This window comes from Lithobates pipiens, unplaced genomic scaffold (genome assembly GCF_037356315.1).
Source record: "Lithobates pipiens isolate NorthernLeopardFrog02 unplaced genomic scaffold, aLitPip1_a1.2 Scaffold_18, whole genome shotgun sequence".
NCBI classification, from domain to species: domain Eukaryota; kingdom Metazoa; phylum Chordata; class Amphibia; order Anura; family Ranidae; genus Lithobates; species Lithobates pipiens.
The window spans coordinates 374,601,111-374,670,846 of record NW_027507758.1 but is presented as its reverse complement, the minus strand read 5'-3'; the positions used below and the strand labels follow the sequence as shown (position 1 = coordinate 374,670,846).

General features: G+C 44.2%; 1 protein-coding gene across 4 annotated transcripts; it reads left to right on the top strand.

Annotated features, from left to right (window-relative positions):
* The first annotated feature begins 16,143 nt into the window (after window positions 1-16,143).
* Window positions 16,144-67,988, top strand: LOC143988272 (uncharacterized). 4 transcript variants are annotated; one of them, XM_077487721.1, is made up of 5 exons: window positions 16,144-16,264; window positions 16,713-16,781; window positions 20,884-21,031; window positions 44,732-46,707; window positions 65,176-67,988. In XM_077487721.1, exon 5 carries the CDS (start codon window positions 65,287-65,289, stop codon window positions 66,898-66,900), a length of 1,614 nt encoding a protein of 537 aa, XP_077343847.1. In that variant the 5' UTR covers window positions 16,144-16,264; window positions 16,713-16,781; window positions 20,884-21,031; window positions 44,732-46,707; window positions 65,176-65,286; the 3' UTR covers window positions 66,901-67,988. The 4 variants fall into 4 exon arrangements, with proteins under 4 accessions (XP_077343847.1, XP_077343846.1, XP_077343848.1 ...); XM_077487720.1 differs by lacking the exon at window positions 20,884-21,031; XM_077487722.1 differs by lacking the exon at window positions 44,732-46,707.
* The last annotated feature ends 1,748 nt before the right edge of the window (window positions 67,989-69,736 follow it).

Sequence of the window (69,736 nt, the reverse complement as noted above, 5' to 3'; positions counted from 1 at the left end):
TGCTGCCCATTCATTGCAATGGGCAGGGGAGTTTTGGGAGCGCTGTAGACACTACTCTCAAACCGCCCCAAAGATGCTGCTTGCAGGGCTTTTTCTAACATGCCACAAGCGAACCGCCCCAGTATGAAAGCACTCAGGCTTTCACACTCGGGAGGCAGGTTTCAGGCACTTTACAGTTGCTTTTTCTTGTGCCTGAAAACTGCCTCAGTGTGGAAGGTGTCTTAGTAAATGTCAGTTATGCATATGCAGAGTACATGTGTGTAACGGACATTCATGGACAGATGTAAATATGGATTTTACAAACTCTCCTTGAATTTACAGTTGGCAACCCCTCCGAGGACTTTTGTACTAGGCATAAGCAGAGCCTGATGGAGAACTGAGAGACTGGTACCCCATCAGGTCCACCTTATTTCTGATTGACAGCACACAACAATGGGTGGTTCTATAGCCACTGTTTAGTCCAATAGACATTCGAATCTGACCACTCCTGTGCACTGCCAATCTTAGGCAAGACAGGCCTGATGGGGAATTAGTTTCAGAGTTCCCTGTCATCTTCTCCCACCTAACCAACACAACGGCCCTGAATGTGAGATGTCTTCTAGGTGGAGCCTGATGGGGAACTCTGAGATACTAGTTCTTCATCAGGTCCACTTGCCTATGGTTGCCAGTAGGTAGATTCCAAAGCGGCTTTTGGACTGAATGGCAGTTATGGAAAGAGGCCACTGTCAATTACAGGAAAAGCAGACCTGCTAAAAAAATAGTTCCCCATCAGGCTTTACCTACAGTGAGCACCCTGCGATTCATTGTTTGTTAAGATGGAGATGCCTTTTGTCCTAGAAACCAATAGTGTAAATGCAAAGCATACAGATATTAATAAAGTAATGAACACACCCCCCCCCCCTCCCCTCCTCCTGTACACCAGCTTTGAGTTGGCATAATTAGCACCAGTTTGCTTACCAGAACTGGCAGTAATTCTGTTAGAATCATTCGCAGCCATACTGCAAACAGAAACAAGTCTATTTACACCCATCTGTCCATAGGATTGCATAGGCCATCCAAATAAGTCTGCCTGAAACAGGTGGCCCATACACGCGATCTGAAAATCGGATGAAAAATAAAAATTTTTACGCGATCGTATGATAATCAGATCATTAGTACAGAGCTTTCCAGAGCCGGTCAGCACAATTCATCCGATATTATTCGATAAGACAAGCATGAAAATTTTCCTTGTACGATTCCAGATCGTACAATTTCCATTTAGTCAGTACAGTTGTCGTCCGAAAATACAATACAAATACATTACAACACATGACATCACTTCTGATTTTTTTTTTTCTGTCCTATGAGAAATTTCGTGCCTTTAGTAACTTATTAAATTTCTACTTGCGACTATTAAGAGAAAAAAGTCATAAATCTGTCATACGATATTTGGATCATGTGTATGGGCCATTAGTGAACTAAGGAAGTAGTTGAGCAGCTGACTTTAGAAACACATACTCTGCACCTGGCCTTCCTCTCCAGGAGATTGTTCCCTCCACCTCTGTAATTTCACGCTTTTCCAAAGCAGTCATTGTAAGTGAGCACTGTTCTCCCTGAATATATAGCCAATGTCTTTCTCTGTGAAAAAGTAAATGTAGGTAGTTAAGATGCTCTCCTCTGATTCTAAATGATCCGTGATTATAAGGTATAAAAAGAAAAATTGTATGAGTGCTACATCTAAAAGCCTGTGCCCTTAAATATAAAGTGCAATAAAGAGCAATATAAAGTGCAATGTGCCAATTTAGTGGACTCCAATAAAGTGCATAGAAAAAAACCCTAAACGGTTCCACAGTGTATGAAACCAAGCAAATGCTTATTAATCACATAAACTCTAATACTAATTAGTGATAATAATATTGATATACATCCTGTGATGAAAGAAAAAATATTTTTCTGTTAATGTCCACAATTAGACAAAAAGTGACAAGTGCATAGCGATATCCCATGAAATTACACAAGTTAGGCAGTGACAATTCTAACTGTTAACCAGTGTCCATATTCAGCAGTGTTGAAAACTGTAAAAAATGTCCAAGTACACAAAGTGACTGGTGCAGGTGATCCTTGGGGGGGTAAAAAACCTGGTGCAATTTTCGTGCAAAGGACACATTTTGCACTCACAGACTTCCCTGCCCCTGCAGGGGTAGAAGCGCCTCCACAGTGTTAGCCCCTTTGTCACTATATGCTGGTCCAAGGACTCTGTTTCTCGTCTCAGGAATGTATTGTTTTCAATAAATATATGAGGAAAAGAAAACGCCCATAGTGTGATATTGTAACTACCATCCAATATTTATTAATACAATAAGAAATCTACTCACAAAAGAAAAGTTACAAACCTCCGTATGCAAATATATTCATATGCTGCCGCTTGAAGGAAGAGTCAGTGTACATCCTAGGCCACGCCCTTCCTCTGTCTTCCTCTGCAATTGTTTTGTGTGCAAACCACCCCGACCTATAACTAGCTGTCACGTACCTTTAAGCAGAGCCCGGAGTGCAGGGAGTGGCCTCTCGTAGACCTCTGACTCGAGAGACCCTGGTAGTGGTGACAGGGGCTCAGGAGCACAGAGGGGCACAAGTGCCTGACTGGATAGCAGGTGGTAGTGGCAGAAGACTGTTGAAGGAGGAGGTGTATTGTAGTCCAGTGTCTGAATGCAGGCAAAGGTGAGATAAGTTCCAGCAGACAGCAGAAGGGTTCCGGTAGTCCAGCAACGGCATACAAGTGATTACAGGAGGTGACAAACAACGGAGGGGTATTGTAGTCCAACAACGGATGCAGGTGTAATGGATAAGCGGAAGCGGAAGAGTCCAGTAGTCTGCGGCCAGAGGTAGAAGGCTACAAACGCAGAAGGAGTACAGCCAGATATTGCGGAGGACTGGGAGGTGTCCTGTAGTACAACAGCAAGCAACTTACAGTTGACGGATGGTGTAACAGTCCAGGTCAGGCACAGGCGGGCAGATCAGGTACAGAAACGGAATCCAGAAGAGTAGTCGGGTACAAGCCAAAGTCGGGGGGCAGGCAGCAAACAGCAGAGTCGGGAACAAGCCGGGTTCGATACGGATCAGGGTACAGGTACAGATACAGGTACAGGTTCAGGTTCAGATTCAAATACGGATCACCAGGACGCACAGGAACGCTGTTGATCAGGCAGCAAGGCAGTGAGGCATGGATCCAGTTTAAATAGCGCTATTGGCGCCAATTTGCATCAAACGGCCGCGCGCGCACGTGCACGCGCACGCGCGCACCGCCGATCGCGGTAACGCTCCTGGAACTGGGCAAGAGATCTTCTGCGACTTTCGCCGCTCGGACGTCCGTGAGGAGGATCTTCCTGACATTGCCCCCCCCCAATGGGCAGCCTCCGGATGCCCAACTGGGACATCTTACTTGGGTGAGATCTTTTAAATGCCAGAACCAACCTCTTGGCGTGGATGCCAGTCTCTGGTTCCCAGGAGTTCTCTTCTGGACCATACCCCTTCCACTTCACCAGATACTGTACCTGGTTGCGTCTCTTTCTGCAATCCAAAATTGCTTCTACTTCAAACTCCTCTTCACCATTAATAAGCACAGGTTCAGGAGGGCCCACGTTCCGATCGGTGAAGGGATCCTGGATTGAAGGTCTTAAGAGGGACACATGAAACACCGGGTGAATACGCATCGATTCTGGTAATTTCAGCTCATAAGCCACATTGTTAATTTTCCTGGAAATTGGGAAAGGACCCACAAATTTTGGGCCCAGTTTTCTAGATGGGCATGTTAATTTTAGATTCAGAGTAGATAACCAAACCAAATCTCCGGGTTTTAGGTCGAGCTCCCCTCTCCTCCTTCTGTCAAAAACTGCTTTGTTGCGTTCTTGAGTTCTTGCCATCGTTTCTTGAAGCAATTTGTTATTGGTGCAGAAAAAGTCCAAAGTTTCTTGAACTGCTGGAACCGTGCATTCTGGGATATTGGCTGATAGGAACTGAGGGTGAAAACCATAGTTCGCAAAGAAGGGAGATTGATTAGTTGCAGAATGAACAGAGTTATTGTAGGAAAACTCGGCAAGTGGTAAAAGGGATACCCAATCGTTTTGCGAAAAAGACGAATAACACCGCAAATATTGCTCAAGGGTCTGGTTCGTTCGTTCGGTCTGGCCGTTGGTCTGGGGATGATAGGCAGACGAGAATGAAAGACCAATTTTCAAGGACTTACATAAAGCTCTCCAAAATTTTGATGTAAATTGTACCCCTCGGTCGGAAACAATGTTCGCAGGTATACCGTGGAGTCTTACAATCTCCTTAATGAAGATCCTTGCGGTCTCAGGGGCAGAGGGTGTACCCTTCATGGGCAGAAAGTGAGCCATTTTGGACAATCTGTCGACCACCACAAGGATAGTGGTGAAGCCTTCTGACGGTGGTAATTCTACAATAAAGTCTATGGAAATCATTTTCCAAGGCCTTTCCGGGATGGGGAGTGGTTTCAGCAATCCCCAGGCTTTGGTTTTGCTACTCTTGTTCTGGGTACAGGTAATGCAAGATTCAACATAAAATTTACAGTCTCTTAGCAGCTGAGGCCACCAGAAGGTGCGTTGGAGAAGTTCGGCGGTCTTGTGTACCCCAAAATGACCGGCCAATTTGTGGTCGTGGCAAGACTTGAGAACAGCAACCCGTAGTTGTTGGGGCACGTAGATCTTGTTTTCATGCCATAACAAGTTATTGCTAGAGAGTAAAGTGGTGTTTGAGGGATGTGGAGCTGAAGATGAAGCCTGCTTAAGTTGGGATAGAAGATCTTCCTGGAGCATAAGGAAATTTCCGGGCGCAAGGATGGTGTCTGTGGGTTGAGGAACTTCGGGTTCGCTGAACATCCGGGATAGCGCATCGGGTTTGGTGTTCTTTGATCCGGGCCTATAGGTTATGTGGAAGGAAAATCTTGTAAAGAACAGTGCCCATCTGGCCTGACGCGGCTTCAGCCTCTTAGCAGTCTTTAAATACTCTAAGTTCTTGTGGTCGGTGTATACCAGAATGGGATGGGCTGCTCCCTCCAGGAGATAGCGCCATTCCTCAAGTGCGGCTTTGATAGCGAGTAACTCCCTGTCCCCGACATCATAATTCTTTTCCGCTTCAGACAATTTACGTGAGAAAAACGCCACTGGGTGCAATAAAGCCTTTGGGCCCTGTCTCTGAGAAAGGACTGCTCCCACTGCAACTTCGGATGCATCCACCTCAAGGATGTAGGTTATGCGCAGAATTAGGATGCTTCAGGACAGATGCTGACACAAACTGTTCTTTAAGGGAAGAAAATGCGGCCTGTGCCTCCGGAGTCCACTGGAACTTGATACCTTGTCTCGTTAATCTGGTGATTGGAGTGATGATTGTAGAAAATCCCTTGATGAATTTTCGATAAAAATTTGCAAACCCCACAAAGCGTTGAATTCCTCTTTTATCAGTAGGGGCTGGCCAGTCCAGGATGGCCGAAACTTTTTGCGGATCCATCTTGATTCCATCCACCGAAATAATCAGCCCCAAAAACTGAATGCTGCGACGTTCAAACTCGCACTTCTCAGGTTTTGCGTACAAGCCGTGTTGGCGAAGCCGAGTGAGAACCTTCTTAACGTGCTCCCTGTGAGCTGGTAGAGAGGGGGAGAAAATTAAGATGTCGTCCAGATATACTAAAACAAACAGGTCGAGAAAATCTCTAAAGATATCATTCACAAAATGCTGGAAAGTCGCAGGAGCGTTACATAGCCCAAAGGGCATTACGAGATATTCAAAATGTCCGAAGCGGGTGCGGAAGGCAGTCTTCCATTCGTCCCCGCTTCGGATACGGACCAAATTATAGGCTCCGCGAAGATCCAATTTTGTGAAGATACTAGCTGATCCAAGGCGCTGGAATAATTCGGGTACCAAAGGCAGTGGGTACCGGTTCTTGATTGTAACTTTATTTAAGTCCCGGTAGTCAACACAGGGGCGGAGAGAATGGTCCTTCTTTTCTACAAAAAAGATTCCTGCCCCAGCTGGGGACGTAGAAGGACGTATGAACCCCTTTTTCAGATTGTCATCAATGTAAGTCCTGAGAGTCTCCAATTCCACTTCTGTTAAGGGAAATATTCTCCCGAAAGGGATTTCGGCTCCGGGAAGGATCTCAATTGGGCAATCGTAGGGTCTATGAGGGGGAAGTGTTTCTGCCCCTTTCTTGCTGAACACGTCCAGGAAGTCATGGTAGGTCTCAGGAACGTGCTGGCGAGTCTCAACATCGGTCTCCATACACATTAAATGGGGTGAAACCTTAGTTGATTCTTGAAAGCAGTGTTGACGACAATAGGGGGAGAAAAAGAAAATGTTTCCGGTGGACCAGTCTATTTGCGGGTTGTGTGCCCGAAGCCAGGGCATACCCAGTATGATAGGGAAAAGGGGAGATTCAATAATGTCCAGGCAGAGTTGTTCCTGATGGTTACCGGAAATAGTAGCAGTCAAAGGACATGTCTCTTGTGTCACTGGTCCTGATTTGATAGCTGACCCATCAGCAAGGTGTACAGACAACCCTTTCGCCCTGGGCCGTAAGGGCACTTGGAACTTTTGGGCAAACGATAAGTCCATAAATCCACTGCACGCTCCAGAATCAACTATTGCGGGGACTTGAATGTTCCCTCCGGGTAGCTGAAGAGAGACGGGAACAGCCAGGTGAGTAGCATTACTAGGCACAGCAGGTAAAACAGGAGAAGATACAGAAGACTGCTTACGGAATTTGGCAGGACAGGATCTCACGTAATGTCCGGGTTCTCCACAGTAAAGACACAGATTGTTGAGCTGCCGGCGTTGTCGTTCCTCGGTGGTGAGCGTTGGTCTAAGTAAGCCCAGTTGCATGGGTTCAGGCGTGTCAGCAGCAGGATGTGCAGGGGGATTAGGTACACGGGGTAACATCCAGACTGGTCGGGACGGCCCGGCAGTGCGTTCTGTTCTCCGTTCTCTCAAGCGTCTGTCTATCTGGATGGAGAGGTTGATAAGGGCTTCAAGAGTTGCTGGAACACCCACCCGGGCCAATTCATCCTTTAGAGGTTCAGAGAGTCCCATGCGAAACTGGTATCGCAGAGCGGCATCGTTCCAGGTAGTATCGGAACTCCAGCGCCGAAATTCAGACGCATAGTCCTCTGCCGCTCTGCGGCCTTGCTGAAGAGAATATAAAGCTGCTTCCGCTGTGGCCGCCTGTTGAGGATCCTCATAGAGCAAACCCATGGCTTGAAAAAATGTATTCAGATTATTAAGGCAGGCTTCCTTTTGCTCCAAAAGGCGGTGGGCCCAAGCCTGGGGCTCACCCAGTAGAAGGGAGATAACAAAACCCACCTTAGTGGATTCTAGAGAGAAAGTTCTGGGTTGAAGTGCAAAAAACAATTCACAGGCATTGCGAAAAGCTCTATACTTGCTGCGATTTCCCGAAAACCTCTCCGGAGTTGGGACCTTGGGTTCAGGGGGTAACATAACCACTGATGGCGCAGAAGAAGTTCCCGGCACGGTAGGGCCTGTGGTAGATAAGACCTGGACACGCTCTTCCAATCGAGAATAGCCTTCTTGTAGAGATTTAACAGCCTGGGTAAGTCCAGCAAGATGACGGCATAAATCATCCACGGCCGAATCTCCCTGCGTGGGCTCAGACATGGCTGCCTGATACTGTCACGTACCTTTAAGCAGAGCCCGGAGTGCAGGGAGTGGCCTCTCGTAGACCTCTGACTCGAGAGACCCTGGTAGTGGTGACAGGGGCTCAGGAGCACAGAGGGGCACAAGTGCCTGACTGGATAGCAGGTGGTAGTGGCAGAAGACTGTTGAAGGAGGAGGTGTATTGTAGTCCAGTGTCTGAATGCAGGCAAAGGTGAGATAAGTTCCAGCAGACAGCAGAAGGGTTCCGGTAGTCCAGCAACGGCATACAAGTGATTACAGGAGGTGACAAACAACGGAGGGGTATTGTAGTCCAACAACGGATGCAGGTGTAATGGATAAGCGGAAGCGGAAGAGTCCAGTAGTCTGCGGCCAGAGGTAGAAGGCTACAAACGCAGAAGGAGTACAGCCAGATATTGCGGAGGACTGGGAGGTGTCCTGTAGTACAACAGCAAGCAACTTACAGTTGACGGATGGTGTAACAGTCCAGGTCAGGCACAGGCGGGCAGATCAGGTACAGAAACGGAATCCAGAAGAGTAGTCGGGTACAAGCCAAAGTCGGGGGGCAGGCAGCAAACAGCAGAGTCGGGAACAAGCCGGGTTCGATACGGATCAGGGTACAGGTACAGATACAGGTACAGGTTCAGGTTCAGATTCAAATACGGATCACCAGGACGCACAGGAACGCTGTTGATCAGGCAGCAAGGCAGTGAGGCATGGATCCAGTTTAAATAGCGCTATTGGCGCCAATTTGCGTCAAACGGCCGCACGCGCACGTGCACGCGCACGCGCGCACCGCCGATCGCGGTAACGCTCCTGGAACTGGGCAAGAGATCTTCTGCGACTTTCGCCGCTCGGACATCCGTGAGGAGGATCTTCCTGACACTAGCCTTTGCAGTAAAGTGTACATGGAAGAGCAACCTGCATCAAACAAACTAAATATTTACCATCCAGTCTGCAAAACAACCAAATTGACCCTGTGAGATTGATTTACTAAAGCTGTAGGGTCCAAAATCTGATGCAGCTTTGCAAAGAAACCAATCAGCTTCCAGTTTTTTTTTATTGCCAAAGCTTAATCTAACAAGCTGACGTTAGAAGTTGAATGGCTATCATGCACAGCTGCACCAGATTTTGCACTCTCCAGTTTTAGTAAGGCCCCTTTCACACATGCGGACATTATGTCCGTATTTCATCCATCCGTTTGCGGATGAAATACGGACATACATGCATTCCTATGGGATAGCGGGTGTCTGCGGATAAACATCCGCAGACACCCGCTATCGTCCGCCTCTGCTATTGTCCGATTCTGCAGATGGAGGAAAATCCTATTTTTCTATCCGTCTGCAGAGCAGATCGGATGAACACGGACAGACAGGAGAGCGGAGAGCTGACAGGGCGGTCCCTGCACAGTGTGCCGGGACCGCCCTGTTATCCGCCGGCTCAGCGGGGACAACGGAGCGATCCCCGCTGAGCAAGCGGATCATCACGGGGCGCATCATTACTGATCCGTCCCGTGTGAAAGGGGCCTAAATCAACCTGTCTAACAATGAAACCATAGCTCCCAACTTTCCCTGATTTTGAGGGACTGTTCCTCTTTCCTTCTCATGTGTCCCTCATATTGGTCTGATCTATAGAATTGTAAATAAAATGCACTTTTTATCTTTCAAAAAGTGTTTCCCAGTGCTAAACCTTTCATGCAATTTGTAAATTTCAAAAGCCAATGTAAAGGAATAGTGGTAAACAAATGCACTTGTGGTTTTAACTAATCATTATTTTTGTATAACTCTCCTTTAAGGGGGCGTAACAGGGGTGTGTCCTATGACTACATACTTTTGCTAATAGGTGTCCCTCGCTGCCATGCCAAAAAGTTGGAAGGTATGATGAATCTATCCGCTGCTATATATGTTCCAACTTGGGAGACTCTGAAAATCATAGTTAAGACCACAGTATACAGAGGAGCCTTGACGTGGGCAATGCAGCTTACACATATATTTGCAAATGTGTGCAAATAAAACTTCAGTTTTTAACGTGTATTGCTAAACAGGGTCAATTTGGTTGTTTTGCAGGCTGGCTGTTAAGTGTGCTGGGAAATCTTTTGTTTGTGTCAGAAACCATGAAATCAGACCGAGACAGAAGTACAGTTAAATCACACTGGTTTAATAATAAAAGTAAAAAGAACAAACATAGTCAAAACATAGCCAAAGTTCAGTAACCGGAACGGATAGTCAGCCAAGCCAGAAGTCAGGGATCAACGTAGTGGAACAGTAAGCAGGATCTGGAGCCAGAAGGGATGTCAGCAAAGCCAGTCTTTAAACAGGAACGCAGGAGATAGTTTCTTGTGATGTGACCAAGGCAAAAGCAGAGCTCCCCTGGACTGGACGACTTAAGTAGGCAGGACTGACAAGCAGGATCATCAACAGCTGAGTAACTGTGGAGAGAGATGGAAGCTGGCAATTAACTGATACTCAGCGGCCAGCTCAGAAAAGGAAGGGCTGAGCCCAGCTCTGACAGTTTGTGAATCGATTGTTTTGTAGGTTACCTCCTTCTTGCACAGATTGTTCATTTGGCAGGGTGTGAAGGAGCTGAGTAATCACATAACAGCCTATGTGGAGCAGAGCTGTAGTACTGAAAGCAGGAGAAGTGAGTCCTTGGAGTGTCCAACTTTTTGACCTTCCTGAGCCACAGTGGACAAAAGGGAATTGTATTGGGCTGCATTTGCACACATCTCCATGGCGGCAGGGGAGTGGCTTGCACAGGAGTCCTGTGTGTCTTTGGCTCCGTTTCAGGGCTCAGTTCAGGCAAAAATTTGGCCCTGATTTGTCCCTGAAACAGAGAACAGGGACACATCGGACCCCTGAGCCACATCCGTTGAAGCGTGAACCCAGCCTAACAGTTGAATGTCTCCCTCCCACCCTTTACTTGTGTAAAGTTCACCAATCTGGTAGTTCTAAAGGCTTAAAGAGGTTGAAACCCCTTGTGTTTTTCACTTTAATGCATCCTATGCATTAAGGTGAAAAAACTTCTGACGCTGACCGGCCCCACAGCCCCCCGTTTTACTCACCTGAGCCCATTCGTTCCCTCGGCAGAGAAGCAGTCTATCTCTATGCCTATGCCTATGGCTCTTAAATTGAATAAATTAATAGCAGCGCAGCCATTGGCTCCCTCTGCTGTCAATCAAATCCAATGACGTGGGCGCCGGGGGGTGGGGCCGAGTCCAGCATTCTGTGTCTATGAACGCAGTGGTGTATTTAGGTTTTGTGCTGCCCTAGTCCTGACCAGTGTTGGTCATCTTACTTTAAAAAAGTAATTAGTTAATTTACAAATTACTTCTCCCAAAAAGTAATTGCATTAGTAACTCAGTTACTACATAAGAAAAGTAATTAGTTACTCAGCAAAGTAAAGTGACTTTTTTTAATATTCTAAGGGTGGGTCTAGTATTACTGTAAGCAAGGGACGCGTTCCCCCCTGCACGTCTATTTCCCCTCTGTACCACCCTGCACGTCTTTCCCCTCTGTACCCCGCTACATGTCTATTTCCCCCCCACACATATATCTGTTCCCCCTCTGTACCCCACTACACGTCTGTCATCCCCCCACAAACATATATCTGTTTCCCCTCTGTACATCTGTCCCCCCCAAGCTCACGGATCAGATTGTTCCTCGGATCAGAGTCACGGATCGGATAATTTTTCGGATCAGCAGATAATGATTGAATTTGCAAAAACCTGTGAAAATTCCACCACCATATAGTCCTCACTGTAATATCCACAATCTCCTGCACTGTAATATCCACGTCATCTCCCCCACTGTAATTTTGGCTGAGCATGGCTGGGTACGGCTGAGCATGGCTGGGTATGGCTGAACATGGCTGAGTATGGCTATGTATTACTGAGTATTGCAGAGTATGGCTGGGTATTACCGAGTATGGCAGAGTATGGCTGGGTATTACCGAGTATGGCAGAGTATAGCAGGGTATGGCAGAGTATTGGCTGGGTATGTCAGAGTATTGGCAGGGTACTGCAGAGTATTGGCAGGGTACTGCAGAGTATTGGCGGGGTATTGCAGAGAATTGGCGGGGTATTGCAGAGTATTGGCAAGGTATTGCAGAGTATTGGCAGGGTATTGCAGAGTTTTGGCAGGGAATTGCAGAGTATTGGCAGGGAATTGCAGAGTATTGGCAGGGTATTGGCAGGGTATTTCAGAGTATTGGCAGGGTATTGGCGAGGTATTGCAGAATATTGGCAGGGTATTGCAGAGTATTGGCAGGGTATTGCAGAGCATTGGCAGGGTATTGGCAGGGTACTGCAGAGTATTGGCGGGGTATTGCAGAGTATTGGCAGGGTATTGCAGAGTATTGGCAGGGTATTGGCAGGGTATTTCAGAGTATTGGCAGAGTATTGGCAGGGAATTCCAGAGTATTGGCAGGGTATTTGCAGTGTATTGGAGGGGTATTGCAGGGTATTGGCGGGGGTATTGCAGAGTATTGGCAGGGAATTGCAGAGTATTGGCAGGGTACTGCAGCGTATTGGAAGGGTACTTCAGCATATTGGCAGGGTATTGCAGAGTATTGGCAGGGAATTGCAGAGTATTGGCAGGGTACTGCAGAGTATTGGCAGGGTATTGGCAGGGTATTAATGAGTAAGAAAGGTAGTGGTGCGCTGTACACAAGGAGGATATATCTATTAATAAAAGCAGTATATAAAATTCGCAATGGGGGGATATCCAGTAAACAATACAGGTCTGGGTATGTCTATGTGACTAGTTTAAACAGCAACACTCATTTCTACTAATAGTCCACAACATAAATACATAAAATAGTGAAAATTCATATAACATCCAAAGTGCCATGTGTTGCGATCCTATAGTCGCATAAAAGTGCAAATATTCCAATGTGCCGCTGTGGCTGATAAAACAATAATGCTCGTTGCTATTAGTGTAAAATCTACAACATAAAACCGTGAAATAATAAAAACAAGAAAAAAGAAAAAACACAATATAACATTCAAAAGTGCAGCGTGTTGCGATCCTAAAATTGCATAGAGTGCAGGTGTTCTGTTGTGGTGCACATAGGCAAACCTTCAAACATAAATAATAATTAAGTGACAAAAAATATAAGTGTATCAGACAAAAAGTCAGTTTTCAGTGCAAAGTGCTGCGATTATTCTCAAAATCGCATAGGATGTGACTTCTTCAGCAAGATATACGATGTGGAGCTGTTGCGCTGGGAAGGGCAGTGGTGCTGGTGGAAGGGGATATGGCCTTGGTGGTCCCGTATATACCAGTAATGGATGTCCCCTTACCTTACCGCTGTAAGGTAACAGCATATATATAGAGAGCTTTTTGGGATCCTTTAGCGGAATTTTCCCTTTACTGTGGGGTGCCCAGGTCCTGGCCAATGATATGGTCCCTTTAAGGGGGTTTCCTCTGTGGTATTGCAGTCAGGGTTCCTCGGTGGTATGGCATATACATGGGTTTAAGCAGAGATGGAAGAAGAATACTCCATAGTGTAAAGTGCTTCAACAGGTTTATTGTTATTAAAACAGTTTAAAAATACTCACAAACAAACAGTCTGTACAAGCAGTGTATAAACGAGCTGCGGGCTCGGTCTATGTCACTTCCTGGTTGCTGTGTCCCGACGCGTGTTCGTCACGGGTCACCCCTGATGAAGTCACGTATTCCCCGGGGTTCAGATATTTCCCTTTCAGTGTGTGCAGCAGTACCCTATCTCCCTCTATTTCCCTGACGTGGCGCAGGAATACTTATTTTTCATTGGCAGGGTATTGCAGAGTATTGGCAGGGTATTGGCGGGGAATTGCAGAGTATTGACAGGGTACTGCAGAGTATTGGCAGGGTACTGCAGAGTATTGGGAGGGTACTGCAGAGTATTGCAGGGTATTGCAGAGTATTGCAGGGTATTGCAGAGTATTGGCAGGGTACTGCAGAGTATTACAGGGTACTTCAGAGTATTGCAGGGTACTTCAGAGTATTGGCAGGGTACTGCAGAGTATTGGCAGGGTATTGGCAGGGTACTGCAGAATATTGCAGAGTACTGCAGAGTACTGCAGAGTATTGGCAGGGTGTTGCAGAGTATTGGCAGGGAATTGCAGGGTATTGGCAGGGTATGGAGGGATGGCTGTGACTGCACTTGTCACAGAGCAGCGCTGTGGGCACTACAGATGCAGCCCACAGCGCTGCTGCCATCCAATTTCTTCCCTCCACTCTACAGATCTGTACATGGAGGGGAAAGAGGAACCGGCATCATCATCGGTTTGTTTACAAGTGATATTGTCACATTGTGAACGGCCGACGGGTGCACCTTTTGTTTCTGTGATAAAATTTTGCAAATTATTAATTTTTCTTCATAAATTTTGCCCACGATTTATACTGCTACATATCTTTGGTAACAATAAGCCAAATTAGTGGATATTATTTGGTCTTTGTGAAAGTTAGAGAGTCTACAAGCTGTGTTGCAAATCATAAAAAAATTGATCATACCTGATGGCCTATCTCATTTCTTGTGACCCGAACAAGCCAGCAAAGTACAAATACCCCCCAAATGACCCCTTTTTTGAAAGTAGACATTCCAAGGTATTTAGTGAGAGGCTTATGCGGCTGGTGAGGTTTTTGATGTTGATGTTGTTGTTGTTTTTTTGATGTTGTATTTTTTTCCCACAGTTCTTTGCAAAATGAAGATTTTTTTTTCCACAAAATTGTTATTGTAATAGGTTATTTCTCTTACATGGCATGTGTATACCACAAATAATGCACCAAAATACATTTTGCTACTCCTCCTGAGTATAACGATACCACATGTGTGGGACTTTTCCACAGCCTAGCCACTTAGAGAGGCCCAACATGCAGGGAGCACCATCACATGTTCTAGGAGCATAAATTACACATCTAACTTCTTGACTATCTATTACACTTTTGAAGGCCCTGGAGCACCAGGACAATGACATGTGACACTCACGTGGCACTGATGACAGATGGCACTGATACGTGGCACTGATGAGACGTGACACTGATGACAGATGGCACTAATATGTGGCACTGATGACAGATGGCAATTATACGTGGCACTGATGACACGTGGCACTGATGATAGATGGCACTAATACATGGCACTGATGACAGATGGCACTAATATGTGGCACTGATGACACGTGACACTGATGACAGATGGCACTGATGACACGTGACACTGACAGGTGGTACTGATGACAGATGGCACTGATACATGGTACTGATGACAGATGGCACTGATATGTGGCACTGATGACACATGACACTGATGTGGCACTGATGACAGATGGCACTATATGGCACTGACAACACGTAGCACTGATGACTGATGGCACTTATACTTGGTGGTACTGGGGACACGTGGCACTGACAGGTGGCACTGGGGACAGGTGGCACTGGGGACAGGTGGCAGTGAGGACAGGTGGCAGTGGGGGCAGGTAGCAGTGGGGACAGATGGCACTTTATTTATTTATTTTTTTACTAACCGCTGCAGCGGTTCATCTCTCCCTCCTCACACTCTGTCTCTGTGTGAGGAGGGAGAGCCAGCGATGAGAGATGATCTCATATGTTTACATATGAGATCATCTCTCATTGCACACACCTATTGTGCTGTAAACGGCCGCTGTGATTGGCCATTTACAGCGATCTGTGACTGGCTGTGTCCAAGGGACACGGCCAGCACAGAACTTCCTGATGCGCACTTGCGTAAACAGGAGGTCGTCCAGGGATGGCCTCCTGGCAATTGGGGACCGCGCTGCAGCCGTCTTTCGGGTATAGCACGGACGCCTAGTGGTTAAAGAGAAAGGAGAGAGGGAGGACAGAGTTCATCACACGAGGCACAATTCCTATAAAAAACATATAGAATCTCAGACATCTAAACAAGTATTTTAGCTGATGGTTGATATTATCTAAAAACATAATTTAAAACTATTTAATGCTGACATTTTGACTTTGTCTGAAGACATCATTTCAAAACTAGATCTTACCAGACCTGTGTAATGTAATTTTTGTCTTGGAGAGTATTGAGGAAGAGGGGGTGGGTACCTGTCAAAGAGAAAAAAAATAAGATAGGTTTTGCAAATTTGTTAGAAGCAGGGGAGGAAGAAGATGAGTGGTTGTTACATTTATGAGTGAAGGTCCACTTTAAGTTATTAATGATGCAAGCTTTCCAGATATCTTAGATCCCTTCTTCAGGTTTTATTAATTTCTAATACAAGTTCAGAAACCCACAAATATATACAGAATTACAAAGAGGAAGGTGCATACTCTACTACAGTTATGCATAACACAAGACTTGCAGTCACCAAATATCAATTATTTTATTCCAGTCCCTATATGATGTTTAATGCTATGGTGATGTGGAGTAAACATAACCTTGTACTGTAGTTGATTTTATCAGCAGCTCTCCTGGTGGACAAATATGTGACAGAAGGAAACTGAAACTCAGAATAGAAAGCAGGCAGGCTGTGTGCAGATGGGAGTGACAGATGGGAAACGAAACTCAGGCAGTATAAATAGTCATATACTGAGTGGTTGCATACAGTGAGTGGACAGACCAGGACATCACAGAGAAATCTGCAAAGGTGAGAACACTGGGAAGCCTGGGCATGAAATGACTAGCATATAAAACTAGCAAGGAGCGTGGAACTACATACTTGAATTGTACTAGTAGCAAAAAAAAGCCCAATTTTTTTCCTGTTTTAGAAGGGCTTGTTTACCCTAGCAGTACCCTCTGAAAAGTGATGAGGTGGATCGCTTTTCAGTGGGTGTTTAACAGGTGGTGAGGAGGCATTATGTCGCCTCCCGAAAGCCTGTTTTAACCCCTAAAACTTGCACAATGCAATAGCACCCAGTTGCAGCCCCATTTAGTTGATTGGGTGGTGTTTGGATGGCGCAGGCAGATTATTTTCGCTGTGCCAAAATGCTCTGCTGCTTTGGGGTATTTGTGGTAAAATAGGCATCTGCTTTTATTAGCAGCTTTTTTTTTTTGTTTTAAATTACTATGGAATAACAACCTGCTTCTTTTACCAGGTATAAACGGCCAAGGATAAATCCAAGGGAAAAAAACCAAGCTTGCTTACCGACCAGCTCTTTTACCAGGTATAGCAATTTTTTATATAATTGATCGCTAAAACGTAACTAAATTGTGAGGGAGATCTCTGGATTGAAGCTGAACATTAAAGTGCATCTAACGCCAAGAACAAAAACTGAGAGTATTACAGCCTACTGTTCCTTAGATGTGGTGACTACATTTGTTTTCTTTTGTCACACTTTTTTTCCTTTGTTTTACCCTCTTTATCCTGCCATTAACTCGCTTCCTTTCCTGGGGTGACAACCATAGCAGTGCTTTCACCCTAGGACAGGGAGCTATTTACTACTACATAACACCTCCCTCTATAACAGGGGAAGGTGTTTTTTAGTCCTCTGGGATAGCTAGGAACAATGCAGAGAGTACAAGAAGTTATCAGCTTACAAGATTTCTGGCTGTTGTACTTGTGAAACAGATATAAAAAAAAAACACTTTTAATTGTATATTTAACAGACTAAAAGGGAGAAAATAAGAGAATTGGCATCAGGGCGGCCCATCCATTAAGGGCACATGGGCACTCCGACCCCCTCCCCCCCATCCGGGGCCAGATTAAATAAATCATGGGCCTAAGGATTATGGTGGGGCTTTTTATTAAAAATAAATAATTAAAAATGCCGGAAGGAAGACAGGGTAAAAGATGGAACAAAAGTGTGCCCATTCTAGAGCTGGTAACATTGAGGATATTCATATGCTCTATGTGACCCCTGGTTGCCATATTCATTATTCAATAATATCATTTTAAAGGACAATTTTTGTGTGTAAGAGGCATAGGGGAGGAGTATGGATGGTATAAAAGTGGGAAGTATGTGCAGGTGAGGGAGAGGAATGTGGAGGGTATAACAGTGGGCACTATGTACAGGAGAGGAATGTGGAGGGTATGATGGGGACAGTATGTACAGGAGAGGAGTGTGGAGGGTATGATAGGGGCAGTATGTACAGGAGAGGAGTGTGAAAGGTATTATAAGGGTGGTATGTATAGGAGAGGAGTGTGGAGAGAAAGATATTTGGCAGTATTTCAGGAGAGGAGTGTGGAGGGTATGACAGTTGGCAGTGTGTAGAGGAGTGTAGAGGGCATCACAGTGGGCAGTATGTACAGAAGAGGAATGTGGATGGTATGACAGTGAGCACTATGCACAGGAGAGGAGTGTGGATTGTATGGCAGTATGTACAGGAGAGGAGTGCTGAGGGTATGACGGTGGGCACTATGTACAGGAGAGGAGTGTGCAGGGTATGACAGTATGTATAGAAGAGGAGTGTGCAGGGTATGACCGTGGGCAGTATGCACAGGAGAGGAATGTGGAGGGTATGACTGTGGGCAGTATGTACAGAAGAGGAATGTGGATGGTATGACAGTATGTACAGGAGAGGAATGTGGAGGGTATGACAGTGGGCACTATGTACAGGAGAGGAATGTGGAGGGTATGACAGTGAGCAGTATGTACAGGAGAGGAGTGTGGAGGGTATGACAGTAAGCAGTATGTACAGGAGAGGAATGTATAGGGTATGACATTGAACACTATGTACAGGAGAGGAGTGTGGAGGGTATGTCAGTGGGCACTATTTATAGGATAGAAGTGTGGAGGGTTTGACAGTGGGCACTGTGTTCAGGTGAGGAAGATGAAGGAATCTGGGAAGGAAAAATGTAAAGGTTTGTGGAAGGATGTTTAGGGACTGCGTAGTGGTTAAGCTGGCCATACATGAATTGAAATTAAGCCAATTAAGCAGAAACCAGCCATAGTTGATCTATGTATGGGCTAGCTGGTTGTACACAAGTCAATCTATTAATCGACTTGAGTACAACCAGCCTGTCAGGTTTTTCCCACAACAGTCAGTGCTGCCAACTATAGATAGCAACACTGATCATTGTATTCTGTGGGTTGGGAAGGCTCTCCACTGGCAGAACACAATAACACTGCGGGAGTGATTCCCCCATCCACAGGTCAGCGAGTGAGAGGGCGTGTGGGGACAGGCTGGGGAGAGAGGTCTGTCAGCAGGGGGGTGTGAGGTGGTCATGGAGGGATATCAATCAGCAGATGGGGGGAGTAACTGGGAGTGATATCTTTTGGCGTAGGGTCTGTCATCTGCAGGTTGGGAAATGGTCACCGGTGATATAAGTTGAAGGGAGGTGGCTAACATGGGAAGTGGCTGGGGAGTGACCTGGTTGGTGGTGAGTGTAAAATGGATGATGTGTTTCAAGTTTCTTTCACATTTGCAGTAATGCTTACTACCCTCTAAAAAGTCATCTGTGGTATAGCAGCAGCTGATAGGCGTTCCTGAGGTGCTACTGCCGCCTCCTTTTTTTATTTTTCCATTGCTGAATGGTAGTTTTACATTGTTGGACTATGCTGCTACTGCAAGCGAGTTTGACAGGTGGTGCTGCCTGTCAACCTCAGCAGGCTTCAAGCTGTCCATTGAGCTCAGTGCCTCTGACAAGAAGTGAGGAGAGGCAGTGTGAGCTCATCCTCTCAGTCTGCTGAAAACAGAGTGTGCCAGCTTGTATTTAAACTGGCTGCTCCATATGTAGCTTCTGACAGACTGTGCAAGGAGCCCCATATCTCCAGAACCATAGGTGGTAGGAGCCCCAAATTTTGACTAGTAGTGGGCTCTATGTGACCCCTGGTTGCCAAGCCACGACCCACGAAGTCAATCGTTTTTGTTTTTTATTTTATGTTAATCCGGCCCTGCCGCTATCTATGCGTCCAGCCCCCATGCAGGATGCCGGATGCATGGTTTTTAATGGGGAGGTGTGTGCTTTTTTTTAAGTACCTGATTAGAGCCAGATGCTCTAATAGGCTTCAAAATAGGATGGGCTCGGGAAGCAGAGCACTGCGAACCAAGTCCATTCAGTTGTGTGACAATAGTGAATGAATATTCCCAATTGTAACACTGATCCTCCTCCCAGGCAATCGGGAAGCAGGTCTTGAGACCCGCCACTCGATTGGCTAAAAGGACAGGCGACCCTATTGGACATCTAGGAGGAGGGGAGGAGACGCACGGCAGAAGCCGTCGCGATGGAGGAGAGGATACGGGAGCCCCTGACCGATGCCTGCCACCCACTATGTTAGAAGTTTTTGAGTTAATTAATATTTTAAGTGATAAAAGTTTCTGAAAATATATGTAATAAGTAATGGTCTCTGAAGGTTACAGAACAACACAGAGTATAAAGAGGAGTGGTTTTGCTGAGTAGGTACTTCTATTTTTGAGTTACTATGTCAGGACAATGGGTGGAGTTATGCTACTTATCTTTAGACGGAACCATATTAGGTATATATGCAAATATGGGTGTTATTAGGATATGCTGACATAACATTATGAAACAGTATAAGAATGGAGTAAGGCTATTGAGTAGGAGGGAAGATAGGTGGGAAGATAAGGAACGCTACACTTTGGAGAATGTAACATCAGAAGTCTCTACCTCAGATCACCATGCCATATGTTACCAGAGGTCAGTCTTGCCTTTGCTTATCTTTCTGAACAATAAACAACCTTTCTGGAAGTATTCTACTAAGAAACTGATTCTTAAAAGTAAGTTTAAATGCGGCCTTGGATAAAGACATATAAATCTCCTCTACACACACCCTCTAGGAGAGAGGACATTGACTGACACATTTATACAAAGACTTTGCTAATTCATCCTGAAACACCCCTGAGTATAGTAGAATACTACAGTAATATGTATTTTACTAGAATATGTAGAGTATGTAGTTTTTACCTACATCTACACACTTTCTTCCACACTACCTAGATGGGGTAACAGCAAGTGAGAAACCAGCATATAGCGAGCAGGCGAGAGGCACCACAGGCTGCCCGGAGGGGGGCTTGTTTTCTGCCCTCCCCAAAACAAAACATCAGCCCCCACTGATTGACATTTACATACACTTTAAAATTAAAAGCTGGTTTTGTTTTGTCTTTAAATTGGCTATTCTGTCATATAATTTCTAAAGTCAAATGTACGTTCCACTTTGTTTTTTTTTTGTTTTTTTAAAGAAAAGTCTCTACTAAAGAGCTTTCCTGAAGAACTCCATGGCAGCCTACATGTGGGTTTGTCCCGCCCCCTCATACCTCATAGGACCCTTCTCCCATAAATCTTTGCTTTTTTTGTCCTCCTCCTAGGACCAAGATGAAGTCTTGCCTTTTCAAGCGGCAATGTGGCCAAACGTTCCAGCTATTAGCTGGAGGCCTTGTAAACACCCTGGTCGTCCGGTGGGTTGAGCGACAGCTCCCCAGTCCCAAGTCTGGTCCGGATCATGCCGTGGTGGTGGTAATGTACAATGATACTAATTTTTCTTATGGCAGCTGTATCTCTGTGTTTTGTGTGTCTCCTTGTTTGCTATCAAGCTCCAGTGATTGGCCATGGCGGCTGGGGCGCAGCTGTGTTCCAACTCACCGTTTAAGGAAGTCGCCGGGACCTGTCTGCATATCTGCAAGCCGCAAGCGAAGCCCATCACTCGTGCCACAGGGGAAAAGTTGAGATTCCTTCCCCAGGATTGTCATCTGCTAAACCAGAAGAGAACACAGCCCAGGCAAGGCTCAGATCAAGCAAGGGATGCTTGCTGCTATAGGCCTGGCTGTGAGTTCCGGAAGACCTGGAAAAAAAAAACAGCCTTCAGGCCAGAAGTTTTCAAAAGGTGAATCTTCCGGTTGACAAGAAGCCCCTAAGTCTTTTTAAAATTGTGCCTGCCCAGACAGAGCCCGCTTACTTTGTTTTCAACACGTCTGGACAGCCTTGATCAAAGATTATTGGGTCGTCAAGACAGTCTCATCAGGCCATCCCTGGACGTTCAAAAACCCACCCATTCTCTGATTCATACCAACATCCTTGCCTCTCTCAAAAGATAAAAAGCAAATTCTCCTGTCCAATGCAGACTCTCTTGTGGCTCAGGGTGCTGCAATACCAGTTCCAGCTAAGGAAAGGTTTCAAGGGGTCTACTTGCCCCTCTTCATAGTGTTGAAGAAAAATGGCTCTTGGAGGCCATTTATAGACCTAACCCACTTGAATTCTTTTATCAAGAAGGAGAAGTTCAAGATGGAGACACTGCTCACGATCTGTCAAGCAATCCAGCCAGGTGATTGGCTTGTGTCTATGGACCTAAAGGACGCTTACTTCCATGTCCCGATAGTGCCAGAGTTCCAGAAATACCTTTGCTTTGCTGTCTATCAAATCCATCTGCAGTTCACTTGTCTCCTCTTCTTGCTTACGACATCACCATGTGTATTTTCAAAACTCTTGTTGGCTGTCGCGGCACTGATCAGGACCAGAGGTATCTGTCTGTAGCATTATCTGGATGACCTGCTGTTAACTCGGGACATGGAACAGTTGCTAATCCACAGACCCCAGGTCACCGCCACTCTACTCGAGTTCGGTTGGCTACTGAACCTGTAAAAGAGCCACCTAGATCCTACGCAGTCCCTGGTATTCCTCGGGGCACAATTCAACACTATCACGAGCACCATCTCTTTACCCCTGGAAAAAATCCCAGTGATCCGGGACAGAGTTTGGCTTGCAATGTCCTCCTCTCATCTCTGAGCCTCACAATGCCTAAAAATCATCAGCACCATGGTAGCAACAACACCCATGGTAAAGTGGGCTAGTGGAAAATGCAGCCCTTCCAGAAGGGCTTCCTCCAGCAGTGGAACCCAGGGCTTCAGGATCAATCTGAATAACCTTATCCATGCTGGAGAGCCTTCCTTGGTGGTTACAGCAGAGGAACCGCCTCAATTGTCACTCCATTGCACCTATGTCATGGATCACCATCACAACAGATGCCAGCAACAGGTGCTGGGGTGCACTCTGCTTGACAGAGGTGGCCCAAGGCATATGAAGCTTTCCTTCTAGCAGGACAGTGTCCAATGTTCTGGAACTCCGGGGCAGCGTTCTGGGCTCTACAGGCCTTTCACCACTTAACAGCAGAAGCCTCAGTTCTCCTAAGACTGGACAACACAATAACAGTCTCATACATCAAGAGACAAGTCTCTCCCTGTTAAGGGAAGTAGAGCCCATCATGACCTGGGCCCAGAAGAACCTGGCCAACCTGACAGCTGTCTATCTCCCTGGAGTCCAGAACATTCAGGCAGATTTTCTGTAGAGAGTGTCTCTAGACAATGAGTGGATTCTTCACCCCAAAGTCTTCAAGTGGGCCCTGTCCTTGGGAGTCTTTCCAGAAGAAGACTTGTTTGCCTCCCCGTGCAACTACAGAGAGTATAGAGAGATACTACATGAGGTCTCGTTGTCCCCAGACTTTCGGGGTAAATGCTCTGACAGACCATTGGCAGTTACACAGGGCCTATGCCTTTCCCCTGGTTCCTGACATTCTCTGGTTTCTGTTGAGGCTCAGGATGGAAGAAGCAGAGATAGTGGCAATAGTCCCATACTGGCCAAACAGGCCATGGTTTCCCCTGCTGATGCAATTCAGCTTCCGGAATCCAGTTCCTCTGCCCTCCAGACCAGATCTCCTATCACAAGGTGCACCTCTACATCCACGCCCAGCCCATCTACATCTGATGGTCTGGTTTTTGAAAGGGGACAGCTGGAGGCCCTAGGATGTCCAAGTGTTGCCATCTCTTACTGAATGCCAGAGGAGCAGGTGCCAACAGGGTCTACCAGAGGATTTGGAAAAAATTTGCAGACTACACGTCTTCCACTGCAGGGTCTTGCAAAAATCCAAAGATTTTAGTTTTGATTCCTATGTTGGAGTCAATCCCAAAAGTGTCATCTGTGTTTCACGACAATCAGGAGATTGATCTTCCAACATTTAGATCTACCGAAGAATCCAGTGTTCATCCCCTTGGGAAAGCTCTGAGTCAGTATTTAGAAGCTACAGCTCCATTCCGTCAGTCTGACCACCTGTTTGTTCTTTTTCATGGAAAGAATAAGGGAATGCATGCCTCTTCTAGATCTATCGCAGCATGGATTGTTCAGGCCATTCAGTGGGCCTACAAAGCTAAGGGCTTGGCACCTCCAAAAGTGGTGACTGCTCACTTAACCAGAAGCGTGTCAACTTCATGGGCGGCTTTACATCATGTGGCTCCAGAAGTTATTTCCAAAGTGGCCTTGTGGAATTCAATTAACACGTTCATGGTGCACTACTGCATAGAGCCAGCCTTGTCATCGTCTGTTAAATTTGGTTTATGTATCTTGTCTGTGGCTGGTGCCAATTAAACCTTTTTTCTTCTGTCCAGCACTTTGCCCACCCGGGTGTGTATGGCTAGTTATTTCCCACACGTAGGCTGCCATGGAGTCTGGCAGGAAAACTGAAAATTTCTATCAAATACTTTGTAATTTTCCTTTCCTGATGGACTCCATGGTAGCAGTGTTCCCTCCCAGGGGCTGGAGGGAGGAGAGTTCCCTCCCAGGGCTGGAGTAGGCTTAATTTATGGAACATGGCCTTTGGCCCGGAGCAAAAATGTATGGGAGAAGGGTCCTATGAGGTATGAGGGGACGGGATTAACCCACACATAGGCTGAAAGGAAAATTACGGTAAGTATTTGATAGAAATTTTCAGGGTTTTTTTTTTCCTTGCCTTCAAACAATCAGCCATCCCGGAAGACAGATACATATCTGTTTGAGAAGTCAAGTATTAATTTTTTGAGTTTGATCAGTTATTATTCACAGCTCCACCAGAATCTGTGTGCATCAGTTTTAGTAAATCCTCCCTATAGCACTTTGGCATTTGGCATTTAACCACTCTTTCTGAGATTTGTTGTTTAAAAAATATTTTGTTTTGCTAGAAAATTACTTAGAACCCCGAAACATTATATATTTTTCCTTCTAACACCCTAGAGAATAAAATGGCAGTCGTGGAAATACTTTGTCACACCGTGTTTGCGCAGCGGTCTTACAAGCACACTTTTTTGGGAAAAAAAATTTTTTTTTGTGAATTAAAAAATAAGACAACAGTAAAGTTAGCCCAATTTTTAACTGATTTAACAAATTTTACACCGAGTAAATTGATACCCAACATGTTACCCAAAATTGCGCCCAATCTTGCAATTGCGACAAACTTTTCTCCTTAAAAATCACCATAGGCCAGGTTTAAAAAAATCTACAGGTTGCATGTTTTAAGGTACAGAGGAGGTCTAGGGCTATAATTAATGCTCTTGCTCTACCGATCGTGGCAATACCTCACATGTGTGGTTTGTACATCGTTTTCATATGCGGGCGCTTCTCACGTATGAGTTTGCATCTGCACGCGAGCTCGGCGGGATGGGGCGCGTTTAAAAACATTTTTTTTCCTTATTTATTTTACCCTTTTGTTTATTTTTACACTGTTCTTTTTTTTTTTTTTTTTTTTTATTTAGTAGTATGCGACATACAATGCAAAGGCAGCTTCACAGAATGTGTGATACAAATAGTTACAAACAAACAAACATATTGCATGGGTATCAGAGCCAGTGGTAAGAAGTCCGAGGAGAATAGCACGTGTACAGCTTTGTGGTCATGTCAAGATAACATTAAAGCTCCACCTCGTTGAGATCCCCTACCACTTAAAAAATTATTGATACTAGCCCTGCTACCCTTGAAGAGTTTAGGTATCCATAGATAGGGGAAGATTATTATATAGTAGTCAAATGGGGTCGGAACATACCAGTTTTTAGAGTTAAGATGGGAGATAGTGGAACTAAAATGAGGGAGAAGGGAAAAGAGAAGATTGGGGAAGGGAATGGCAGAAAAGGAAGAGAAGAGGTAAGGGGTGGTTGTGGGTAAAGTGGATAGGGTGGGGCCCCCTCCCAGGGAGAAAGAGACCCACCCGGCTCACCAGCTCATCGGCTGGCCAAGGTTTGGAACAGTGACCTCTGGTAATCACCATGAGCTTACTATGTCTCACGGAGGTATTCTTCCGAAAACCGAAACTGGGTCCAGTAGAACCACCTGTGCCCATGTTCCTCCGTTTTATCCCTTATTGTGGCAGTCAGGTCTTTTATTCGTTCAATGTCATTTACCCTTGCGAACCACTGGGCCACCGTAGGAGCAGATTGCTGTTTCCACTGACTTGGGATGCAGGCTACACTGTTCTTTTTAAAAAAAAATTGGCACTTTTATTCCTATTACAAGGAATGTAATCGTCCCTTATAATAGAAAAAAAATCATGACAGGACCTCTTAAATATGAGATCTGGGGTCAAAAAGACCTCAGATCTCATAATTACACAAAAATGCAATTAGCAAAAAAATGTAAAAAAAAGTTGTAATTAAAAAAAAATGGCCCTTTAGGATCTCCTATATGGTCCCACTGACTCATCTGTACCATGAAATAGTATTTTCCAAGGGTCATTCTGTATCTTACTTCCTTGAATTTTCTCGATCCAGTATATAACATTGAGCCAATATGGTCTAATAAAGGGACATGCCCACCAGATATGGATGTGGGAGCCTATGTACCCGCAGCCCCTCCAACAGAGCACCGAGGTGGACGGGAAAGTCCTATGGAGGACAGCTGGAGTATAGTGCCATCTTGTTAAAATTTTATAGTTCACTTCTGTTGCTTTGGAGGATATGGATGAAATGTGGGAGAGGCGCAGTATCTTGATACGTTGATCAGCCGATAAGTGACCCTGTAATTCCTGTTCCCATTTGGCTAGGAACGAATATTGAGGTGGAGAGGACACTGTTAATAAGGCCTGGTAGAAGCTAGATATGGTTTTGGCTGGAGGTTGGTTCCCAGCAAATACCTCCTCCAATGTGTTTAGGTCCTCCTCTGATCATAAGGGTCTACAAGCGTTAACAAATTTCCCTAGTTGGTGATATTTCCACTGACTCATGAATGAGGTTGTCCCTCCCGGGACAATGTCCGAGATAGGTAGCATGCCAGAGGTGTTTGTCACTTGATGTAGCATAATGGGTGTCTCCGAGATCCAGTTGTTGAAACTAGAGTCCAGGTTTCCTGGTGGGAAATAGTCATGTCCTGTTAGCTGCATAAGTGGAGAGTTGTAAGACCACCCGTGTGCCCTACATAAAGAATCCCAGGCTGCGAATGAGGATTTGGTGAGAGGAGAAGTAGTCGAGGACAGTTTGCGATATCTATTAGGTATCCAAATCAAAAGGTATAGATCTTTTCCACCTAAATATATTTCCAACTGCACCCATAGCTTTGACTCTCTATGGAATTTCCAGTCTGACAAACGATTTAATATTATAGCAAGAAAATACTTTTTAAAATCCGGAAGTGCCAGCCTACCAGAGCGTTTAGGGCATATTAACCATTTATAAGCAATTTGTGGTTCCTGCGATTCCATACAAACCTACCTATGACAGATTGTATAAGCTTAAAAAATAAGTAATATTTTCATTTTTACTATTGCAATTTTCCCTAGCCATGAATGCGGTAGCTGTGACCATTTTTGCAGATCTACCCTAACTACATCCAATAAAGGTATGTAGTTTCTGCGGAACAAAGAGGCAGGGTTGGGTGTGAGATATCTTCCAAGATATTTTAAGGCTAATGGTTGCCACTGAAAGGCGAAAGTAGATTGTAAGCTAACTGCCATCTTATGTGGGACTGATATGTTCAATATTTCTGATTTCGATAAGTTAATTTTGAAATTGGATATTGCGCCAAATTTGTGGAAAGCTGTCATAAGTTTGGGGAGGGAAATAAGTGGTTGCTGTACATAGAAGAGGATGTCATCCGCATATGCGGCATATTTGTGCTCTGACTGTCCTACTCTGGTTCCATGTATGTTGGGGTCCCTGCGTATTGTGGCTAATAAGGGTTCTAATGATAACGCGAAAAGGATAGAGGAAAGGGGGCACCTGTCGGGTTCCAGTATGCAAGAAGAATCAGTCACTCAGTGTGCCATTGATCTCTTAGTTGTACTGAGGGGGTCTGATACAAAGCTGCTATTTTTGCCAATAGATTCGGGCCTATCCCAATGTGTGACAGTGTGGCCAATAGGAACTCCCAGTCCACCCTATCGAATGCTTTCTCTGCATCTGTAGATAAGAGGAGGGTGGGCTGGGAGCACCTCCACACATGTGATATTAAAGAGAGTGTTCTGAGTGAGTTGTCTCGGGCCTCTCTCTCTCCCCGGTATGAAACCTGTCTGATCTCTGGAAATCCACTGGGGTATCAAAGGAAGGAGTCTATTGGCAATTGCTTTTGCATAGATTTTAGCGTCTATATTTAATAAAGAGATTGGGCGGTAACTGCCGCATAGGATCGGATCCTTCCCCGGTTTAGGCAGAACCGTGATGAGAGCATGTAGAGTCTACGGGCGGGAACCCCCCCCCCCCCCTTAGATGCCCAATTGGCATATGATATTAAATGTGGGAGTAGGATGTCTGCATAAGTATGATAGTATGCCACCGTCAGGCCATCTGGGCCCAGTGCTTTGCCACTAGCCATGCTTTTAAGCTCACTTTTGAGGTCCGCGACAGTGGGGTCCCCCTCCAGAGACTCCAGAGCAGATACTCTTAAAAAGCTACCCGTCTGATCTCACCGTCAGGGATGGTAAAATGTTCTGAATTCCTTAGCTATTTCATTGGTCTTGTAAAGCATGTTATCTGGGGCTGATTTAATTTTAGCTATAAAGGAAGCTTGAGTTGGGATTGTAACTGAGTTCTCTTCCTCTTCGTCCTGGAAACATCTGGTGTTGTTTCAGAGGAGCTATTGTCCTGAAAGTTAAGGGAGAGATCTGCCCGAATCCTCTTGGCTTCCAATTCTTTGGCTATGAGTGAGTCATTAAGTCTCCAGTTTGTGGACTTAATAGGTAAGGACGGAACTAAGATAGACTAATCGGGGCATGGTCTGAAACCGTCGAGATTTCGATAAGAGAGTGTCATGAGCTCTAGATAGTGATGTTGTAAGAAGAAGTAATCTAACCTCAAGTGGGTATTATACAGATGGGAGTAATATGTGAAATCTTTTTCCAGTGGGTGCATTACCCTCCAAACATCCATGAGTTGGGCCTCATGTAGTTGTTTATGAATGTGGGCCAACTGTCTATGAGGGATATATGATTTGCCCTGGGATGTATCTATATCTACAAGGGGTTCAAGGGGTACATTTAAATCCCCCCCCTCATGATTACACACCGTCGGGGCAAAGTTTTTAAGCTTAGTTAAAGTTGTGGAGATAATCTCTAATTGGGGGCGTACAGGTTAACAAGGTTACAAGGCACATTCCCCAGGCTACCTCTTATGAATAAGAATCTCCCATATTGATCCACAAGAGAGTCCTCTACGGTGAAGGAGGTTCCCCTTTTGAACCCAATGGCCACACCCTTTGCCTTCGGAATATCTGACAAGCTATAAATCCAGGTAGGGTAATGGTGGGCATACAATATAACTTTAGTGGTGTGGGTGAGATGGGTTTCTTGCAGGAAGACAATACCTCCCTGCATACGCTTGAGTTCTCTATAGAGTGTATGCCTCTTACCTGCAGCATGCAGTCCTCTCACATTAAGTGATATCAATTTGATCGTGGCCATTGGGTTCGACTGGGGATCTTGTCTTGTAACCAATGCCTGCTCAGCTGGTGGGTAAACTGTAGGGAGTAGGAGAGCGAGGTGGGGTAGAGAAAAGAAAGAAATGGAAACAGAGAGAGAAGAGAGTAAAAATAACAGTAATCAACAAATAAGACAGCACATCCCTGCCTTGCACGCAAAGCCTTGCTGTGCTTCTCCCGGGACAGCATGCAGCCCACCCCATCGGCATGCACCCCCCGAGGGGGGTCAGCAGTCCCCCCGTAGTGCACCGCACACTGCCCCGGTCGTAGGGGGAGGGATTCCAACACAGACTCCGAACCGTTCGCAGCCATTCTAGGCCCACATCAAACTGCATGGTCCGGCGCCGGCATATTTTTAAAACAGAATATGCAACCTGTGCCGCAGCACAATACCTTATACCTTATCTCTACCGTGTCCATTTCTCGGCGAGCAAATTGTTTGTTCCTACAAGTTTTTTGTTTTTTTCTCCTTTTGAAATAAACCAACCTAGTAAACTTGAATAGCATAACTCATTAACTTGAAAAATGTTTTAACTAACTGTCAAGGCTATTAAGTCAGGTTTCTTCAAAACATTACTTATCTCTTAGGCCTCAACGTTCATAGGATGCCTATTCAATCTGCAACAGCGTTTGGTCCCTGGGTGGCTGAGCGTCGCTTGCGAGAAACTTTCTGCCAATGAACCTCTGGTGCATTGGGAGGCACCGGTATGTCCTGCTGCCAGCCCGGAAGTTACGGGGGGTCGATGTTGAGATCCATGCAGAACGTGTCTAGGTCCTCCGGGAATCACAGGAGGGCTGTTTTCCTATCTCTGTTTGCGATGAGAGCAGATGGGAACCCCTAGCTATAATTAATGGGGGCCGAACGCAGTTTTACCGTGAGGGGTTTTAAGGCTCTGCCAGGGCCGGTGCTACCACTAGGCAAACTAGGCAGCCGCCTAGGGCGCAATGCTGCCTAGGGGCGCCCAGGCTGCCGGTTTTCCTCCGGGTTTGCATGCTCTGCAAGCTGCAGTATGTAACTAGCTCAGTCCGACTGGTAGTGTAATTAGAGGTGCAACACAGCACTGGAGCCAGCACTAGAGAAAGCAGAGCCAATGCTTCCTGCATAGCGGCGCCTTCTGTCACATGGGCAGGGCAAAGGGGGTGGAGTCAGGGGTGGAGCCAATGAGGGCGGCAAAATGAAGGTGCACCTAGGGTGTCAACAATCCTTGCACCAGCCCTGGGCTCTGCATCTCTCCAGGGTCTCTCTAGCCAGGTCCAGGAAGAAGGCCAGGATGACCCCATCAAATTCCAGGGTGGCTGCTTCTCTCACTTTCTTCATGATAAGCTCCTTTTCCTCAAATTAGTGCACCCAGCAGATGACATCTCTTTGTGTTTCAGAGGCAAGGTTATGCGGGCGGAGGGCTCGGTGAACCCTGTCCAGCTTCAAGGGATGGGCATTGGAGAGAGTGCATGTTGTAGCTTGTAGGTCTCTGATGGCGGCTGTGTGCCTGGTCAAACGCTGCTCCGTCTCCTCTACCTGCTCCAAGACCTGGGAGAGATCCGCCTGCACCGCCGCAAGCTCATTCTTGATTACATTCTCCAGCCCCGCGAGCATCGAGTAAGGAAAAAATGCTTTATTCCTCCCTTGAGGAATTTTTTTAATGAAGTACCTCTACCTATGGGTAAAGCAGGTATGCATGTAAAATGCAAACAATGCAATTAAGAGATGCAAGGCCTGGTGGCCCAAATGAAAATAAATAATGGGAGGACATGCTGTGATGAAAGGACCATGTTTGACATTTTTTTTTATGTGGACCCAGCTGATATATTCAGTTTAAGTTCTTTGTATTTTCAAAGATATTTTGTTTATGCACATCAGTTACTAAACATTGATGTTTAACCACTTCCCACCTGGCCAATGTACATATATGGCCGGGTGGGAGCCGCCTCCTTCTGACTGGACGTTCCTGAACATCCATCAGAAGGAGGGGGATCGCGTGCGCGCGTACCCACGCAGCGGCACGATCCCGATGCGCTCGTGTCACCCGGACACGGCGCACCTCGGATCGGCAGGGGGGCTCTGTGATTGGCCCTCCTGATCACATGGCCGTGTCCAATCATGGCCGTCGTGTGATGTAAACAAACAGCCGGTTGCTAGGCAATCGGCTCTCCTCTCCTCACACGGAAGTCGTCGCTGAGGAGAGGAGAGCAGATCGCTGCAGCCGGCTGGTGATCAGTGAGTATGAGCTGTTTTTACAGCTTTTTACTCACTGATCACTAGTCTAGTATAAACCTACAGTGTAAATACACATGTCACCACACATGTCCCCAAAACACACATGTCCCCAAATAATAAAAAAGACATGTCCCCACATAAAAAAACACATGTCCCCCACATATGTCCCACTAAAATCATATGTTCCAATGATTATCTGCACACATATGTACGTGATCACCTGCACACATCTGTACATGATCATTTGCGTACATATGTCCGTGATCACACAAACCAATTATTATACACTTAACGGAATTTTTTTTACCAAAAACATGTAGCAGAATACATTTTGGCTTAAATTTATGACAAAATTAGATTTTATTGGATTTCTTTTAAGATAGAAAAAAGAAAATATTCTTTTTTTTCCAAATTTCCGCTTTTTTTGCGCTTATATCTCAAAAAATAAAAAACGGAGTCGTGAATAAATACCACCAAAATAAAGCACTATTTGTGCGAACAAAATGATAAAAATTTAATTTGGGTACAGTGTAGCATGACCGCGCAATTGTCATTGAAAGTGCGAGAGCGATGAAAGTTGAAAATTGGGCTGAGAAGGAAGGGGGCGAAAGTGCTCTGCATTGTAGTGGTTAAAGTGGATGTAAACTTGATTCGTCAAATCTGACCTGGGCTCATATAGCTGTAGTGTTTATTTATCTCTGTCCACATCACTAAGTCCAGTTTCTTTATGCTGCTCCGTTCCTCTGTTATCAGTATGATAACTTCTGACAAGTTCTTCGAGATGGGAGATAAAAGCAGCTGAAAATTTGTGTCAGGTAGGTTATTATAAATTAGCAGAGAGCCGGTCTATTCACCGCACACCTCTACTTGTTTCTTTCTTCCTTTGATGTTCACTTTCTAAACAGTATATAAAGCTGAAAACAGAAGATATACAAATAAAACGTATATAGGGAAATTTGTTTTATCTCTATGTATCATCTAAGTCTGTTCACTTCATTGGGTATAGGAACAGAGTTACAGTGGTGTGAAAAAGTGTTTGCCCCCTTCCTCATTTCCTGTTCCTTTGCATGTTTGTCACACTTAAGTGTTTCGGAACATCAAACCAATTTAAACAATAGTCAAGGACAACACAAGTAAACACAAAATGCAATTTGTAAATGAAGGTGTTTATTATTAAAGGTGAAAAAAAATCCAAACCATCATGGCCCTGTGTGAAAAAGTGATTGCCCCCCTTGTTAAAACATACTATAACTGTGGTTGTCCACACCTGAGTTCAATTTCTCTAGCCACACCCAGGCCTGATTATTGCCACACCTGTTCACAATCAGGGCATCACTTAAATAGGAGCTGCTTGACACAGTAAGGTCCACCAGAAGAGCCTTAAAAGCTACACATCATGCCGAGACCCAAAGAAATTCAGGAACAATTGAGAAAGAGAGTAATTGAGATCTATCAGTCTGGAAAGGGTTATAAAGCCATTTCCAAAGCTTTGGGAATCCAGCGAACCACAGTGAGAGCCATTATCCACAAATGGCGAAGACATGGAACAGTGGTGAACCTTCCCAGGAGTGGCCGGCCGCCCAAAATTACCCCAAGAGCGCAGCGACGACTCATCCAAGAGGTCACAAAAGACCCCACAACAACGTCCAAGGAACTGCAGGCCTCACTTGCCTCAGTTAAGGTCAGCGTTCATGCCTCCACCATCAGAAAAAGACTGGGCAAAAATGGCCTGCATGGCAGAGTTCCAAGGAGAAAACCACTGCTGAGCAAAAGAACATCAAAGCTCGTCTCAATTTCTCCACAACACATCTTGATGATCCCCAAGACTTTTGGGACAACATTCTGTGGACCGATGAGACAAAAGTGGAACTCTTTGGAAGGTGTGTGTCCAAGTATATCTGGCATAGAAGGAACACTGCATTTCATAAAAAGAACATTATACCAACAGTAAAATATGGTGGTGGTAGTGTGATGGTCTGGGGCTGTTTTGCTGCTTCAGGACCTGGAAGACTTGCCGTGATAAAAGGAACTATGAATTCTGCTGTCTACCAAGAGATCCTGAAGGAGAATGTCCGACCATCTGTTCGTATACTCAAGCTGAAACGAACTTGGGTTCTGCAGCAGGACAATGATCCTAAACACACCAGCAAGTCCACCACCGAATGGCTGAAGAAAAACAAAATGAAGACTTTGGAGTGGCCTAGCCAAAGTCCTGACATGAATCCTATTGAGATGTTGTGGTATGACCTTAAAAAGGCCGTTCATGCTCGAAAACCCTCTAATGTAACTGAATTAGGACAATTCTGCAAAGATGAGTGGGCCAAAATTCCTCCAGGACGCTGTAAAAGCCTCATTGCACGTTATCGCAAGCGCTTGGTTGCAGTTGTTGCTGCTAAGGGTGGCCCAACCAGTTATTAGGTTTAGGGGGCAATCACTTTTTCACACAGGGCCATGATGGTTTGGATTTTTTTTCACCTTTAATAATAAACACCTTCATTTACAAATTGCATTTTGTGTTTACTTGTGTTGTCCTTGACTATTGTTTAAATTGGTTTGATGTTCCGAAACACTTAAGTGTGACAAACATGCAAAGGAACAGGAAATGAGGAAGGGGGCAAACACTTTTTCACACCACTGTACATCCACTTTAAGCAAATTCAAGAATATGTAATATAACGTTATTGTTTTAATTAAATAAAAGAATTTGAGTACCATAGTTCTCCAACTATGCGTGATTAACCTAAAATTGGTTCTGATATCCCTGTTTTGCCAACCTGACAGCTTATTATTCTAAATAGGAAGACTTAATTTTGTTTGCAAATATTAAAGATTCTAATTACCAGCAAGAATGAGTCCTTATATTTACAGAGCACCTGTCATTTCAGATCCATCATGGCAGCGCCTGTTAGCGGGCATCCACTCACCTTTTGCCGCCACGTCCCTCCCCTTGTTGTGTCACTGCCGCATCACCAGCCCTCTCATTAAAGTGAATGGGACTGTTGGTGAGTCAACAGCAGGTGAGAGGAGGAGCTGCTGCGGGACAGAGATGACAGTTGCTCTTTAAAAATTATCATTTAAATAAGGGGTCTCAAACTGGCGGCCCTCCAGCTGTTGCAAAACTCCCATGAGGCATTGCAAGGCTGACAGTTACGAGCATTACTCCCACAGGCAGAGGCATGAAGGGACTTGTAGTTTTGCAACAGCTGGAGGGCCACCAGTTTGAGACCCCTGCTTTACATCGAGTTCATTTAAATTGAGCCTTTTTACTAGTGATTTAAATCATGATTTAAATGCATGCATTGCTCAGGTGTATTTTTTGTGTGTATACTGCGCTGTGCAACAACAATCTACAGTTAAGCAGCCAACACAGCTGTAGACAAAAAGCGTGAAGATACAAAAAACTAAAATTTGTGTAGCGCTATTCTGTAGTACTAAAGCATAAATATGCGTGAAGACATACATATATCAATATATAGAAAGCTGGGTTTAACTCATGTATAGTGTATAAACCCAAAAAGTAACCAAAACAATATCCAGTGAAAAATATTATAATGAATAGTCCATAACCACTTTTTAAAGTGCAAGTGCCACTGCAGTCCCAAAAACAGAAAATTCCAGTGCCCAATTTATGTGAACTCTTCAGAAGTGAGAGCGACACCACCACCACCATGAAAATGGAGGAGGCTTACCAGAGGACTTGGACTTAGCTGGGCGTATGCCCCCCAAGTCCGACAGGCTTGTATATAAGACCTGGCCCGGTAGGTATAGGCAATCCTCCGTCTCAACTCAAATCACAGACCGTCAGAGCGTCAGGTGGCAAATAATGGATAATATTCCAGAGGCATCAAATGGAAGGCGGGATAGTAGTATTGTATATAAATAACTCTAACACACCAAACTTATGACTGAATAAACCATAAAACATTACTTATAATTGTATACAGTGAATATATATGTTCCCTCATAGGCTATGAACCAAAAAGGAAAAAACATGTGCAATTCAAAGAAAAAAAAACAAAAAAAAAAAAAGCATATAAAGTAAACTCAAACGGTTCTAAAACTATATGTGATAACATAAAGTCCATAAACAGTCCAACTGGAGAGACACCCTGTGTGGAAGGGATCTATTCAATCGTAAAGCTTTTCAATCAACGTGAAGAAAAACCAGGTGCACCTCCACCAGACAAGTAATAATAGCCCCTTACCAGATGTCCCGGTAGGGAGCGCTTAATCACAAAATGGGTCTGCAGATGGATCAAACTTGAGCCCTCCAAATGGAACACTACCGTAAGGCAGGTTGGGAGATACACCAGTCATAAACCGTCCAGCATGGGAGGACGCTGTTTGAAGTGGGACTCAGATGTATGGCATTGTAGAATCAAGGAGGGTTCACCATAGGGAGGAAACAAAGCGCTCCAAATAGTGTAAAATCATTTATTAAAACGAATATAAAAAACAAGAGATGCACTTACAAACATGAAAGAACATCGGGCATATCATCAGACTGGGCAAGCGTCGGCCGATCGCGAACACCAATCGATATCCCTTCTAGTACCGGTTCACATGAGGCAAGTAAGCGTGTCACGCCACCCAACGCGTTTCGTGAAAAATTCACGTCGTCTGGGGTATGGGTGACACGCCATATTGCCTCCATTAAATAGTGAAAGTTGGAACAAGCCACCTCCTCCGCTGTCTGAGAGCCTCTTTCACTTCCGGGGTCAAAGGGCCAAGCCTCACTCCCATATCCAATAGAATGCGAGGTCACAGGGCCAAGACAGCGGAAGTGATGCTCCCATGAACAATGACGTGCAAGATCAGGGGGCCAGGGCGGCGGAAGTGATCCATGCAATCACCCGCCCCTCTTTGTTTACGTCTGAAAAAGGCGCTCCTTACGACGGCGTGACAACACGCCGTACGTAACGGGCGGATAACGTCACGTCGTGGATCACGAGCGGATGACAACACGACGTGCGTAGCGAGCGGATGGGCGGCGCACACCACCCACTACAAGGAAGTGTGTGCGCTCCATCTGATACCACGTCTCGCTTTCAATGATATGGGCGTAACGAGCGGATGACACCGCGCCGTACGTAGCAGACGGATGAACGGCGCACATCACCCCTTACATGGAAGTGTGTGCGCTTCATCTGGTGCCACGTCTCACTTTCAATAAAGCGTGGTAATAGCTACGGGCCTCCATAGCAAATAAATCTTCCTACTTATCCCAAAGGAGGAAGATATATATAGGAGGAAGGTGTATATACCTCAAATAAAACTAAATTAAGACAGGGGAGGAGGGGACTGGTCCAACCACAAAATTAAAAATTACTAACTGACAATTAATAGTCAAAATAGATAAAACATATGTTTTATCTATTTTGACTATTAATTGTCAGTTAGTAATTTTTAATTTTGTGGTTGGACCAGTCCCCTCCTCCCCTGTCTTAATTTAGTTTTATTTGAGGTATATACACCTTCCTCCTATATATATCTTCCTCCTTTGGGATAAGTAGGAAGATTTATTTGCTATGGAGGCCCGTAGCTATTACCACGCTTTATTGAAAGTGAGACGTGGCACCAGATGAAGCGCACACACTTCCATGTAAGGGGTGATGTGCGCCGTTCATCCGTCTGCTACGTACGGCGCGGTGTCATCCGCTCGTTACGCCCATATCATTGAAAGCGAGACGTGGTATCAGATGGAGCGCACACACTTCCTTGTAGTGGGTGGTGTGCGCCGCCCATCCGCTCGCTACGCACGTCGTGTTGTCATCCGCTCGTGATCCACGACGTGACGTTATCCGCCCGTTACGTACGGCGTGTTGTCACGCCGTCGTAAGGAGCGCCTTTTTCAGATGTAAACAAAGAGGGGCGGGTGATTGCATGGATCACTTCCGCCACCCTGGCCCCCTGATCTTGCACGTCATTGGACATGGGAGCATCACTTCCGCTGTCTTGGCCCTGTGACCTCGCATTCTATTGGATATGGGAGTGAGGCTTGGCCCTTTGACCCCGGAAGTGAAAGAGGCTCTCAGACAGCGGAGGAGGTGGCTTGTTCCAACTTTCACTATTTAATGGAGGCAATATGGCGTGTCACCCATACCCCAGACGACGTGAATTTTTCACGAAACGCGTTGGGTGGCGTGACACGCTTACTTGCCTCATGTGAACCGGTACTAGAAGGGATATCGATTGGTGTTCGCGATCGGCCGACGCTTGCCCAGTCTGATGATATGCCCGATGTTCTTTCATGTTTGTAAGTGCATCTCTTGTTTTTTATATTCGTTTTAATAAATGATTTTACACTATTTGGAGCGCTTTGTTTCCTCCCTATGGTGAACCCTCCTTGATTCTACAATGCCATACATCTGAGTCCCGCTTCAAACAGCGTCTTCCCATGCTGGACGGTTTATGACTGGTGTATCTCCCAACCTGCCTTACGGTAGTGTTCCATTTGGAGGGCTCAAGTTTGATCCATCTGCAGACCCATTTTGTGATTAAGCGCTCCCTACCGGGACATCTGGTAAGGGGCTATTATTACTTGTCTGGTGGAGGTGCACCTGGTTTTTCTTCACGTTGATTGAAAAGCTTTACGATTGAATAGATCCCTTCCACACAGGGTGTCTCTCCAGTTGGACTGTTTATGGACTTTATGTTATCACATATAGTTTTAGAACCGTTTGAGTTTACTTTATATGCTTTTTTTTTTTTTTTTTCTTTGAATTGCACATGTTTTTTCCTTTTTGGTTCATAGCCTATGAGGGAACATATATATTCACTGTATACAATTATAAGTAATGTTTTATGGTTTATTCAGTCATAAGTTTGGTGTGTTAGAGTTATAAATCACAAGATACACCTGTTTAACCACTTTCAGACCGGACCATTTTGCTGGTAAATGACCAGAGGTCTTTTTACACTTTGGCACTGCGCTGCTTTAACTGGTAATTGCGCGGTCATGCAATGTTGTACCCAAACAAAATTTGCGTCCTTTTCTTCCCACAAATAGAGCTTTCTTTTGATGGTATTTGATTGCCTCTGCGATTTTTATTTTTTGCGATATAAACGTAAAAAGACCGCAAATTTTGAAAAAAAATGATATTTTCTACTTTTTGTTATTAGAAAAATCCAATAAACTCAATTTTAGTCATACATTTAGGACAAAATGTATTCAGCCACATGTCTTTGGTAAAAAAAAAGTCAATAATTGTATATTTATTGGTTTGCGCAAAAGTTGTCACATCTACAAACTAAGGTACGTTTTCTGGAATTTACGCAGCTTTTAGTTTACGACTGCCTATCTCATTTCTTGAGGTGCTAAAATGACAGGGCAGTACAAAACCCCCCCAAATGACCCCATTTTGGAAAGTAGACCCCCTAAGGAAATTGATAAGAGGCATGTTGAGCCCATTGAATATTTTATTTTTTTGCCTCAAGCGATTGAATAATGACAAAAAAAAAATTTTTTTTTTTTTTTTACACAAAGTTGTCACTAAATGATATATTGCTCACACATGCTATGGGCGTATGTGAAATGACACCCCAAAATAAATTCTGCTGCTTCTCCTGAGTACGGGGATACCACATATGTGGGACTTTTTGGGAGCCTAGCCGCGTACAGGGCCCCGAAAACCAAGCACCGCCTTCAGGCTTTCTAAGGGCGTCAATTTTTGATTTCACGCCTCACTACCTATTACAGTTTTGAAGGCCATAAAATGCCAAGATGGCACAAAACCCCCACAAATGACCCCATTTTAGAAAGTAGACACCCCAAGCTATTTGCTGAGAGGCATGTTGAGTCCATGGAATATTTTATATTTTGCCACAAGTTGCGGGAAAATTACAAACTTTTTTTTTTTTTTTTTTTTTTTCACAAAGTTGTCACTAAATGATATATTGCTCATGCATGCCATGGGCATATGTGAAATGACACCCCAAAATAAATTCTGCTGCTTCTCCTGAGTACGGGGATACCACATATGTGGGACTTTTTGGGAGCCTAGCCGCGTACGGGGCCCCGAAAACCAAGCACCGCCTTCAGGCTTTCTAAGGGCGTAATTTTTTGAGTTCACTTCTCACTACCTATTACAGTTTTGAAGGCCATAAAATGCCAAGATGGCACAAAACCCCCACAAATGACCCCATTTTAGAAAGTAGACACCCCAAGCTATTTGCTGAGAGGCATGTTGAGTCCATGGAATATTTTATATTTTGCCACAAGTTGCGGGAAAATTACAAACTTTTTTTTTTTTTCACAAAGTTGTCACTAAATGATATATTGCTCACGCATGCCATGGGCATATGTGAAATGACACCCCAAAATAAATTCTGCTGCTTCTCCTGAGTACGGGGATACCACATATGTGGGACTTTTTGGGAGCCTAGCCGCGTACGGGGCCCCAAAAACCAAGCACCGCCTTCAGGCTTTCTAAGGGCGTTACAGTTTTGAAGGCCATAAAATGCCAAGATGGCACAAACCCCCCCCCCCCAAATGACCCCATTTTAGAAAGTAGACACCCCTAAATTTAGGGGTACACTAGTGAGACTAGGTAATAAATGGCGGGTGCCCTGAAACTATAAAAAAATAACTAACCAACCAGCGTCACCTGTAACAGTTATATGGTGATCACTGGTGAAAGGGTTAACTAGGGGGCAATCAGGGGGCTTTATGCGGTAGTATATGGGGGTCCCTGGCGCTATAAAAAGCTGCGGCGAACCTAAATACCTACCTGCCTAACTAGCGTCACCTGTGACACTAATACAGCGATCAGAAAAACGATCGCTTATTAGGCTGGGTTCACACTGGAGCGATGCGGGAACGCCACGAATGCGCGGCGGGTTCCCGCATCGCATGCCTCCCGGCGGCAGTTCACACTGCCCTATGCGAACTGCTGGGAGTGTCAGTGAAATGTTAATGACACCCCCAGATCAGTTCGCATATCGCAGTGCGATCTGCAAACTTGGATCGCATGGTGTGAACACCCATGCGATCCGATTCTGCTGCGGACCAAAAAAAGGGTCCCGTGCGAGTTTGCGGCGGGTGCGACACGAATTCAGCCATACTATCTGTATAGCTGAACTCGAATCGCACAGAGATCGGATGTGATTTGCACTGCAGTGCGGTGCGAATCACATCCGTTCTCATAAACCGCTGCAATGTGAACCCAGCCTTAGTGACACTGGCGACGGGGGGTGATCACGGGGTTAAACCTTTATTGGGGGGGTTAGGGGGGTACCTTAGAACTAAAGGGGGCTAACCCTAACTGCCCTAACAGTTATTAGTCACAAATGACACCTGCCGGGTGATCAGGGGGTTAAACCTTTATTAGGTAATAAATGGCGGGTGCCCTGAAACTATAAAAAAATAACTAACCAACCAGCGTCACCTGTAACAGTTATATGGTGATCACTGGTGAAAGGGTTAACTAGGGGGCAATCAGGGGGCTTTATGCGGTAGTATATGGGGGTCCCTAGCGCTATAAAAAGCTGCGGCGAACCTAAATACCTACCTGCCTAACTAGCGTCACCTGTGACACTAATACGGCGATCAGAAAAATGATCGCTTATTAGGCTGGGTTCACACTGGAGCGATGCGGAAACGCCGCGAATCCGCGGCGGGTTCCCGCATCGCATGCCTCCCGGCGGCAGTTCACACTGCCCTATGCGAACTGCTGGGAGTGTCAGTGAAATGTTACTGACACCCCCAGATCAGTTCGCATATCGCAGTGCGATCTGCAAACTCGGATCGCATGGTGTGAACACCCATGCGATCCGATTCTGCTGCGGGCCAAAAAAAGGGTCCCGTGCGAATTTGCGGCGGGTGCGGCGGGTGTGGCGGGTGCGGCGGGTGCGGCGAATGGCTGAACTCGAATCGCACAGAGATCGGATGTGATTTGCACTGCAGTGCGGTGCGAATCACATTCGTTCTCATAAACCGCTGCAATGTGAACCCAGCCTTAGTGACACTGGCGACGGGGGGTGATCACGGGGTTAAACCTTTATTGGGGGGGTTAGGGGGGTACATTAGAACTAAAGGGGGCTAACCCTAACTGCCCTAACAGTTATTACAGTCACAAATGACACCAATGCAAAAAAAAAAAAAAAAAAAAAAAAAAATGACATTGGTGTCACTGTGACTGGGGGGCAGGGGTAATTGGGGGGGTGATCGGGGGGTAAAGGGGGGGTGTGAGTGTGCCTGGCATGTTCTACTGTGTGTGGGATGTGTTGGTGCAACTCACTGATCCGCTCTCCTCCGTGTCGGAACGAAAAATACCGACACGGAGGAGAGAATACATCACTTCCTCTCCTGTGTTTACATTACAGGAGAGGAAGTGATGTCACCGGGGATTTCCATTCGTCGGGAGCGATCGCGAGGGGGTGGCCATGAATGAATGGCCGTCCCCTCGTCCGGGATCGCTCCCGAACGAAAACCGACCGCCGCAGGCACCGGGCGGGGGCCCGATCGGGCCCCCGACCCGCGGGAGGCAAAGGACGTACATATATGTGCTTATGCCTGCCCGTGCCATTCTGATGACGTAGATCGGCGTGAGGCGGTCGGCAAGTGGTTAAGGTAGATTGGTTTAAATCCTAATAGAAATATTGGGGATTGCGCAGTTCTCTTCTTTTTTCTTTGTCTCTATATGTATATTACACTTTGGGTATATATTAGAACTGCTGCATCACACATTTTCGTTAAGTACACACTGTAGCGCAGATTTCCTCTCCTTTTTTTCTCAGTATTGTATATAAAACCATGTAAATAAAGAGCTAACCCAATTTGTTCATGGCGCCGAAAAACTTCCACCGGACGTCACTTCCGGTTAGAACCCTGAAGGACGTGACGTATATTCAGGCTCCTTCAAATTATAATCAAATTCACCTTAAATGACAAAATATGTAAAAATGAGAGGCATTTAAACATATTCTCGGAAATTTACCTCAGAAGCCTCTGAAAACGTTACTTCCTTAATGACGCTAGGCTTATAACCTAGATGTCCAAGCCTCGCTATCAACGCGCGGCCATCCAGTAGGTTGTCTATAGCCAGGCCTCTCTATGAAAGAGAGGCCTGGCTCTGCACATTTCTGGTATGATGTATACCGGCCGCACCACTTCATGAAAGGGAGGCTTGGCTATAACGACATCTGGTGGGTTCTCATAGAGACCTCATCGTTGTATACAAGGGAGGCATGGCTATGCATATTTTATCATACTAACAACCAAGCCACGTCGTTCAGCATAGGCTGGATGTTAGGTAGCTCGGCCAGAAAAGCATGCATAATTCTTCTAATGGTCCGCAACAAACCAGAACAGGAACTGTTAACTAGCTATATTGCGGGTCAATAGAGGTTTGCATGTGCGCTAACTAAATTATAATTGATAATAATAAATGACTAAATACCTCGTTGGCGATCAAAAAACTATTTTTTTATTATCGGCTACATAACGAATGGGGTCATCATGTACATTTTAATATATATTCTTATCATAAGATTAATATTTAATAAAAGTAGGAATTTAAAAAATGAAATAGTAAAATAGTAATTTCTATAATAAAAATTATAAAAAATTGCAAAGATATTGGACCTGGAGGGGAGGAGCCAATACCAGAGGCGTGTCCAGACTTGAAACCTTCTGGATTTATGAACTACAAACACACCACCCTCATGGGATGAATGTAGAATGGGATATTAATTCTTTCATAAATAGATCGTAGGAGCAATTATCTATATATTCTAGGAATGATTTTTCACATTGTTATTTTATCCATCTAGTTTTTATTATTTTATTTTATTTAAATTTTTCCATTTTGATACTATTTTGTTCCTTAAATTGATCCACCTCACATTGTGTTTTGAAGATGGACAATGAAGTCCATGAATGTATATGCAAGATTAACAATGGTGATATGTACTATATAGTGAGGTTGACATGCAATAAAAGTGTGCTAATCCATATTAGTACATGATCAAAAGGATAAAACACATGAAGAAGTGATTTTTGTAATTTTTGCAAATTTCTTTGTATTTTTTTATAATTTTTGTAATTTTTATTATAGAAATTACTATTTTACTATTTCATTTTTTGCTCATTCAATGATAAGGGCTCTATGAGAACCCACCGGATGTCGTTATAGTCAAGCCTCTCTGCTATAGAGTGATGTGGTTGGTTTACACCACACCGGAAGTACTCTGAGTCAGGCATGCTTTTTGCAGAGTACGCCGGAAGTTGTGGTAGCCAAGCCTCCCTTTCATGAAGCGGTGTGGCCGGTATACATCATACCGGAAATGTGCAGAGGCAGGCCTCTCTTTCAAAGAGAGGCCTGGCTATAGACAACCTACTGGATGGCCGCACGTTGATAGCGAGGATTGGACATCTAGGTTATGAGCCTAGCGTCGTTAAGGTAAAGTAACGTTTTCAGATGCTTCTGAGATAAATTTCCAGGAATATGTTTAAATGCCTCTCATTTTTACATATTTCGTTATTTAAGGTGAATTTGATTATAATTTGAATAATTTATAAGCGATGCTGTTGAGGGGGTGCAAACCCCATATGATGACTCTGTAGTCGAAACGCGTCGGATGGACCTCCTTGCAGACATCTCTTGCACATGTTTATATGCTGATTAATAAATCTGAAATGTGAGTGTTCTATATATCTTTTACATTAAAATTTCTTTGTGTGATGGTATCACGCTATGTTAGCTCTTTATTTACATGGTTTTATATACAATACTACTATCCTGCCTTCCATTTGATGCCTCTGAAAAATTATCCATTATTTGCTAACTGACGCTCTGACGGTCTGTGATTTGAGTTGAGACAGAGGATTGCTTATACCTACCGGGCCGGATCTTATATACAAGCCTGTCTGACTTGGGGGGCATATGCCCAGCTAAGTCCAAGTCCTCTGGTAAGCCTCCTCCATTTTCACAGTGGTGGTGTCACTCTCACTTCTGAAGAGTTCATGTAAATTGAGCACTGGAATTTTTTGTTTTTGGGACTGCAGTGGCACTTGCACTTTAAAAAGTGGTTATGGACTATTCATTATAATATTTTTCACTGAACATTGTTTTGGATACTTTTTGGGTGTATACACTATACATGAGTTAAACCCAGCTTTGGCTTCAGACTTGTGGGTTTATAAGGAAGGCTCCACCATATGCTGGTCACAGATAATCCATACCTTAATGTGAAGCAGTGCATGGCTGATGCTATTTAATTACAATGTTATGTAGAGATTACAGTTTTTTATCATAATGCAAAATCCATATGAAGTACTACATTTTTTTTTCCTTGTGTTTCAGAGTAGCAAGATAAGATGTTGATTGACTAACAAAAAACTGGATTTACAATTGTAAATCTTGCCTACGTGTAGCCTGCTACTATAGTGGTCATCTACTGAATAAACCTCTCATTTCCTTCATCATGAACCACCCAAATGCATGTAAACCCCATCTTTTTTTACCAATCATAGCAAACCCACTTACTCCAAACAGAAGATATCTGCATTGTTTAGCAACAGGTCAATTCTATTGTCTTGCAACAGGAAGCCTATATCAGATGACTACACCAATTATCCCATTCTCTACCAATATGCAACTTTTATTACAAAAAAAACATATATTTTTCACTGTTCAACCAGGATTGTTTTCCCAACCTCAAATCAACCACAACACAGAGCAAATAAATAAAAAACAAAAGAGAAAACCAAATTCAAGCAACTATGAGCCACTGCTACAGAATAATGATCCTTTGCCTTCTGCCACTGAGGATAACAAGATTTCACTCAACAAGCATGAATCTAATCTCATCCATGAAATAAATCAATCTGCTCAAGGTAGTAGTACATCTTTTACAGACCCACAGAGTCACAATTCTCTAGCCGATGGGGAGAAGAAAGAAGAAATAAATCTAAAGAGCAACCAAAGCACACCTATACAGAGTAAACATCTTACAACTCTTGCCAATCAAGAGAAGCTTCCACACATCAAAAGTGACATGTACCTTGCCCGTGAAATCAATGCGTTGGTCAATGCTAGCAGTACATCTTCTACATGCACACAGAGTAAAGGTGCTCAAACCAAAAAGAAGAAAAACAAAGCAAGCAAGCCTCAGAAAAAGTCTAATAAGTCTAAAGTTCCCTCATTAAAAACATCTACAATAAACACTATGAAGAGTTCCGCACCATGCAAACAGGATAAGCTTAGTGTTTCTTTCAAGAAAAACTGTCCTGTAGATGACAAGACCATTTCTCCATTGTTGTTAAACGTCAAAAGAAATTCCACTACTTCTTCCACAATGCGCAGACACGGAACTTGCTACCCATACAATCCTTGTGTGAATCCAAAAAAGAAATCCTATATATATTATGTCAGTACTCTTCCAACCAAGACCCAGCAAATTCAATCTCTCCACATTGAGCTGTCGCTTATAAGGGGAAAACCTTTGTTCAAGCTAAAAAAAGGCCCACATGTACCTTCGTCAAGTGCTGAGGATGAAAGTGATGAATCTACTGATGAATTGGATCCATATGTTGGTAGTATTTATGATACAAGGCTTGCTGTAGCAAGTAATGATAAGCATAAACATAAAAAAGAAAGAAATTGGAAACTTCTACTTTTACCAAACAAAAACTCCAAGTGATTTTATGTGAAGATTCCATGCACCTTTCAACCGCAGCACATCCTAAAAAAAATCCTATCACCATCATAGAAAGGGATTTGTGTGGGACAAGTTATGTATGAATTGTATACTGGCATCATTAGTGTATGATATTATTCCCAGTAAGTTCACAAAGGACCCTAATGAGCTCATGCCAGTGTCAAAGCTACGAGCCTTGCTAAATGCTGGACATAAAAAAGAATACACAACCAAAAATGGATGAGATGTATTGGACAGGAGGCAATTCATCGTACAGAAGAAATGATATTTGAAAAATGAGAGATGGTAGAGGTAGAAAACTGATATAGTCAAGGATCTAGAAAAGCCATGGCTTGTAGGTTTTAGTAGGAATGTTGTAAATAAAGGTGATAAGAACGACTGGCCTTTGCTTATACAAAGTAGTGCTTATACAAACATCCAGATCGTACAATAAGGCATACCAGCAAGCATCGCTCCTTCTGCTTAAAGTGGTTGTAAACCCTTACACACTACTTCTATTGGAAATAAGTGACGTCACGCGATTCCGGCCAGTAACGGAGCCAGAGTCCACGGACCCGAAAGGAAGAGAGATGAAGATGGATGCTGTCACCAGCGGGGACATCGCAGGCTTCGTTTGCAGGTAAGTGGCACATAATGGGCTAGTATGCATTATGCTTTTACTTTGCAGGGAACAAAGAGGAAGTAAAAGGCATCAGGGTTTACTTCCTCTTTAAGGTGGAATGAGACCTCTTATATGCTGAGGAACGACCATGCCTACTACACCCAAATACAATGCCAGATAGCTATCACAAACACACATTACGCAGAGCTGCTATTCCACACTCACAAAGAGACCGCCATTGTTTCTGTATTTTTTTTAATGCAGATTTCTAGAAGGCAGCCAAGGACAACCTGGAAAATGTCTTAATGCACTATGTACTGCCGTATTTGAAAATGTAAAGAGTGGAGCCAAAACTACCAAAAGATTTGTTTCAATTAGACAGCACTGTTAGTTTTGAAAAGTGATTTAACCACTTTCAGAGAGGACGATTTTGCTGGCTTAAGACCAGACCACTTTTTGCGATTCTGCACTGCGTCGATTTAACTGACAATTGCGTGGTCGTGCGACATGGCTCCCAAACAAAATTGACGTACTTTTTTTCCCACAAATAGAGCTTTCTTTTGGTGGTATTTGATCACTCCTGCAGTTTTTATTTTTTGCGCTATAAACAAAAATAGAGCAACAATTTTGAAAAAAACGCATAATTTTTTACTTTTTGTTATAATAAATATCCCCCGAAAATATATAAAAAAAACATTTTTTCCCTCAGTTTAGGCCGATACGTATTTTTCTACATATTTTTGGTAAAAAAAAATCGCAATAAGTGATTATTGATTGGTTTGCAATCAAATCAAATACAGCAATCAGTGCTATACAAATGCAATGATTCCTGTGTAAATGACACTGGCAGTGAAAGGGTTAACCAGGGGGTGGCAGTGTAGGGGTTAAGTGTTCCTAGGGGCATGTTACTAACTGTGGGGGGGTGCTGGTGCTTTGTGTAAGTGAACACTGATCTCTGCTCCAATCACATGGAGCAGAGATCAGCGTCACTTGTTGCTAGGCAAAACGGGGAGATGCTGTTTACAACGGCATCTCCCCGTTCAGCCTCCCCGTGAGACGATCGCGGGTATCCCCGCGGCGATCGAGTCTGCGGGACCCGCGACCGGACTCACGGGGTGCCGACCAGCACGTGAGCGTGATGGCAGGGCGGCATATAAAAATGGATGTACCTGTACGCCAATATGCATGCCCGTGCCATTCTGCCGACATACATCAGCATGCGCCGGTCGGGAACTGGTTAAAGATGTGCTTCTGGTTAACAAGAAAGAAGTAATTGGAACAGTGGTTTGAAAAACAAGTGCTCAAGCAAAATATGAAGAACCACCAGGTTATATCAACTCAAAACAGCATAGTAACTTTAGAATTGACTGAGTAATTGCTAAGTGTTTAAAATTGAATTATAGTTCAGACGGTGAAAACATTAATGCCATCCATAAGTGACGGTCAATACACTAAAATATTTATTTCGATACTGAGCATTTTCTTCTGCTGCGATGTACTATTTGAGTTGACTTTATTTGGCCACTGTTTGAATACTGTTTCTCTCGTGCCTGTCTAAATAAAAAAATAAAGAATTAAAAGAAAAAAAAAAAGAACTGAGTGAGTAATAAGCTCAACCTAGCACAGCACATATGCTGTCAACTGATGATGCACATTTTTTTTAATCCATATGCATGTAACAAAATAATAGTCATAATTTTTGTATATACTGTACAATAAACTGAAAATTGTCAAATTTTTTTTTTTTCATTTTGGGCAGCGTGGGGGGGGGGGGGGGGGGGTATAACACCTGTATGTTTTTTTTACCACTGTGTCCCTTTTAGGGAGATTTCCATTGACTTCCTGCTCACTAGCCAAAAGTGAGAGGGTGATTTTTTACAGAGTTGGGCTTTAAGGGCCACTTCACACCGGTCCATATGTGTTATGCTATGTGTAACATATGCACACTGGTGTGTATTGTGTGGGCTAAGTGTAAAGTATTATTGCAACACCTTTGCATTGTTTATTTTGTTTTTGTGCTTTTTTGTTTTAGCCTAATTTAGAATACAAATAAACACTTGAAACAATTGAACTATATGCATTTTTTTGGGTTTGTGAAAAACACAGAATGTGGAAGGTCCTTATTTGTGTTTGCCTAAACTGTCTTTTATCTTTGTATGTTAGCAGGATGGGCAACTTTACAGTTCTTTCTGGACACCTGTATCTAATAAGTATTGGCTTACAAAATATAACCCATTTTATATATGAATTTCAAGTTTGGTAAACCTATAGTAAATTTTTTTTAGTATATTTTCAGTAATTGCCTGTTCTTATTTTCTTTATCCAAGCTATTTTCTTTACTTTAACAGATGTTATATAATTTTTATGCAAACGCATTTTTTATATTTTATAATTTTAAAATCTTTTTTTATTGTTATTATTAGGTCATATTTGAGGATTAAATTTAAGGAAATTTGTATCAATTACTCACTATAATTTTCCTTTCCTGACACCAAACCATGGGAGAATAAATTTCATCAGTGTGCTGTCTATCATAGGAGTCAGTCCAGGAGGCGGGGCTTCATATGACAGCAGCCACCAGGTAACCGGGAGATCCCTGCTCTGTGTAATCTGGTGGCGCTCTCCCCCTTCCCTCCGAGGTAACCCAAAGGGTTTAGCAGGACCCATGGTAGGGCCGGCCTTGGGCCCACTGCCCCAGCTCGCGGTGCACCCGCCCTGGATTGGCCCTGCAAAGCAGGGACAGACTTGGTCTAGGGACAGTGTCCTCAGTCCAGGGACTGTCCCCGGAAACCAGGGATGTCTGGTCACCCTAGGCTAGTGGCCAGCAGGCCCCACAGGCCATGGTCAGATCCCAGCAGGTCCCACAGGCCAGTGGCCAACAAAACCTTCAGGCCAGCGGCCAGCAAGACCCACAGAGTAGCGGCCAGCAAGACCAACAGGTTAGTGGCCAGCAGGAACCACAGGTCCGAATGTGGGTCCTGCTGGGATCTTCCTGCGAACCTGTGGGTCCTGCTGGCCACTGACCTGTGGGCCCCGCTGGCCTGTGGATCCTGCTGGGAGTTGACCATGGCCTGTGGGTCCTGCTGGCCATGGCCAGCTCCCAGCAGGATCGACAGGCCATGGCCAGCTCCCAGCAGGACCCACAATGTTGAGGGCTATTTTGAGGTTACTAGGTGGGCACTGGCCTGGGGCAGGGTAAATAGGGTGTATGGGGGGTAGATGGGATGTGGGGTTCAGCAGGTCCTGAGGGTGTGATGCTCTTGTCCTTGGGTCAAGTAAACTTGCACCCTGAGCCAGTCACATGGGTCCCAACTCCCCAGCATGCCCTGCTGCCTCTGCCTGTCTCCAAGATCGGGTTCTCAGTTCCCCACCTATTGGGAGCTTGAGCACGCGTGGACTACAACTCAACAGAATGCTGCCGCGGCCATGCCCCTGACCCGACTGATTTAAAAAAAATAATATCATCAGCGGGTGGTGTTAGATGGCCTTGTCCCGGCACTGTCTGGAAGGAAATAGAATTGGGATATGGAGTTAGGCGTCCTGCAGATCCAGTAAAAGCATTCATTGGCCTGGCTGTACTGTTTGAATAATTGTGTGAATGGACTCCATCTTGAACTTTTCCAAGAGGATAAAGCGATTCAGCCTCCTTAGATCTATAACTGGACACCAACCCCCATACTTTTTGGGAACCATAAACAGGATTGACCAATATATGTTGGGAATGCCCAAAAATGCAGAAATTTTGGTGGGAGGTAATACAACTGATATAGGAAATAACGGAAGTGAATATGCCTAAAAATCCAGAAATGTACTTATTTCATAACACAGAACTGTAAAAAAGTGAAGTATGATTAGGAGAGGTGGAAATGTAGAGAAAATTGAAGGATTTTTATAAGGATGGGGGAGAGGAAGGAGTGGGGATGAGCAATGAGGGGTTTCCTTTTCTTGTAAAAGAGTTGTTTTAAAGAAATGTATGTATATTTTGGATAATGTGAAAATTAATAAAAACTTATATAAAAAAAAAAAACGTTATGTCTTCCTGTGAATGGAACCGGTGTCACAGCTCCTTGGGCCTGAAGCATCTGTATGTATTGCAGCCTCGTCCAGAGAAGTGGTCTGGATGAGGAGCATTGAAGGATTTCCAGAAATGGCCATTGGTGACCATTGCCTTCCTCTGAGAATTAGCTGTCCAGACATCTGCAAAGTATGCCAACCTGGCTCTTACCTTAAGAGTCTGGGCTCTCCATCCTCTACCTGAGATAGTTGCCATAACCCTTTATTTTCTTCAATGGTGGGCAGTCCACTTTGAGATAAAAGTGGTCTCCGTGGCGGAATTCGCCACGAGATCACTTTTATCGGCGATGAGAGAGGTCGCCCCGCCACGTGCCAGTCATCTCCACCACTTAGCGGATCCATCGGTAGCAGCGAAGATGATCCGATCCTGTCCCCTGAGAGGCAGGAAGTAGAGTGAGGGAATGAAGGCCCCCACTTGACTCAATGCCCCTGGATGACGGAAGCGATCTCGGGCGTGCAAAATTATTCGGCCCCCCTTGCGTTAATACTTTGTAGAGCCACCTTTTGCTGCGATTACAGCTGCAAGTCGCTTGGGGTATGTCTCTATCAGTTTTGCACATCGAGAGACTGAAATTCTTGCCCATTCTTCCTTGCAAAACAGCTTGAGCTCAGTGAGGTTGGATGGAGACCGTTTGTGAACAGCAGTTTTCAGCTCTTTCCACAGATTCAGGTCTGGACTTTGACTTGGGCATTCTAACACTGGATACGTTTATTTGTGAACCATTCCTTTGTAGATTTTGCTGTATGTTTGGGATCATTGTCTTGTTGGAAGATAAATCTCCGTCCCAGTTTCAGGTCTTTTGCAGACTCCAACAGGTTTTCATCCAGAATGGTCCTGTATTTGGCTGCATCCATCTTCCCCTCAATTTTAACCATCTTCCCTGTCCCTGCTGAAGAAAAGAAGGCCCAAACCATGATGCTGCCACCACCATGTTTGACAGTGGGGATGGTGTGTTGAGGGTGATGAGCTGTGTTGCTTTTACGCCAAACATATTGTTTTGCATTGTGGGCAAAAAGTTCGATTTTGGTTTCATCTGACCAGAGCACCTTCTTCCACATGTTTGGTGTGTCTCCCAGGTGGCTTGTGGCAAACTTTAGACGAGACTTTTTATGGATATCTTTGAGAAATGGCTTTCTTCTTGCCACTCTTCCATAAAGGCCATATTTGTGCAGTGTACGACTGATTGTTGTTTTATGGACAGACTCTCCCACCTCAGCTGTAGTTCTCTGCAGTTCATCCAGAGTGATCATGGGCCTCTTGGCTGCATCTCTGATCAGTCTTCTCCTTGTCTGAGCTGAAAGTTTAGAGGGACGGCCAGGTCTTGGTAGATTTGCAGTGGTCTGATACTCCTTCCATTTCAAAATGATCGCTTGCACAGTGCTCCTCGGGATGTTTAAAGCTTGGGAAATCTTTTTGTATCCAAATCCGGCTTTAAACTTCTCCACAACAGTATTACGGACCTGCCTGGTGTGTTCCTTTGTCTTCATGATGCTCTCTGCGCTTTCAACAGAACCCTGAGACTATCACAGAGCAGGTGCATTTATACAGAGACTTGATTACACACAGGGGGATTCTATTTATCACCATCAGTCATTTAGGACAACATTGGATCATTCAGAGATCCTCGCTGAACTTCTGGAGTGAGTTTGCTGCACTGAAAGTAAAGGGGCCGAATCATTTTGCACACACCACTTTTCAGTTTTTTATTTGCTAAAAAAGTTTAAATTATCCAATAGATTTCGTTCCACTTCACAATTGTGTCCCACCTGTTGGTGATTCTTCACAAAAAATTACAATTTTATATCTTTATGTTTGACGCCTGAATGTGGCAAAAGGTTGAAAAGTTCAAGGGGGCCGAATACTTTCGCAAGGCACTGTAATTGACACATAATGGACTACTATGCGATGCATAGTAGTCCATTATGCTTTACCTTTGCAGGGAATGAAAGAGGAAGTAAACCCATCACATAATGTTAACGGAGCAAATATACAATTGTTACAAGATCTATGTCAATTCATTTTGGAGAAGAGGAAGGCGTTAAAGCCTTTATTAAAAATGTTGCAAGATAGTAACATTGTATATAGGTGGAATTTCCCTTTCCAACTACAAATTAAGAAAGACGGCAGGTGGTTAAATTTACGTGACCCATCCGATATTCCTGTTATACAATCTGCCTTAGGTTTGCCTGACCTCCCATTAATAATTTGGCCCCAGACTTATACACAGTTCAGAAGAACGGAACATCGGGAGGGTAATAGAATAAACCAAGTAGAAAACCCAAAGACTAACCTGGCAGATTAAACCTGCTGGTGATCTAGAGTGTAACTGTAATAATAGCTTTTTTCTCCTATTTCTCTATTCCTCTGCATCTTTTATTATTACTTTATTATTACTCTGTTTATGGATGCCCATAGTCACTGTGTAGAGACATCCTCAGTGATTTTCAATTGTCCCCCCTTGTAGGAACACCGTCCCTCGGGTAGGGCTTGGTGTGTTTTTTGGATTCAATTCCATATTGGGTGGGGGTTTTTTTTTATTTTTTTTTGTAATTAGTCAACGTTTTCCTGGGTAACTCAGGGATCGGGGAGAGGGAGCCTCTCCAATTTTAGTGAGCTCAACTTTCAAAATTCTCTTTTTTTTTCTCTTCCTTTTTCTTTCTCTCCTTTATAACTTTATATGGCAGCATTTTTTTCCTCTCCAGCGTCACTGAAACTTTGTACTTACAATGTTAAAGGCCTCAATAATAAATCAAAAAGAGGTCAGATTTTATATAATTTACACAAAGCTAAGGTAGATATTATACTCCTTCAAGAGACCCACTTTCGAAGTGGTAATATCCCAGTGTGTTCACGTAAACATTATTCGCAATGGTTTCATAGCACTATGTCGAGTTGAAAAGCAAGAGGGGTTTCTATTGCTTTCCACAAACACTTACCAATACAGAATTTGGAATATAAAGCTGACTTAAACGGAAGATATCTACAACCTGACTTTAGCAGGGAAATGGCACTTTGGTGCCGCTATTACACAGGACTGCCCCCCTTCCCCCCCCGCACGTGGTCGTCTAGGAAGCCGTCGGCCCCACGTGAGTTACCTTGAACGTTAAAGGTGACCAAGCGTATCACGCGTGAGAACCCCTTACAAGAGGACAGACCAGTCCTATACTGCACGAAATAGACTGCGGAATGGGATTACTCAGCCCAACAATCGAGTTGACCTACCGTGCTGACCCGTCACCTGGTAAATACTCTCTCAATAACCTAATCAGTACCAAGTTAATTTATGACTGTTGACTATTCATGTTCTTGTTCCCACTACAAGTGAAAAACAAAAAAGGAACGACTGGAGTATTACGTATCAGCATTACCTACAGCAAATGTTTATCCTCTCTGTTCATTTTAATTTTTTCTCATTCTTTTACTGTATATCAAGCTGTAATACCCTGTCTCCTATAAATAAAGATTGTTTAAAAAAAAAAAAAAACGGAAGATATCTGTTTCTTAAAATCAGATTGTGGGACAAAATCTTCACAATTGCAAACTTTTATATTCCAAATCATGATCAAACTATGACAATCATGCGTTATCTTAGTCTCTTAGCGGACTTTGCAGAAGGCACTGTTTTTGTGGGAGGAGATTTTAATCTAGCCTTGGATCCTATATTAGATACCTCAGCTCAATGATCGACTATTCCATACTCTCGTTTGAGGGCACTCAAGAATGAACTTTTTGAACATAGGTTGATTGATCTATGGTGGACCCTAAACCCTAAAGATCGCAATTATACATATTTTTCATCAGCACCTAAAACATATAGTAGAATAGATTTTTTTTTAACTTGCCTGAAGGTGTTGGAATGGAACCCTTTTATAGAAATCGGATCATTTATTTGGTCCGACCATTCAAAAGGATTTTTGACTATAACATCCCCCCAGATTCAGGGTACAAATTGGTTGTGGGGTCTGAATGATACACTTATGTTAGACCCAATCTGTCATAAAGCAATTGTAGAGGCGATTGATAATTTTATTTCTGATCATGAACAGGATGAAACTGCCCTACCCTTAAAATGGGAAGCCTTAAATGCGGTAGGTAGTAAGAGGGGTGTTCATCCAACACGGTTCACATCTTAAAAAAGAAAAATCAAAAATTATTGAAAATACCTTATTAAAACTTCATACTTTGGAAACTCTACATAAAGCCCATTGTTCTCCAGAAATATCAGCCAATATTTTCTCTACAAGGGTATAATTATTACAGCTTTTCAAATCATCCCAGAGTTTATATCAACAAACGATATAGATTTGAGAATAAGTGTGGGAAAATGTTGGCTGATATAATACACCCACGTCCATCACAGACTTTCATACCAAGTATAAAGAAATCATCGGGAGAATTGACATCAGATCCACATGTGCTCAAACAAACCTTTAGGGAATATTTTTTGGCCCTTTATAACCTGACCCCTCCAACAATATTGGAGAATAAGGGAGCTGGAGAAAATATTATTAAAGAATATGTGCGGGAAAATGCCATTCCAACAATAGATGATGTCACTAAGACATCTTTGGATTCTCCATTTTCGTTTGAAGAATTATTGGAAGTAATCGCTAATATTCCGACAAATAAGAGTCCAGGCCCAGACGGATTTACATCAAAATTTTATAAAACTTTTAAGGAACATATAGCCCCGTTTATGCTTCAAGTGTTTAATTCAATCTCTTCTAATAATCAATTTCCAACACAGACTTTAGAATCTCATATCACTTTGATTCCTAAACCAGAAAACGATTTAACACTCTGCTCTAGTTACCGACCTATATCTCTGATTGGGGTAGATTTAAAGATATATGCTAAACTGATTGCGCTTCGTCTCCAATCACTTCTCCCAAGCTTAATACATGCGGACCAGGTAGGATTTGTTTAAAGTAGAGAAGCACGTGATAACACGATTAAAACTTTCCTATTAATGAATTATGCACAAAGGGCTAAAGTATCAGTATGCCTTCTCTCAGTTGATGCGGAAAAGGCATTTGACCGGGTGGGATGGCTCTTTCCCAAACATTCCAAACACACAAAGTAAACGTATCAAAACCAGAAATCCTTAATGTGTCGCTTATACCCAAACAAGTTGCAATGCTGAGAGCTAATTTTTCGTTTAAGATTTGCTCTGCAGCACTAAAATATTTAGTTGTTAAAATTCCACCAGACCCAAACCACCTATATACAATGAATTATGTTCCTCTCTTGCAACGTACTTTACAAGACTTAAAAAAATATGATGTCAAGCAACATTCATGGTTTGGGAGGATTAATATATTAAAAATGGATATAATACCGCGATTTTTGTATTTTTTTCAAACTATCCCTGTCTGTGTCCCTAGATCATTTTTTTCCACTTTACAATCGGCTTTGACAAAATTTATCTGGGGCCATAAAAAACCAAGACTACAAAAGAAATTATTATCATTACCAAAAACGAAAGGAGGTGCGGGTGCACCTGACTTGTATTATTACTATGTTTCGGCAGTCTTGACTAGACTGGTGGATTGGTTTTATTGTTCAGAAATAGGGATGAGCTTCGTGTTCGAGTCGAACATACGTTCAACGCGAACATCGGCTGTTCGCCCGTTCGGCGAATTCCGAACGTTATGGGCCGTTCGCGCCAAATCCACGGCCCACAATGCACTGCGTCATCGCAGTGCATTGCTGGCTCATGATTGGCCAAGCATGCACTGTGACCCCGCATGCTTAGCCAATCACAGCGCCAGCAGCGAGGAGAGCCATGATTGGCCACAGGCAGGATGCCTGTGGCCAATCATAGCTCAGGCTGTGTAGTACACATCCCACACTATATAAGGCCGCCAGCGCGGCGGCCTTCTGTAGTGTGTTGGCGTCTGAAGCAGTTAGTGGGTGTTCTGTGTACCTTCAACACAGTATACACTGATCGTTATCGGCCGATTTTCGATCTTGCTCTTCTGTAGTGGTTGTTGTCTGCGTGCCCTGACCACAGTATACACCGCTATATTCACCTCACCTATATAGCTAGTGATCTATCTTTTATAATAGAGCTTGCAGTCAGTAGTGTTAGGAGCTTGTGCATGCTGTCTGCGTGCTCTGTACCCAGTACACACCGCTATATCCACCTACATAGCTCTTCTCTATTTGAGCCCACTTGCCATCTGCAGAAGTTATTGGAAGTTGTGTGTGCCTCCAGCACAGCACAGTATACATCTCTATATACCCCTTTATCTCTGGTGTTCTATAATAAAGGCATCTGCAGGAGTTAGTGGGTGTTTTGTGCCTCCAGCACAATATACACCTGTATCTACCCTTTATTGCTGTTCTCTAATAGAGCCATCTGCAGGGCTTAGTGGGTGTTGTGTGACTCTATTACAGTATACCCCTTTATCTCTGGTGTTCTATAATAAAGGCATCTGCAGGAGTTAGTGGGTGTTGTGTGCCTCCAGCACAATATACACCTGTATCTACCCTTTATTGCTGTTCTCTAATAGAGCCATCTGCAGGGCTTAGTGGGTGTTGTTTGACTCCATTACAGTATACCCCTTTATCTCTGGTGTTCTATAATAAAGGCATCTGCAGGAGTTAGTGGGTGTTGTGTGCCTCCAGCACAATATACACTACCCAACTGCTGTTTTACCCAACTCCCTTCAGGCCATTACCATGTCTGGAAGGCCAGCAAGGAGAGGCAGACAGGCGCGAGCCGATAAAAGAGGGCAAGCAGGCTCTGTGTCTAGAGACAACAGTGCTGGTCGTGGACGAGGTGCATTGTCATCAGCACGTGGCCATGGGACACGCTTGTCCTTCTTTTCGGCAGCTGGACATGTTGAACCGCAACATGCCAACGACTTGGTAGAGTGGATGACCAAGCCCTCTTCATCCTCCTCATCCTCTCTCACCCAGTCTCAGGGTACTAGCAAAGCAGCTGCCAACGCATCGTCTTCCCTCCTCTCAATGTCATCATCAGTGACTCCTTCCCTAGACCCACCACGTTCTCCTGAGGAGTCTCCTGAACTCTTTGAGCACAGTGTTGGGTACATGCTCCAGGAGGATGCCCAGTGTTTTGTAGGCTCTGATGATGACACTCAGCTAGAGGAAGGCAGTAGCGTGAATGCAGAGAGAGGGGATGCTCAAGAAGGACAGCAATCTGGCAGTCATGTTCCACAAGTTGCAGCATATTGCCAGGTTTGCTACAGCGATGAAGAGGTAGGGGATGATGAGGGCACTGACTCCACGTGGGTGCCTGGTAGGAGAGAGGAGGAGGAGGAGGCACATGTCCAAAGAGGCAGGATGCCCTCCGGGGGCCAGCTTAGGGGCAGCACACCGACTGAATCACACCGCAGAGCTCCGCCTGTGCAGGGCGCTGCCTCTGCGCGTTATCCTATAAGTTCTTTGGTGTGGGCCTTTTTTGAGATGAGTGCACCAGATCGCACCGATGCTATTTGCAACATATGTCTCAAGCGTATCTCGCGTGGCCAAAACATCAGCCGCTTGGGCACCACATGCTTGACCAGACATATGTTGACCTGCCATGCAGCTCGTTGGCAAGCGTACCTCAAAGACCCACACCAAAGAACAAAGCGGACCTCTCCTTGCTCCTCATCAGCTGGCATCTCCAACCCCACTAGACCTTCAGTCCTCTCTGAAACCTGCTCTGAGAGGAATGAAGGTGTAGAATTAGGTGTGTCACAGCCAAGTGCTTCCGGGCACTCTGCTAGCAGTACACCCACGTCCGATTATAGCAGGCAAATGTCCCTGCCCCAGCTGCTGGACCGGCGAAAGAAGTTCACTCCCAGCCATCCACATGCCCAGCGGTTGAATGCTAGCTTGGCTAAATTGCTAGCACTTCAACTGCTGCCTTTTCAGTTGGTAGACTCGGCCCCCTTCCGTGAGTTTGTACAATGTGCGGTTCCTCAGTGGCAGGTCCCCAAACGCCACTTTTTCTCACGGAAGGCGATTCCTGCTCTCTACCGACATGTGGAAGGCAATGTCCTTGCCTCGCTGGACAGGGCGGTCAGCGGTAAGGTGCATATTACCGCTGACTCATGGTCCAGCAGGCATGGACAGGGACGTTACCTGTCTTTCACGGCCCATTGGGTCACTCTTCTGGCAGCTGGGAAGGATGCAGGACAAGGTGCAGTAGTGTTGGAGGTTGTTCCGCCACCACGCCTCCAAAATGCTACTATTGGTTGTGACACACCTCTCTCCTCCACCCCCTCCTCTTCTTCTTTCTCCATGGCCTCTTCCAGTGCTCTGTCCTCAGAACCAGTGGTGCTCCGTAGGCGTTCCAGGGGCTACGCAAGTACGCAGGCAAAACGATGCCATGCCGTGCTTGCGCTGGTTTGTTTGGGGGACAGGAGCCACACTGGGGCGGATGTTTTGTCAGCTCTGCAGGGGCAGGCCGAGAGGTGGTTGACGCCACGCCAGCTTAAGCCAGGAATGGTGGTTTGCGACAACGGCACCAACCTCCTCTCCGCCCTCCGACAGGGACAACTGACCCATGTGCCCTGTGTAGCTCACGTCCTTAACCTGGTGGTGCAGCGGTTCTTGGGCAGGTACCCCGGCTTACAGGATGTCCTGAAGCAGGCCAGGAAAGTCTGTGTGCATTTCCGCCGATCATTTAATGCCTGTGCTCGGCTGGCTGAGCTCCAAAAGGAGTTGAACCTGCCCAAGAACCGCCTTATATGTGACATGCCCACCAGGTGGAACTCAACGTTGGCCATGCTGCAGCGGCTGCACACGCAGCAGAGGGCCATCAATGAGTACCTGTGCGACTACGGCACCAGGACAGTGTCAGGGGAGCTCGGTTTTTTCTCACCACGCCAGTGGGGCTTGATCAGGGATGCATGCACTGTTCTGTCACCGTTTGAGGAGGCCACAAGGATGGTGAGCAGTGACAGTGCATGCATCAGTGACACTGTACCTCTTGTCCACCTCTTGGAGCATACGCTGCGTGGAATAATGGACAGGGCACTTGAGGCAGAACAGAGGCAGGAAGAGGAGGACTTCCTTGCCTCTCAAGACCCCCTTTATCCAGACAGTGTTCCTGCTGTGCCACCCATCACACAGGAAGAGGATGAGGAGGAGGAAGAGGAGGAGGAGGATGATTGTGTCAGCATGGAGGTGGAGGCTGGCACTCAGCATCAGCAGCAGCAGTCTTGTAGGGATGATTTACAGTCCCAAGAAACACGTGGACTTGTACGTGGCTGGGAGGAGGTAGCTGCGGATCATGTTGTCCTTAGTGACCCAGAGGACTCCAGACCGAATGCCTCAGCTAACCTACGCTGCATGGCCTCCCTGATCCTGCAAAGCCTGCGGAAGGATCCTCATATTCTTCGGATCAAGGAGAGGGACCATTACTGGCTGGCCACTCTCCTTGATCCACGGTACAAGGGTAAGGTTGCCAACCTTATCTTGCCATCGCAGAGGGAGCAGAGGATGAGACATCTCCGGGAGGCCTTGCAGAAAGGTCTGTGCAATGCGTTCCCAGAGACTGGGAGGTTACAAACTCCTGGTCCTGGGCAACGTGTTTCTGAGGCATTGGTCAGAAGGAGCGGTGGAGAAGGTGGCTGTCTGACTGATGCTTTCAGACAATATTTTAGTCCGTAGCCCCAAGGTATGATCGGTTCCAGCAACCATCGCCAGCGTCTGAATTACATGGTGCAGGAATACCTAGGGGCAAGGTCAGACTTGGACACCTTTCCCACCGAAAATCCTCTGGCTTACTGGGTCTTGAGGATGGATCACTGGCCAGAGCTTGCACAGTATGCAATTGAGCTACTGGCCTGTCCTGCATCCAGCGTTCTTTCGGAACGCACCTTCAGTGCTGCTGGTGGCTTTGTTACCGATCACAGGGTGCGCCTGTCCACCGAATCAGTTGATCGACTGACCTTCATCAAGATGAATCAGTCTTGGATCACCCACAGCTACCAAGCACCTGAAGCTGATGTAACAGAATAATTTCTTTTTGAAACATCACATCCCTTCAAGACTGCCTATGCTGATGCTGAGTGACTGTTATGTTGATTGTCTATCCTCTTCCTCCTCCGCTGATATGTTGGAAGAACATTTCTGGTTCTGGGTTTCTGCCCCTGTTTAACAGGGGCGTTTAATTACAATTTTTGATGCAATGCTTTGCAGCAGGGCTAATTCCTGCAATAAAAATAGAGTATATGGGAGAGGTTGCAGTGTGGTGGCACCAGCACCAGTGCCTAAGGCCCAATTTTTCTGCCCCTGTTTAACAGGGGCGTTTAAGTAAAATTTTTGATGCAATGCTTTGCAGCAGGGCTAATTCCTGCAATAAAACTAGAGTATATGGGAGAGGTTGCAGTGTCGTGGCAACAGCACCAGTGCCTAAGGCCCAATTTTTCTGCCCCTGTTTAACAGGGGCGTTTAAGTACAATTTTTGATGCAATGCTTTGCAGCAGGGCTAATTCCTGTAATAAAAATAGAGTATATGGGAGAGGTTGCAGTGTGGTGGCACCAGCACCAGTGCCTAAGGCCCAATTTTTCTGCCCCTGTTTAACAGGGGCGTTTAAGTAAAATTTTTGATGCAATGCTTTGCAGCAGGGCTAATTCCTGCAATAAAACTAGAGTATATGGGAGAGGTTGCAGTGTCGTGGCACCAGCACCAGTGCCTAAGGCCCAATTTTTCTGCCCCTGTTTAACAGGGACATGTAATTACAATTCTTGATATAATATTTCACAGGAGGGCCCGTTCCTGTGCCCACCCAGAGTAACTGTGAGGACTTATAGTGTTGTGGCACCAGCACCACAACCACCAAAGGTCAATTTTTCTACCACTGTTCAACAATGGCATGTAATTACAATTCTTGATATATATTCGTTCACAGCAGGGCGCTCCAGCGCCCACCAAGAGTCACTTTCAGGGCTTGTGGCAAAAAACCAACACCTTGTTCCGCCATTTCTGCAGAGCATATAGGGCAGGCCCCTACTTTCAAACATCCAACTTACAAACATCTCCTACTTGCAAACGGAAGGAGACAACAGCAAGTGAGATGAAAAAAGATGACCGACAAAACAAATTATACAGGGGTGATAACCCTTCCCTATGTTTTCCAAAAAGCTTAAAAATAGTTTTTTTGACTGGAGCTACACTTTAAAAATGTACCAGTTGAAAATTACAAACAGATTCAACTTAACACAACAAACCTACACAGTCCCTGTCTTGTTTGCACCGCCTGTATACTGCTGTTCTGAGTATATAGGGCCTGGGGGCCACACGCATTTCCTTTTTTTAATATGGGTATGGGGTTCCCCTTAATATGCGTACAAGACCCAAAGGGGCTGGTAATGGGCAGGGAGGGCTACCCATGCCATTTTTCTCAATGATTTTCAACCATATTGCAGGAACCAGATATAACATTAAAACCGCAAGCAGTTTTCAATGATGTTATTTCCGTTTAATGTCATTTTGTGCAGGGACTGTTCTAAACACGGGAAACACGTGGCACTTAACAGGCATACTACAGACACCCCCCAGGCACCATATTTAAAGGAATATTTCACTTTTTTTTTTCACTTTAATCGTCATTAAAATCAGTGCTCCCGCCAAAACGGCCATTTTTAAAAACATTTTAGGCATTGACCCATGTCTCCTGGGGCAGGAGCCAGGTCCCCAAACCCTTTTTAGGACAGTATCTTGCATATTAGCCGTTAAAATTAGCACTTTTAATTTCGAACGTTCGAGTCCCATAGATTTCAATGGGATTCTAAAGTTCGTACGAATTTGGGGTCTGTTCGAAAGTTCTGGTGCGAACCGAACCGGGGGGTGTTCGGCTCATCCCTATTCAGAAACTAAACAGTGGGTAAAATTAGAACAAGGGTTGAACCAACTAGATCTAAAGGTGTTGCCATGGTTAGATTTATCTGGTAGCAATTTACATCGAGAGTTATTAGAGAATATGCCCTCTCTTACATCCCATTTGTTGAATGTATGGGTTAAAACAGTTATACAATTGGAACTTTCTTCCTACGAAGGACCTATGACACCCCTATTTGGCAACCCTTTTTTCCCCCTGGCATTAAATAGGACAAGCTTTCTTATATGATGTCCTTTCGAACTTTCCTTTCAGGCCCACATACAAGCCCTGTCCAAATCATGCCGCCTTAGCTTCCGCAACATTTCCAGAATACGCCCCTTTTTAACTAATGACACCACCAAGCTTCTAATTCACTCCCTGGCCATCTCTCGCCTCGACTACTGCAACTCCCTCCTCGTTGGATTACCTTTACACAGACTATCACCCCTCTAGTCCATAATGAATGCCGCTGCCAGACTCATCCACCTTACCAGCCATTCAGTGTCCTACACCCCTCTCTGCCAATTCCTGCACTGGCTTCCACTCACCCAACGAATAAAATTCAAAGTACTAACAATAATTTACAAATCCATCCATAACTCTGCCCCAAGCTACATCACTGACCTAGTCCCAAAATACCAACCAAACCGCCCTCTACGGTCATCCCAAGACCTCCTGCTCTCTAGCTCCCTTGTCACCTCCTCCCATGCTTGCCTCCAGGATTTCTCCAGAGCTTCTCCCATCCTTTGGAACTCCCTACCCCAATCTGTCCGACTGTCCCCTAATCTATCCATCTTTAGACGATCCCTGAAAACCCTTCTCTTCAAAGAAGCCTATCCTGCTTCTAACTAACACTGTTTTACTTCCTTCATCAGCTCATCCCCCACAGCTATTACCTTTTGTATCAATTGCCCCTTCCTTTTTAGATTGTAAGCTCTAACGAGTAGGGCCCTCTGATTCCTCTTGTACCAAATTGTAATGTAAATGTGATGTCTGCCCTCATGTTGTAAAGCGCTGAGCAAACTTTTGGCGCTATATAAAACCTGTATAATAATAATAATAATAATTATATGGAATAGGGTATCTCATTATAGACTGAGCAATATTTTATGCCAGGGAACAGTTCCGTCTTTACTAAATCTATTTCCTATACAGCGACCATCATTCATGCAAACACTGGAATACTGTCAGTTACTGTCATTTTGGTTTTCTATTCGTTCGAGTAAGTCCCTGGGTAGAGATTTAACTCAACTTGAAATTCTCCTGACACAAGATCAAAAACCAAAACACGTTCTATCAGCGCTTTACAAGATGTTTATAATTAAAAATCATCCGGAGCCCCCGGAATATATAAATAAATGGGCTAATGAGATTAATGTTCAAATTGAGGTTGGGGAATGGGAGAAGGCATTTAAGCTATCCCACTGTTTATCACCGACAATTAAAGCACAAGAGACAAACTACAAGTTGCTCTCAAGATGGTATTGGAGCCCAGTGACACTACATCGTATATATCCAGAAAAAACAGATATATGTTGGCGGTGCCATACAGATAAGGGCTCATTGCTCATTTGGTGGGAATGTCCCCTAATTTTTGGTTTCTGGGAAAATATTATGCAACTATACACATTAGTTACTGGGGAGATAATCCCAAATACGCCGCAAATTACCCTCCTCTCTATGTTACCAGGAACATATAAAATGGGTATTGGTTGACTGCAGCAAGAACTGTGATACCGCACCACTGGCGATCAACTCAGTCTCCTTCGATAAACAAATGGGCCTTAGAAATGGATAATATAGAGAGGATGGAGATACTTATAGCACAAAAATTAGATATGTACGAAATGTGCGTCCTGGTTTGGAACCCATGGAGGCAGTATAGGAAATTGGTAAAAAGCTGAAGGAAGAAGAAGGAAAGTAATGGTAGGAAAGACTCTGCTGGACTACAGAAAAGGGAAAGAATAGAGGGGAGAGAGGGAAGGGAGAGGAAAGGGGGGGGGCTTTTTTTTTTTTCTGTGTTAAAGTATTTAAGCTATGTATTCACTATGTATGTAAGTAATGTATATGTTTGAAATTGTTTAAGTATGTCTAATGCTTTATAATAACTTAAAATAAAATTAGAATTACAATAACATTGACTGGCCTTCTGGTGCCATAAACAGCCTAATGCAACCCCAGATTTGATGACCCAGTGCAATAGGAATGAGGATTGTGAGTCCACTGCTGAAGCTACCCTTCTAGAACTACTGTTTTTGCCATATGAACCATTTGCTATTACTCATAGAAATGTTCTGATTTGTTTCTGACAGAGCTGTTTCTTCCCTATGCTTAATGGAAAAAAACAAAAAAGTGGCTGAGGGAACATGCATTGCTTCCTCTTGGCAGACCAAGACCTGCTGCATTGTTCAAGAGCAGGCAGCTGTCTCCACTCCTTCATAATTGCAATAACATCTATCTGTCTATAGTCTTACTTAGGGTGACAAATGTGTACATCAAAGTTCGACTTACATGCTATATAGAAATATCATGTGCATTGATTAAAGTTCTCATTTTGTTTTCTTCCAGAGTGACCCAAGTCTCACCTATTTTAGCCATCGGCGCACAGTCCTTTGAAGAAAAATGCAGACTATCTGCACTGTCCAGCAATAAGATTTATATATTGCTTGATAACAGGATATGTATACCATGGCAAAAAAAACCCAGACACCAACAACAAACCTAACCATACCACCCAACATGAAGCAGGCAAAAGCGCTCATGGTGTTTCAGGCAAAAAGAAAAAAAAAGGAAAAAAAGAAAAAATGTAACAAAAAGGCACCAGAGCCTAACTCCACTACCCCAATAGATAAAAATATAACCCATAAAAGAAGTGTGACCAAAAAAGAAAAAATAATTCCTGTATGGAGTTTTATTGTGCCATTCAATCGCAGACCACGTGAAAAAATACACCAGCGCCATCATACAAAGGAATCTGTGTGGGCCAGTAAGTGTAAGAACTGCATATTGGCATCATCAGTACATGATATTGTTAACAGTCAGTTCACAAAGGACACAAGTAAGCTCATGCCAGTATCACAGTTGCGAGCTATGCTCAGTTCAGGTGGTAGAAACCTGATTCCAGACCAAGATTGGATGAGGTTTATGGAAGAGGAGGCCATTCGTAAGTATAAAAGTGTTAAATCAGATTGCAAACATAAAGTGCAGGTAAAAGGCTATGAAGTAGTTAGCCATCCAGAAAATCCTTGGCTGGTGGGTTTGTGCATGTGGGTGATAGATAGACACACCAAAGAAAGATGGCCCTTGCTGGTGAAGTGCTTATACAAGTATCCAGATAGCACAATACGGCATGCCAGCAAGCATCGCTCCTTCTGCCTGAGATGGAATGAGGTCAACTATACACTTAGGAGTGACCATGCATACTACACCCAAATACAATGCCTCTTGGCTATCACAGACAAAATCTATGCAGAACTATTAGTTCACACACATAAAGAAACTACCGTTGTTCCTGTTTATTATGATGTAGATTTTTGGGAAGAAACAGAGATCAGACTGGAGACATTCTTCACACAAAATGTACTGCCTTACTTTAAGAAAAATGGCATGGAGCAAGGAAAGTCCATGGTAGTGGAACCACCAGCCTCCAACCTCAGTTACACCAGAGATGAAACTCTCTTGAAGAAATGTTGTTCATTAAAGCGTGGGGAGGTTTCCATGGCTTCCTGTAAACGATGCGCAGTCCTTGATGGGCATGAGAAGGAGATAGAAGATTTGCAGACACTTCCTAAAGAAAACCAGGAAGATGCTGAAAATAGAGCCCGTAGATGTAACCTTAGGGTCAGAGGTTTGCCGGAATCTTTTACTGACCTACAAGGTACCATAACAGCATTCTTTCAAGAACTTGCACCAGATATTCCAGTTGAATGTCTGCAATTTGATCATATACACAGGGAACTGTTCAGTCAAACGCCTTATGCCAAGCCCCGAGATGTCATTATTAAATTCCATTTCTACTGCACAAAAGTTCGCTTGCATCAAGCAGCGTATGCAAAATCGGAACTACTGTTCCAAACTCATAGATTGCAACTATTCAATGACATCACTCCATCAACAATTGCAAAGCGCAAAAAACTCAAACCTTACCTGCAAATTCTACAATCACATGGTGTACAATACCGCTGGGGTTTCCCATTTAAACTTTTGTTTACACTCCAAGGTCAACAATTTCAAGCATCTACTACCTCAGATCTACGGAAATGCTTCCAAGAACTTGGCTTCGAATTGCCCTAAATGCCAACATGGTCCCAAGCTTTGGACTCTAGAACCCTCTACGGTCTAGCCAGTCCTGCTGCAATAGCAGCTTTTATCCACTGATGTCCACAGTTCTCAAGCATTCCGCAGACTACAAGCAAGGCCCTTCCAGAAGATTCCAAATGGATGAATATGCTACGTACTTTTTCTGCTCTACATCTTCTTTATTGCCTTAGGCTTCATGTACACTGCTGCTGGTATCTGTCCATGTACACAGGGTTGTTTAAAGTAGTTTCTAGGCAGTTGAGTTTAGAGGCATTTTTTGTAACACAAAAAAATCTGCTCAGAAGCTCAGTTCACAGGCATTTCAAGCGCCAAATGCTTCTGAACGCATTAACTCACATTCAGCCGCATTTTGTTTACAGGTGTTTTTAATTTTGGGCTATTTAAAAAAAATACGTTTTTTATTTATTTTTAAATGCAAAATGCTAAAGCGGCACATAAATGCGGAAAAACTGTCATTTTAAACGTGTGTTACTACCTGTCAAGTTAAATCGCTCAGGAGAGGTTGTAAAAACGTTCCATGTACATGAAGCTTTGGCTAGCTATTCTGTCTCTCTGTTATTTCTTCGACCATGGTTGTCTGTTGCACTACAATCTTCTGGGATCTCCCTCATTTATAGAATTTTTTCTGAATGTATATAATGATTTCCTGTAAATATACCTCTAATTACCCCAGACATGCTTTGTAGGTTTTTTACTCTAAAGGCGTATTTGTTACTATTTAAAATAGTTGCATAGTATAACATATATACTGTATATGCTAGTTGGCTTTAATACCATAACCGAGTACCTCGCTTGAGAACTGCATGTAGAAACCTTAGTGTCATGTCTTTAAAAACACCTTGTATACAAGCGGTTCCTAATACTAGGTTTAGCTCCTAAATAATGAATCTACTTCCCACTCCTTTTTGAACAATTTTCAATCTCAGCTTTGTTGTTTGGGCCTACCAAAACAATTTATGACCTTGGTTAATGTTATGTAACCACTGTTCTTTCTGTCATCCACCTGCTTTAATCCCGTGATTAGATAAAATAAAGCTAAAACCTCCTATGTTATTCCCAAACCCCCCCCACTTATTTTTTTTAACTGTACCAGCACACTTTATTATAAGAGGTATACATGTTTTCAGTTTAAAACACATATCTCTGTTGACTACAGTTCATTCTAACGTTATTGTGTAACACATTCCTTCCCACTATTGCCTAATTCCTTCTGAGCCCACTTATGGTATTATTTCTATTGAATTTGGCACAGGTGAGTCCAGCTTTCCATTCAACACTTCTTTTTGCAGACTTCAAAAGATTTAATAGTAATTTACCCCACCATGACCTGGTAGATATCTGGCATGAGCTCCACCCTCTAAACAAAGACTACATTCAACCATTACTTACCCATAAATCTCATTTTCATATTGACCATGCCTTTCTGCAATGGAAATCACTCTTGTTAGTACTTTCTGTGTCAATACTTTTAGTACCTTGGTCTGGTCATGATCCCCTCACCTTGAATTATGAATGATTCCTTACTATCCTTGACACACATAGTTGAAGATCTTCTGTCCAACTTGAAAGCCTTCTTTGAAGTAAACCATGCATCAGTTTCCTTAGCATTAACCGCTTGGGAGGTTTATAAAGCATTGATGCGTGGTCATATTAAACAAATTGCCTCCAAGAAAAAAAAAAAGAACTTATGCATCTCTCATTACATTTAGAGAAACATCTAGAAGAGGAGTCAGACATTTTTAAATCTTCCCCCACTACATCTTATTGCAAAACTGTTGACCAAGTGTGTACTGAATTGAATCTCTGTCTTACCAATTTAGCAGAATGCCAAATATGGTGGACAAAACAGAAATTATATTCTAAAGATACGAAACCGGACTCAATGCTAGCGAAAAGATTAAGAATGTTTGGTCACTTAACGACTAGACTTAATATCCGCACGAGCAACCCTCTCTTGATACTTCAGGAATTTAAATATCATCTCTCAGCTTTGTACTCAGCCTATCACGTTCTTCCTTCATCTTCTAAAACTGATTTCCTGGAATTTTCCCTTCCCCAGTCTTTCAAAAAAAAATTATGAAAGCAGACATTTCAGCTTACAAAATATTGGAAGTAAACAAAATCCTTAAATCAAAAAAATACCCTGGTACCAAAGCAAATTGGCAGTAATAAAGAATTATCTGAGAACCACAATGACCCATGAAAGACTAGGTGCTCTGTGCCTTCTTACTGTTGAGAGCAGTGTCCTCAAGATTATACAGTTTGAAGAAACTGTAAAAAATCTGACAGGCTGGTTGTACCCAAGTCGATTGATGGATCAACTTGGGTTCAATCAGCCTGCCGCGGTGGACCTGTCAAGATTTGATCCATCTATAACTGGCTTAAGTTAAAGATTTTGCAGGTACTAAGTGCAGGAAGAAATTGTAAATATTGTAGTGTGATGCATAGCTGTGATGTTCCACAGCCACTGCTTGTCTATGCAGTACTGCATGTGGGCAGTGGTGCGGGGGAACACTCAGAGACACTCGGGAATGGAGTGTTTCCCAGTGTTTCCGAGCATCACCGGCACAACCGCACCTCTGGCCAAATGCGCACACACACACACACCATCATGCAATCTGCCCTCTTTTCAGGGCAAGGAAAATAATACTATTTGCAAGCTTCATATAACATACAGTGCCTTGCGAAAGTATTTGGCCCCCTTGAACTTTTCAACCTTTTGCCACATTTCAGGCTTAGAACGTAAAGATATAAAATTTAAATTTTTTGTGAAAAATCACCAACAAGTGGGACACAATTGTGAAGTGGA

Excerpts from the sequence above, each read along its gene's own strand:
- LOC143988272 (XM_077487719.1), top strand. The coding sequence starts at position 65,287 with ATGTATACCATGGCAAAAAAAACCCAGACACCAACAACAAACCTAACC.